The sequence below is a fragment of the Bubalus kerabau genome, chromosome 4 (genome assembly GCF_029407905.1).
Source record: "Bubalus kerabau isolate K-KA32 ecotype Philippines breed swamp buffalo chromosome 4, PCC_UOA_SB_1v2, whole genome shotgun sequence".
In the NCBI taxonomy this organism is placed as follows: Eukaryota; Metazoa; Chordata; class Mammalia; order Artiodactyla; family Bovidae; genus Bubalus; species Bubalus kerabau.
Window position 1 is genome coordinate 148,376,474 of NC_073627.1, and position 72,089 is coordinate 148,448,562.

Consider the following 72,089-nt stretch of genomic DNA (forward strand, 5'->3'; position numbering starts at 1 on the left):
GATTTTGGATCATTTTCACTATCATTATTCAGAATTCTTTATCAGGGAGATTCCCTATCTCTTCCTCTTTTGTTTGGTTTGGTGGGTATTTATCCTGTTCCTTTACCTGCTGGGTATTCCTCTGTCTCTTTGTATTGTTTATATTTCTGTGTTTGGGGTGGCCTTTCTGTATTCTGGCAGTTTGTGGAGTTCTCTTATTGTGGAGGTTCCTCACTGTGGGTGGGGTTGTATGGGTGGTTTGTCAAGGTTTCCTGGTTAGGGAAGCTTGTGTTAGTGTTCTGGTGGGTGGAGCTGGATTTCTCTCTGGAGTGCAATGAAGTGTCCAGTAGTGAGTTATGAGATGTCAGTGGGTTTGGAGTGACTTTGGGCAGCCTGTATATTGAAGCTCAGGGCTGTGTTCCTGTGTTGCTGGAGAATTTGTGTGGTATGTCTTCCTCTGGAACTTGTTGGCCCTTGGGTGGTGCTTGGTTTCAGCATAGGTATGGAGGTGTTTGATGAGCTCCTGTTGATTAATGTTCCCTGGAGTCAGGAGTTCTCTGGTGTTCTCTAGATTTGGACTTAAGCTTCCTGCTTCTGGTTTTCAGTCTTATTTTTACAGTAGCCTCAAGACTTCTCCATCTACACAGCACTGTTGATAAAACATCTAGGTTAAAGATGAAAAGTTTCTCCACAGTGAGGGACACCCAGAGAGGTTTCACAGTTACATGGAGAAGAGAAGAGGGAGGAGGAAGATAGAGGTGACCAGGATGAGATGAAGTAGAATCAAAAGAGGAGAGTGCAAGCTAGCCAGTAATCACTTCCTTATGTGCGCTCCACAGTCTGGACCACTCAGAGATTTTCACGGAGTTATACAGAGAAGAGAAGAGGGAGGAAGGAGACAGAGGTAGCCAGGAGGATATAGGGGGGAATCAAAAGGAGTGAGACAGATCCAGCCAGTAAACAGTACCCTAAATGTTCTCCACCGTCTGGAACACACAAAGAGATTCAAAGAGTTGGATAGAGAAAAGAAGGCGGAGGTAGGAGATAGAGGCGACCTGGTAGAGAAAAAGGAGAGTCCAAAGAGGGAGAGAGCAGTCAAGCCAGTAATCTCGCTCCCAAGTAAAAATGGGTACTGAAGATTGGGTTCTTAAAGGTACAAAATTGATAACAAATACCAAAAAGCAAAGATTAAAAATCTAGAGTAGAGGTTGGATTTTCAAAAATACAATATTAAAGAAAAAATTTCACAAAAATTATAAAATTATATATATGAAGTTTGCTTTAAAAAATAGGGTCTCTTTTTTTTGCAAAGTAATAGTAGGTTATAAAAAATGAAAATTAAAGGAGTAATAGAGGACTTAAAATTTAAAAAAATAAAAAATATAAAGAATGATAGTAAAAATATATGTAGGACTTTCTCTGGTGTTTTTGTGGGCAGTGTGGGGTCAGTTCATTTTCGGATAGTTCCTTGATCTGGCTTATATGTCTCAAGATCTATAGGCCCCTTCCCGGAGAAGGCAATGGCAACCCACTCCAGTACTCTTGCCTGGAAAATCCCATGAATGGAGGAGCCTGGTAGGCTGCAGTCCATGGGGTCGCTAGGAATCTGACACGACTGAGCGACTTCACTTTCACTTTTCACTTTCATGCATTGGAGAACGAAATGGCAAGCCACTCCAGTGTTCTTGCCTGGAGAATCCCAGGGACGGGGGAACCTGGTGGGCTGCCGTCTCTGGGGTCGCACAGAGTTGGACACGACTGAAGCGACTTAGCTGCAGCAGCAGCAGCATAGGCCCCTTCCTATGTAGTCGGTACTAACTCCTCCTCCTAAGTCGCTTCAGTCGTGTCCGACTCTGTGCGACCCCATAGACGGCAGCCCACCAGGCTCCCCCGTCCCTAGGATTCTCCAGGCAAGAACACTGGAGTGGCTTGCCATTTCCTTCTCCAATGCATGAAAGTGGAAAGTGAAAGTGAAGTCGCTCAGTCGTTTCTGACTCTTAGCGACCCCATGGACTGCAGCCTACCAGGTTCCTCCATCCATGGGATTTTCCAGGCAAGAGTACTGGAGTGGGGTGCCATTGCCTTCTCCTGCCGGTACTAACTACAGGGTTTTAATCTATTGCACCTGTCACTTCCAAGGAGGTTCCCTCTGTTTTAGCATCTTCTGTTTGCTGGTCTCTTCAGTGTCTAATTTCCGCCCTGACACAAGGGGGCAGTGGTGGACACTTTTTTAAGCTCACTTGTTCAGTCTTGCTGTGGGGAGGGAGGGACGTTGTAAACAAATAACACTGGCATGTGCTCGCAGTGTCTCAGCCACACTGGGTTTGCCCCTGCTCACGGTGTGTGTGCTTTCCCTGTCATCACTGCTTAGGCTCTAGGTTGCTCTGCCAGTAACTGTCTGAGGCCGGCCCTGGGTTGTATGCACTTTCCAGGTCTAAGCCACTCAGATTCAGGTATTGGGGTAGTTTTCAAAGGCGCAGACTCAGTTGTGCCTGCATTTAGTGCCCTTCGCAGGTCCAAGCAGCTCATGTGACCAGGTGTTTGGCAAGCACGGTTACTCGGTTTTCTGGGTGAACAACCAGCACACCTTCTCAGGCAGATGTTGACTGTCCAGAACCCCAAGAAGTCTTGGTTAGCAACAAAGCCTGCTTGCAGTTTGGTAGATAATGTCTTTCTGGGGCCGCGATTGCCCCCTTCTGGCTCTGGCTGCCTGTCACCAGAGGGAGATGGTCTGCAGCCGGCTAGCTCTGCTCAGTCCTTTGTTCTGTGAGAGGGCCTGGTGGTGATTAGGTTAGGGCTTTTCGTGTGGTAGCTATCCCACAGTCTGGTTTGCTAGCCCAAGTTAGTTCCTTCAGATTGCCCTCAGGGCATTCAGGCTGGGTCCTTACTCTAAGCAATGCAGCCGGTGCCTCCCTGCCCAGCCCCCGCTTGCTAGTGGCGAATGCAGGCATCTGCGCTGCTTCTCCACTGGGGGAGTTACCATTGGGCATGTAATCTATGGGTTTTAATTATTTATTTTTTCTCCCGGTTATGTTGCCCTCTGTGGTTCCAAGGCTCACCACAGACTCGGCAGTAAGAGTGTTTTCTGGTGTTTGGAAACTTCTCTCTCTTTTAAGACTCCCTTTCCAGGATGGAGCTCTGTCCCTACTCTTTTGTCTCTCTTCTTGTCTTTTATATTTTTTCCTACCTCCTTTTGAAGACAATTGGCTGCTTTTCTGGGTGCCTGATGTGCTCTGCTGGCATTCAAAAGTTGTTTTGTGGAATTTCCTCAGCGTTCAAATGTTCTTTTGATGAATTTGAAAAGACCCTGATGCTGGGAAAGATTGAAGGCAAGAGGAGAAGGGGACAACAGAGGATAAGATGGTTGGATGGCATCACCAACCTAATGGACATGGTTTGGGTGGACTCCGGGAGTTGGTGATGGACAGGGAGGCCTGGCATGCTGTGGTTCATGGGGTTGCAAAGAGTCGGGCATGACTGAGCGACTGAACTGAACTGAACTGAATCTGATGTTATTTTACTTATATTTCCCTGATCATCAGGGAGTCTAAGCATCTTTTCACATGTGTATTGACTATTTGCATTTTCTCTTCTGCAAATTGCAGTTTTTTATCATTAGTTTATTTCTCTAGGATAGCTTCTTTTTTCTCTCAATATGTATGATTCTTGGTGTTCATTTTTTGTTATATATTATAAATATTTTCTCCTAAGCTATCAATTGTCTTTTTTAATTTGTGGTGTATTGTTTTTATGTCGATGTAATCACATCTGTCTTTCCTATAAATCTTGGGCTTTGTGTTTTTGGTCCTGTTTAAGGTCATAAATATATGCTTTATCTTTTTGCAATGCCTTTACAGTTTTACTTTTTATGTTTTATTTTTGAATCCATCTGCAACATGTTTGGGGATCCAGGTTTTGGGATTTTTCCCCCCTCAAATGACTAGCTAATTATTCAAACATCAGTCATTTCTTGTCCCACTGATTTGAAACAGCATGTTTTCTTTTTATTTTTAAAGAACACCTATTAAAATGTCTTTTCTCCTTTTGATGTGTTAATGGGTCTGCTCCGAGAAGCTCATCTGTACAAATCACAAAGGAAGCCAGTGAATGGTCCTATTTTCCTCAAGTGGGGCCACACCTGGAGAGTGTATTGCTGGAAAATGGAAAGAACAACTGGACTTCTCCTGAATTGGACACCAGCATCTAAACTGTGACGATATTCAGGAGGGAATGAGAAACCAAGAGAAAAGCCACTCTCAGATCACTTAGGCCAGAAGGCACAACCCCTTTCTGATGGTCTTTCCAGACCCTGCTTATGAAAGCACTGGCCACTCAGGCACCATGCACTAATACCCTCAAATCTTTGATATGTAGCCACTAAGAATTGAATGAGAGTCCCATGCTCTTCACTAGATTCCTGTTTTTAGATTTGATGTGCAGGGACCAAGAGTCTCAGCTTAAAGAAGGATAGTGAATGGATCTTTCCCTGAGCACCTACCATATTCATCAGAGCAATATAAATCATGATTGAAGGTGCTATCATTCAGCTTTGCTTCCTGAAAAACTTTCCTCCTGCTTGTGAGGTCTTGAAACCATGTGTTATAAATGCACCATATCAATTTATTCCTAAGAAGTGAAGACTTGAGTTTGAATCTTTCAGATATAAGTTTCAGATGAACTGTCTAATAAAGCATTAATAGCCCATTGCTTAGCATTAGAATTTTTCCTAGAGAAAGAAAATCTTTGTGTTTTGTGGGGGGAGATGAAAACTTTTTGATTATGCTTAAATTTTACTGCTTCTCTTACTGCTGCCAAGCAGAGGTGGACTGAGGAACACTGTTGGGTCCTGAATTATATCCAAATTGAAATCCACCTCTGGGTTGTATGAACCACCTTGTCCAAAGCTAAAGTGAAGGAATGTTTCTTCCCATGGTTTCTCCAAGCCCCCAGTTCCCCACCATTGCCTTTTGCCTTAATCTAATGCATTATTTAATGGATTTTCTAATATTGAATCATTCTTGAAATTTGGAGTTAAGCCTGATTTTGTCCTGATGTATTTTTGTTTTATATTTCTGGATTCGTTTGTGAATATTTCACTAGGCATTTTTGACCTCCAGGTCTATATACATATATAGCAACTCTTGGAAAAGCAAACAGATTTCTGATGCATATGCCACCCATCCCAATCATAACACAATTTGGACAAATGAAGTAATTAACCAGTGTACTCTGGTTAGGATCTAGAATAGATTAAAGTATTTCCCCAAAAAATTAAAAAGGAAAAGTCACAAGGCTGAGAAAACTAGATATTAATTTTTAAATATTAACTCCACTTAGTATGTGACTTTGTCAACAGGTGACCACATTTTTCCATTCAAGTAGTTATTGGTCATCCAAATCATTGCTCCTAAAAATGGCTTGACTTTGTCCTGATGTATCTTTGTTCGCTTGATCCAAAATTTTACAATTTAATAGCCATGAGCTTTATAACTCAAAGCCTATCCACAATAAGACAAAAACTTTTAAGAAATTAACTCAGCCATTTAAATATCCATAATGGATATATTTATATACATAAAATATATATATATATAAGTATATATGAAATGAGTATATATAGTAAACATATGTATCTATTTTATAAGAAAGGAAATTAATCACTATAGGATTAAGACATTAGGTTCAAATTCTCAGCCAAGACAAATTCTTAACTGACCTCTGTACTTTTTGCCCACAAGGGATAGCTGCTGATTACTTGGGCTGATAAACAACAACCCTATTTACCACTGTTCATGACAGAAGACAAATCACAGTTGTTCTTTCACATGTGGGTTTTATTTTCAGCCCTTTACACTGAGCACAAACTCGCCTCTGGTTTCTAGACCTGTCGTGAGCAGTTCGCTGCTGCTTTTCTGCACACGATTCAGTGAATTTACTTTTTGTTTCTCATCACCAGCATTCACTCACTTACTCATCCCTAACAAAGCACATACAAAGAGAAGAGGGCTTGTGGGTCAGACTCACTACCTGCCTGCCTGATTTTTCTGTACACAGGTGAGATATTCCTGTACATCTTCTGGGGACCCTAGAATGAGGGGGGCTCGTTGGTGAATGGCTTCAGGCTTCACGTCCAGCACGGGTTGGGTGCCTGTGGTCGCCAGGCCTCCCGCCTGCTCGATGATGTAGGCCACAGGATTGCATTCATACAGGAGCCGGAGCTGAGGAGAAACAGAGTCAGGTGGACAAGTGTTCCAAGTTGCCAAGACCCCCAAACCATGCGCCTGAAGCTCCAGGAGGAATTCCAACTGCTGAGCCTCTGTCTCATTAGTGTGAGTACATTTGCCCATCTCAGGGGAGCTGCTGCCAGAGACCAACACTCTCCAGAAGGCTGGGTGCCCCAGTTGATGCTGATCATATATGCCTTTGGGGACACCTCCAGTCGATAGCTACCTGTCTGCTGACCTTTGTGTTTATGAGAGACTTGGGAGTATGAGATCTTAGTGTTCATTTCTCACTAGTTCGTCAATGAGGTGAAGTGATTCTGGGTCCAGATTAGGAGCCTCTACATGCCCGACCTTAAGGCCAATAGAGTCAAGCTTGGATGGGATCAGAGGGTCACCTAGAGAGTGCTGGGTGGTCTCTCAGGATAACTACACTGTCCAGGATGGTGGGGAGGAACAGCTCAAGTGTCAGCTTGGCTGAAGAGTTTTCTGGTGTTTAGATGACCTTTTCTTTTGACCCCTTAGACTGAGTTGCCTAGTCTCTTGTTGCTTGCTCTCCCACAGCATCCTGTACTTCCCCTTTCGTGATAATCCTGACTCTGAGGTTTGTTTAACATCTGCCTTCCTCCTTGGACGCCCTCCCTTGAAGGCAGGGGAGGCATCTCTTAAGGTTGGTCTTTGTGGCATCTTCATTCCTAGTACTGCCTGACATGTAGGAAGTGTCCAAACAAGGCTGCAGTGTATGCTGCACAAGGGCTCCCAGTGGAGGGCAGAAATGAGGGGAAATCAGTTGTACCATTTTTTGCCAAGCCGGGTACATGGATCCAGTGCCTGTTCTGAAAAAGAAATGCCCTTCTAAAAGGCATTATGAGATGACTAGGTGTCAATCCTGTGTCCAGTTAGTTTATGGTGAGTTGAATTGAAACAGGCTGATTGAATGTCCTTTCTGGGTCTTTTTCTGTCATTATGTTTTGACTTCTTCCTCATCCCCTGACCTACAACAGACACACGCACACACGTCACATAGATTCAGGTGACATTCTTGCTGCATGCTCTGACTCTATATCACACTATCCTCTCCCTCCTTCCCTCATAGGTATGAAATCTGTAACTTAAATTTCCTTTTCTGTAATCAGCTTTCAAAGTGATTGATCCAGCTCTGCACAACTTCTTTCCATTCTTTTTTTCATAGTTACATCTTGTGCTGATTTATAAATTATTGTTATTTCAAAGAGAGGAACAAACTATTTCCAATCTGAATTGGAGAGCCAGGCACTGAGCAGAAATTAAGTTAAAACTGTAGGGGGCATTTATTTCCATTTTGGGGAAACAGAATAGGATGATTTTATGTGTACCATGTTAATTCAGATACTATAAAAAAACAGATAGATAAGGACATGGATACTTACATAAAACTTATCTTGGAACCAAGTTTTGTTCTGACCTTAAGATATTTTTGTAGTGAGCTCATTTTAAAACACAGTGTCCAGATCTTCATGGTGCCTTTACCTGCAGGCTATGTGATCTATTTTTTCCCCACAATTAAAATCTACATTGCTCTACAGAGACAATAGGAGGAGAAGCAGTCACACCCTACTACCCACCCACTCACACAAACATGATCACAGAGACCATGAGATCAGAAATCAGTGGTACCTAGAGCCTGTTATATAGACTGAAGTAAATCAGAAAGAGAAAAACAAATATCATATATTAGCACATATATATGGAACCTAGAAAACTGGTACTGATGAACCTATTTGCAGGGCAGGAATAGAGACATAGACACAGAGGACAGACTTGTGGACACAGCAGGGGAAGGAGAGTGTGGGACGAATTGAGAGAGTAACAGTGAAACATATATATTACCACATATAAAATAGATAATGGGAAGTCTCTGTGTAACACAGAGAGCTCAAACCGGTGCTATGTTGGGATGGGATGGGGTCGGGAGTGGGAGGGAGATTCAAGAGGGAGGGGATATATGTATACTTATGGCTGATTCATGTTGTCATATGGCAGAAACCAACACAACACTGTAAAGCAATTATCCTCCAAATAAAATTTAAAAAAAGAAATCAATGGTACTTTGAATATGGTACTATGAATGTAGATCTATATATGCAGTTATATATCTTGTGGAAATATTTTTGTAATTATATGTAGGTATTTTCTGACTAATTTTAAATCATCTTAATATTAATAGCTAGTAGTAATTAGTCTTAATGTTCTCCTTGTTAGAACTGAGTAGATGGCAAATGTGGTTCTACCTAAGAATTTCCACATCTTCTATTTGATCTCATGTAATACTCCTTAGCACTGTTCTGCTCACTAGATTTATCTGTCCAACAAGCTAATATACAAGAGCTAAACCATCACAGGAAAAGAAATGCCTGATACACCAACCTGCATGTTAAAATCTTCTCTTTGGTTTCACGTGGTATGTTAGACTTCTTATCGTGGCTTTGAATCTGATATTCCAATAATTCAGGTCGGATCGCCTTCACTGAGAGATGCATATATGTGTGGCTAGTTGTTAGTGTGTCAGAGAATATACAGACATTTATTTGAATTTGTCTTCTTACCTATGATTCTGTGACTGGCTAAAAATCAGACACCTTTCCATGGCAGGGTCCATTCAAGATAGATGCATTGGGATCATAGGATTCCCACTTGATAACACAGGTATTTTAGGTTTTGTTTCATAAAGTTGCAATGAGATCTTCCCAGAGCAACCTTTACAGATAGGTCAGAAGTTCTTAGCCTGAACTTCTGGAAACCCTCTAGGAAATTCTTGGGTCGTCCTCAGGTTATTGTGAACCCCCTGACAACATATGTAATGTGTATGTTTACATGTAATAAGTTTTATGTAAGTTTCATAAGTTTCATTAAGTTCTCAAAAGGATCTATGATCCAAAATCAGCTGGTAATGAAGCAAAAAGACAGACACAGCATGTGGAAAGTGGGGGGTGAACACAGCTGATTCACAGTGAATTGAGGAGCTTGAGAGCCGCAGAAGTGAAGGCCAGTGACAATCACCAACAGCTTCAGCCTCCTCCACTCCAGACCTTCTACCACAACCTTAGAACACTATTAATGGCATATATACTTCATTTCTCTTCCACCTGCCCACTCACAGACAGATGGTAGCCAAAAACAGTCATGATGAGAAAGGGAATTGTGACCAGCTCCCTGAGCAGATTCAGCCAGCAGACAGAGGAGAGTTACCTTGCCCTTTGGACTTTTCTGGTTCGCTGGGTACAGGAAGATCCCTCCATAGACAAGGGTGCGATGCACATCAGCCACCATGGAGCCCACGTACCTGGCCCCATAGGGAGCACTGCCGTCCTGGAGGATGGAGAGGGGAGAGGCAAGATGCAGTGGGTTTAGCAATCAGTCAGCACCTGCTTCAGGTGACACATCCAATGGGTGTGAGCTCTGCATTCCAGGTCCTCTTTCCTCTACCCACTAGCTTTGAAATTATTATGTAGCTGACCATTAGGAGTTCCCAAATCTCAACTAGTAATTGGACTCATTAAATGTTGCACTACTTAAAGTGAGAGACAATATGTGTCCTAAGACAGAGGCTAATGAGAAAAAAAAAAAAAAAAAACACTGGAAAAAGAAGTATAGACAAACACCAACAGTTGGGCTCCTCTTTGAATCTCCTCCTTGGCCCTCACAGTTCAGAACACTTTTTAGCTTCTTGAAAACCAGATCTCCTTGAACCATGACTACTTTTGCACTTAGTGTAAGCAGCGTTTATCCATTGGTAAAATTATTTTAACTAGCTTTAGAATTCATTCAAAGAAATGAAACAGCTTCTGTGTAAATGTCAATTTCATTAGTCTTGTAATGAAAGAAGATTTGCTCTGAAAGAAATAAGTCAAAGTTCATGATCTCCCTTACGTAGGACATATCAGTAAGGCATGACTATCAGATGAAAAGGCTCCTTCGGGCAGGTTTGCTTTTTCCTCACTCAGTGACCCATGTGAGATTTCTGTGTCTAATCTAATAATTCTCTGACAGTACAAGGAAACACCAGGAATTTTCAGAGCAAATATCCAATGCTTTGCGTGGCACCGGCCACTATAAAGTGCATTGATTTTATAAGCATTTATATGCCAGACCTCTCCATCAGTGTGTGACACCCTTGGGGAAAAGACTGTCTGCTTTATCCTGGCATCATTCCCTGAGTTCAGCCTGGTGTGGGGCAAAAAGTAGCTGCTGGGGAAATACTTTCTGAAGTGCATACACATGCGATATCTTGAAAGCACTATTCAGGTTGTATGTTAAAAATTACATGGGAGATTTTGCCTCCTCCATTTTATTTACATAATGATATTAAGTATACAAAACACCTTCAGATGCCAATTAAGAGACTTCTCAATAGGTAAAAGAATGCAGGTCTGAATTGGGGATGAAGAAAATGGACTAACTTGAGTAGCTCAGAGGGTAAAGAGTCTGCCTGCAATTCAGGAGACCCAGGTTCGATACCTGGGTCGGAAAGATCCCCTGGAGAAGGAAATGGAAACTCACTCCAGTATTCTTGCCTGGAGAATCCCAATAGACAGCAGAACCTGGCTGGCAAGAGTCCATGGGGTCGCAAAGAGTCGGACACAACTGAGTGACTTCACTTTCACTTTTTGAGGAATATTTAGGAAATGGAGTTGGTAATGCCCAGTAAATGATTAGTCATGGGCATAAGAAAGAGGTAATCCTCTGGATTCCCCAAACTTTGCTGGGAATGAACATGATGGTAGAGGCAGTATAGGTCCAGAGAAGAAAACCAGAAAGTAGTAAACTTGGGAGATGGTGTGTGTGTGTGTGGGTGTAGAGTGGTGGGGGGTGGGGAATAGGAGGGTCAGAGTTGGATATGTGGAGTTCTAGGTGTCTGGAGGAGCAGGCAGATCTGAATCCTATGAGAAGAGACTAGATGAGATCACCCTGGGGGGACAAGTGTGAGCCAAAAGGTTTGTTGGGAATAGAGTACTATATGTACCAAGACAGAAGCGTAGGCAGAGGTGTGGGAACTAAAAAAAGAAGAAGATGGTTAGGAAGAGAGATGGAAAACCAGACACAAGGCTAAAGAAGGCAAGTTTCATGAAGGACAGGGTTGCTGTTGTTGTTTAGCCACCAAATTGTGTCCGACTCTTTTGCAATCCCATGGACTGTAGCCCGCCAGGCTCCTCTGTCCATGGAATTTCCCAGGCAAGAATACTGGAGTGGGTTGCCATTTCTTTCTCTTGGGGATCTTCCAGACTCAGGGATTGAACCAGTTTCTCCCACATTAACAGATGGATTCTTTACCACTGAGCCACCAGAGAAGCTGGAAAGGAAGAGTAAACAACTCTAAATGCCATGCAGAGGTCAAGTAACATAAGGTGGAAACATGATGCTGGATTATGTAAAAGAGGATTACCAAGGGCTGATATTGGAGCAAAGAGGGTTAAAGAGGGAATGAAAGGAAAGAAAAACTTTCAAAAAATGAAAACTTTCTTTCCACTTCTGGGTATTTATCCAAAAGAATTGGAAACAGAATCTCAAAGAGATATCTGCATATCCATGTTCATCAAAGCATTATTCACAATAGCCAAGAAGTGGAAGCAACCTAAGTGTCCATTGACAGATGGATAGATAAGGGAAATGTGGTATACACACACTGCTGCTGCTGCTGCATCGCTTTAGTCGTGTCCGACTCTGTGCGACCCCATAGATGGCAGCCCACCAGGCTCCCCCGTCCCTGGGATTCTCCAGGCAAGAACACTGGAGTGGGTTGCCATTTCCTTCTCCAATGCATGAAAGTGGAAAGTGAAAGTGAAGTCACTCAGTCGTGTCTGACTCTAGCGACCCCATGGACTGGAGCCCATCAGGCTCCTCCATCCATGGGATTTTCCAGGCAAGAGTACTAGAGTGGGGTGCCATTGCCTTCTCCAGGTATACACACACAGTAGGATATTATTTGGACTTTGAAAAAAACAATCTTGCCACTTACTCAACTGATATCAAGCAGGGCCCTTTGGGGCTCCTGGGCACAAAGACTTTCTGTGTCCCCCATTTTTTTGATTATAGGAAGCAGCCTTCATTCAGCCTTCATGACTGTCCCTGAGTTACAAAGGGCAGGTTCAAGCAGTTGTTAATAAGAAAAGGGAGGGGATGGAAGATCAAGGAGAAACAGTCATGAGCAGCCTTGGGACAAGGTTCTGTTTTCCCCATCAAAGGATACACACAACAATATCTTTGAACTATTTTGCAGATATTGAAACCCCCACAGGTGAAAGAAGATAACAATTAATGTTATCCAATGTATGCCACCCACAAGCATGTAGACCCCAGACCAGTTGGACCTGAAGGTTGATGATACTGACTCCAACTCAGCTCACCACCAACCCATCAGAAGAATGTCCACAAGCTGATCATGTCCTCTTTGGACAATTACTACTAAACTTCTCACTATCTTCCCCAAGAGGGGACACATGATTTTGAGGGTATGAGCCTACTGTGTCCCCCTTTGCTGGAAAGGCAATAAAACTATTCTTTTCTACTTCACCCCAAATTCTGTCCCCAAGGTTCAATTCAGCACCAGTGTACAGAGAAGCTGAGCTTTCAGCATCACAACATGGATGAAACTTGAGGACATTGTGCCAAGTGAAATAAGCCAGTCAAAAAAAAAAGACAAATACAACATTATTTAACTTATATGAGGTATCTAAAGTAATCAAATATATAGAAACACAAAGTAGGACATTGTTACTAGGGATGGGGTGGGGGGAAGGAGAAAATGGTGAGTTGATGTTCAATGGCTATAGAATTTCTGTTTTGCAAGAAGGAAATGGCAACCTACTCTAGTATTCTTGCCTGGAGAATTCCATGGACAGAGGAGCTTGGGGGGCTATAGCTCAAGAGGTTGCAAAGAGTCAGACATGACTGAGCAACTAACACACACACAGAGAAATAAAAAGTTGCAGAACAGAGAATAACATTTGTCTTGTTGGAGTTTTAAAGGAACATCACATCCTGACCTACCTGGGCAACTGCAAGAACAAAGGATCCTGACACCAAAAAGTTTGCAACAAACAACCACATCCTCTCCCTTTTTAGTATAAAAGAGGCCTGAATTCTAACTCAGGCAAGATGGTTCTTTGGGACACTACTCCACCATCTTCTTGGTCTGCTGACTTTCCTAATAAAGTCCCTATTCCTTGCCCCAACAACTAGTCTCTCGATTTATTGGCTTGTCATGTGGCAAGCAGTAAGAGCTTGCACTCCTTAACATTACTTGACTGTTCTGGGCCTCAGTTCCTTTATTTGTAAAATGAAGGTTGTGGTATTAATACTTATCTTGTAATCTGATGGAGAATTGAATGAGTTAGTACATGATAAGCACTTGGAATAGACACAGGACACACTAGCTATGATTATCATGACTAATAGAAGAGTGCAGTCAGGGATAGGAGAAACTGCCACTGGCAAGAGACAGAAATAGCAAAGGAGGACTGCTCTTTCCACAATGGTGCGTGGTATAGAAAAGTGCTGGTCCACGTCCCATCTCCTTGGGGTGCGGCATGTGGAAGCAGAGCAGCCAGAACACAAAGACCCTGCCAGAAAGCAATGGCCTCTGGAAGAATGAGGAGTGGGAGGGATACTGCCTGCACACCCTGCAGATGGGCTTCCCAGGGCAAAACTACAGACAGCAAGGGGACTTCTTTTCAAAACAGAATAGCCTATCTTCTTTCCTTTTTTTTAAGTGTAAGAGTAAAAACTTATTATTTAAACACATTATTTAAAATAAGGGAGAAGGAATCACAACATATTATACATTTTTAAAAGCTGATCTTACTATACTAAACACCATAAAATCCAGAAAAAGAATATAGTATTTTTATTAATTAAATACTTGATATGCTTTTTACCTTTCAATTTTCTTGGTTGCATACTCTTTGATTGCCTCTGAAAATGACAATGGTTTTTGTAATAATTTCTAGAAAGAGTTACAATGATCTGTTTTCAATGACATATTGCACATATTAATACATCAGAGAAAGTCAAGAACTCTATAATATCAACTTCTAGAAACCACTATTAACAAGATGGCACATTTTGAAGACATTTTATGCATACACACACCCTACATACACATATGTGTGTGCAGAAATACATTCACATGTATTTAATGGTGTAATCCATTTTGTTGACTGCCTACCTTGTGAACATATCTCACTACCAATATATAAAGCAGGACTTAAATTTCTAATGGGTGAATAGCTGTGTGGCACAACACTTCACTAGAATATTGTGAATGCCCCAACCAACACTTCCTGTTGGATACTTTAGTTGTTCCTTCGTTGTTGTTATAAAACAATGCTGCAGTGACATACCCTTGTTCATTTATCTCTGTTTTTATTTGATCAATTGGTTTTTTAGGATCAGTTTCTGGGGGAAATTTAGGATTAACTGAGTCAAAAGATATGAATATTTAATATTGGAAATCATACTGTCAGATTGCCCCACCCAGAAAGGTTGAGGGGTGAGGGGGGACATTTAAGTTTCCTTTAACATTTTACAAGAGTACTTATTTTCCCACACCACTGAGCACTATTCATCTGTTGAATCTGTGCAAATCTCAAATGATGTTGTATTTTAATTTGCATTTCTTTTTATTAGCATCTTCCAATTTGCTGACTGGACATTCCTGTTTCTCTCATGACTTGCATGATCATGGCCTTTGTCTGGTTTTCTGTTTGGGTGTTCATCCCTGTATTTGGGTCCTCGTGCAGTCAGACTCTTCACCTGTTGTTGGTCATACATGGGATGACTCCTTTGTTTCTCAGTTTGAAACTTCTCCTTCAAAGGGATTTATGGTTTTGTTTTTTTTTTTTTCCTAAGAGTTTGGTTTTCCAGTGGTAAAATAAGTATCTTCCTTTATGGGTTCTAGAAGAGGTACCTTTTACCTTAGAATGGGAACCACTATGAAATTATCGCCAAGACTGGGAACTTGTAAATAAATAATTTTGACTTCATCAACCTCACAATCCATATCCTATTACTTCTGCCCTTAAGATACCTGATGGGTTTGTGTGTGATGACAAAGGAGAGATACCGGCAACTGCACTTCTAAGATTATTGCTTCAAGAACAAACAAGACAGAAAGAAGAAAACTCTCTAAAGCTTCAGTCTGAGGCAGCAGAGGTAGGTCCAGCACCCTGCTAACCTAGTGCTCTGGACTCCATGGAATCCTGAGCACTTTCTGCCTAGAGCTTGTGAAGGGCTTCCAGGGACAGCCAGGCTGGCGCCTCACACCACTGTCCTTCCTGTCACTTCCAGTATGGGTCAGACTTCACACTCTTGACCTGGAAACACTGTAACTCCCTCCCACACTTGTCTTAATAAGGCTTTTTGTATGGCAGACATACTTACTGAATTGTTTGGGCTGTCTTAATAGCCATATGAAGTACAGGACTCGGTGTTCACCCTTAGAGCTGAAGACTTTTCTAAAACTTGGAGTAAACACCAGGTCCTGATTTTAGACCATGTGAAAGGGACCTTCACTTAAACATAACTGAGTGACCAGAATCTACACTCATGGTAGCTTGGCAAAAAATGAGATGCTCTGGCCTGAAACTCTGGATTTTGAAAAATTTGTCTCTGCCTTCTTCATAGACAATTTCTCCTGGATAAACTAACCTAAAGAGTAACATCTTTAGTAGGTAAATCTTAGCTATGAAAGAAAGATATTGATTGCTAATGAAGAAAGTCAGAGTCCACCATGCTCACACTGGTCAAAGCTAAAAACAGGGGCAACAAACTCTTTCAGCCAGCTCCCCCACAGCCATTTCCCAAACAGGAACCTACTGAGACAGTATCCTCCCTGCTTCTGTTTCAGGCTTTCTTCACTCACCTCAGGAAACTTCTTTTTCTGCACATATTCTGTGGTGGCAGCATCAAAATACTTGGCATAGCCCTCGTTGAGGCTGTAAATCTTTCCTTTCTTTTTAATCTTGACATCTTTTTCCACCAAGACAAATTCACCTAGAGCCTAGAAAGGTGAAGGGAAATACCAGGAAGAAGAGAGATATCAGGAAACAGAAGTCAATAGCACACACTCCAATCACCAGAGAACAATAACTGAGGTGGACCTGCTGAAAGGACCCAGTGGGTAGCAAGGTCCTCCTGTAGCTTGTCCAGTGATGTTGTTATGAGACTTACAAATAACAGGGACAATGCAGAGCCTGCACGGGTAGCACAAGCTGCAATATAACAAAAAATAAAATAATTCAAAGGAATAAGAAGGAAAGTTTCCCTTGTAACTCTCATTTGTAAAGAACCTAGCTGTATTTATCCCCTCAAGTTCTCATCCCCAGTTAATCCCTAATTTTTGGAAGATTTGGGCCATCAACAATGAGAAGAAAAAGTTACACAGATGGGATTTGTCATGAAATGGGGAGGTAATTAGACCACTAATTTGTGGTCCAGTTATTTTATCTTAATGATTCAATCTTGGAAGCCATTCAAATTTTCTTGCATCCCTAGGGACTTCCCTGGTGGTCCAGTGGTTAAGACTCCATGTTTACAATTCAGGGGGCATAGGTTCGATCCCTGGTGGGGATCCTGAAAGTTGCATGTCACAGCAAAAAAAAAAGAACAAAAAAGAGCAAAGTTCCTTGTACCCCAAGTATTCTTATACAGGGTAAAGAGGAAATCCCTTCAATCAGAAACTGTATTCACTTGGCATGAAGAATCGTTGATAAAATTTATTTTAATCCTCAGAATTACTTATAAAAGTGCCCAGTCTTCCTATAGCCACCTGGTCCCTTTCTGCAGGGCATCCCTCAGGTATCTCTTTACCTGAGTGCTGGTGGTCTCATCTCTAGGGCTGCAATTAGCTAGCTGCAAATTCACTTTGAAAGGCTCAACGTCTCACTAAGTCACTAGGAAGGAAATCAAGACCTGGAAATCTAATCAGTTCTGATTAAACTTTGAAGACTGAGAAAGGAAAAATCCCCCAAGATGACAGCTCACAGCTAGAAGATTCCTAATGAACACTGACAACACTCCGACAAAGACAAGGCTACGCTGTGTCTGAAATAAGACAATGACAAGGATATTAAACTGCAAAAATAACCAAACATGCTTCTTTTCTGTGAAATGTGAGTACTGACTGCTTTTTTACCAATGAATCATCACCCTCACTTTAACCTTCCCACCTCCCAGATAAAAATTGAGATACAAAATCATTAATTGTACCCACATCTAGACAATACCCAATCCAGAATTGACCCTCTCTTTCTCAAACCTTCCTTAGAATCATCAAGCAAAAGCCCATGTTCTATATATAATAAGATCATGCCAACCTTCTCTCTCATCTGAATGAGACGGTTGAATGGCATCACCAACTTGATGGACATGAGTTTGAGCAAGCTCTAGGAGTTGGTGATGGACAGGGGGCTTGGCATGCTGCAGTCCATGGGATCACAGAGTTGGACACGACTGAGCAACTGAACTGAACCCCCTCACAGCACGAGGCCTCATGGTTCTTCTAGAATGCCTTCTCCCAAGCTTAGTAAACCCAGCTTCTTAGGGAAGTTCTTGACAGTCTCTGGATCATGAACTTTAATAACCCGCTCTAGACATTTGTTGCTTTGGAGTAGACCAGTGTGGAGTTCCACTTTTTAAAAGCACCTGAACTTCCTTTGAATAATTAACTCTTCCTATTGGATGCCAGTCTAGAAAGACTCTAAACTGGACCTCCTCTAGCCCAAGGTCAAGTACTTGACTTAGCTTGGCAAAATAATTACTCCTCCCTGGGGGGTGTCCAGACCAGGGGCAGTGCTGTGGGACTGGTCCTGTGAATCCTGTCTCCTAGACCTGCCCATCTCTAACCTGGGGCCTCAGCTTTTCCGTTAATACAATAACACCCTTTACCTAGTTAAGCCAAGATCCTTGACTCTTTTAGTTCAGTCACTCAGCCATGTCTGATGCTTTGAGACCCCATGGACTGCAGCATGCCATGTTTCCCTGTCCATCTCCTGGAGCCTGCTTAAACTCATGTCCATTGAGTCAGTGATGCCATCCAACCATCTCATCCTTTATCATCCCCTTCTCTTCATGCCATCAGTCTTTCTCAGCATCAGGGTCTTTTCTAATGAGTTGGCTCTTCGCATCAGGTGGCCAAAGTATTGGAGCTTCAGCTTCAGCATCAGTCCTTCCAATGAATATCCAGGGTTGATTTCCTTTAGGATTGACTAGTTTGATCTCCTTGCTGTCCAAGGGACTCTCAAGGGTATTCTCCAGCATCACAAAGATCAAGACAGATACACAACTGTTGTCTAAATAATGTCTTCACTTGTTTATCCACCCCAGGGCTGGGAATGTGGACACTTAGGCCCCTGGTGAGTTGTTCTCTATTGTGGGGTGAAGATGGTTGTGGAGCCTTACTCCAACCTGGAAAATACATACCTTTGTTCTGACTGTGATCACTAGCACCCACTGTGTATACAAATGGCCTTCCACAACTTGGACAAGAGGGCACCTGATGATCAGGCACCATATCCCTGCCATTTCGAAATTATATCTGTCATATGTAAACAAATACCTCTCATTGTGGCTTAAACCACAGTTGAGTGTTTGGTTAAGTGAGGTAGTCCCCCTGTACCTGAACAAAATCTGTGTTCTGACAAAATCAAATTACCAGCCCTGCAAACTTGCATGTTAGGGAGGCTCTGGTTGCCCCACCAAGGAACTTTGTCCTGTGAGGCCCTGCCTGAGTAACGTGCAGGCCATCCTCCATGGTTTTCCACCTGTAACAAGTGCCATACGCTGCTTCAACTTCTCAGACAGGTCCTAAGCTTCATACATAGGGTCCTTATTCAAGTGTCCTTTGTGGGTTTTCAGGCTAATAAAGAGAGCTCAGCAGAGAGCATGTGACAACTGATACAGGAGGGAAGTAGACAGGGCACAGTCTTTAAAAGAATGACATAATACAAGGACACAAAATAAACTGACTAGAACCAAATAGGTCCAAGATGGCAGACAGAGTTGACATTCACTAGACCTTGAGCCTCAATGCACATTAGCAAACTAAATGATACACCCACAGGCATCATGACCAGAGCTGTGTGCTTTCGCATGCATCAGCATGTAAACTCCTGACAGATAATTTCTGTTTGACCAGTGCATTATCTCCCTCCACTGCCTAGAATGGTATCTGAGGACTCACTGGATGCTCAATCAGTTCAGTTGCTCACTTGTGCCTGACTCTTTGCAGTCCCATGGACTGCAGCATACCAGGCCTCCCTGTCCATAAACAACTCTCAGAGTCCACTCAAACTCATGTCCATTGAGTCAGTGATGCCATCCAACCATCTCACCCTCTGTAGTCCCCTTCTCCTCTTGCCTTCAATCTTTCCCAGCATCAGAGTCTTTTCAAATGACTTAGCTCTTCACATCAGGTGGCCAAAGTATTGGAGTTTCAGCTTCAACATCAGACCTTCCAATGAACACTCAGGACTGATCTCCTTTAGGATGGAGTAGTTGGATCTCCTTGCAGTCTAAGGGACTCTCAAAAGTCTTCTCCAACACCACAGTTCAAAAGCATCAATTCTTAGGTCCTCAGCTTTCTTTATAGTCCAACTCTCACATTCATACGTGACTACTGGAAAAACCATAGCTTTGACTAGATGGACTTTTGTTGACAAAGTACTGTCTCTGTTTTTTAATACACTGTCTAGGTTGGTCATAGCTTTTCTCCCAGTGAGCAAGCATCTTTTAATTTCATGGCTGCAGTCAGCATCTGCAATGATTTTGGAGCCCCCCAAAACAAAGTCAGCCATTGTTTCCACTGTTTCCCCATCTGTGAGCCATGAAGTGATGGGACCGGATGCCAAAATCTTCACTTTCTGAATGTTGAGTTTTAAGCCAACTTGTTCACTCTTCTCTTTCACTTTCATCAAGAGGCTCTTTAGTTCTTCTTCACTTTCTGCCATAAGGGTGATGTCATCTTCATATCTGAGGTTATTGATATTTCTCCTGGCAATCTTGATTCCAGCTTGTGCTTCATCCAGCTGAGCAATTCTCATGCTGTACTCTACATAAAAGTTAAATAAGCAGGGTGAACTAAAGAGCCTCTTGATGAAAGTGAAAGAGGAGAGTGAAAAAGTTGGCTTAAAACTCAACATTCAGAAAACTAAGATCATGGCATCTGGTCCCATCACTTCATGGCAAATAGATGGGGAAACAATGGAAACAGTGAGAGATTTTATTCTGGAGGACTCCAAAATCACTGCAGATGCTGACTGCAGCCATGAAATTAAAATATGCTTGCTCACTGGAAGAAAAGCTTTGACCAACCTAGACAGCATATTAAAAGCAGAGATATTACTTTGCCAACAAAGGTCCATCTAGTCAAAGCTATGGTTTTTCCAGTAGTCATGTATGGATGTGAGAGTTGGACTATAAAAAAAGCTGAGCACCGAAGAATTGATGCTTTTGAACTGTGGTGTTGGAGAAGACTCTTGAGAGTCCCTTGAACTACAAGGAGATCCAACCAGTCCATCCTAAAGGAGACCAGTCCTGAATATTCATTGGAAGGACTGATGCTGAAGCTTTACTCTAATCTTTTGGCCACCTGATGTGAAGAACTGACTCATTTGAAAAGACTCTGATGCTGGGAAAGATTGAAAGCAAGAGGAGAAGGGGATGACAGAGGATGAGATGGTTGGATGGCATCACCAACTTGATGGACATGACTTTGAGTAAGTTCCAGGAGTTGTTTATGGACAGGGAGGCCTGGTGTGCTGCAGTCCATGGGGTTGCAAAGAGTCAGACACGACTGAGCAACTGAACTGAACTGAACCGAATCTTTCATTCTAGAGGCCCCCCAAAATCATTAATTCTCAGAATAGATACCTTGCTTCTACAAAATGATGGATTAGCTTGATCATAGCATTACAAAAGAGTTTCATAGTTAGCAAGTAAAAGTATGTGTAGTAAATTTATTGTTTATTGTTTTTAGTATTTTCCATTGACATGAAAAATTTTAAGAACAGTTGATCTCCTGAACATCTTTAATCTACATCTGCCATGAAGGCTCAATCTTTGTTTTTGAACTCTGTGTCTTTATCCTATTACTTCTTTCAATCAGCACTGTGTTATATTTTTCATCTACCCAGAGGTTGTGCTTCTTCCTCTTCTGCTACTGCTATTTTATCATTGTGGAAAGTGTGGAGTATAACACAGTATCTGATAAAACAGCTTTCTACCAGTGACTCCTCCTTTTTGGAAAAACATATATATTAGGGGACATTGTCCAAACTGGTGTCCAATAGGGTACCAGTAGTCCAATAGTCATGTGTAGTTATTTAAATTAATTAAAATGAAATAAAATATAAAAACCCAGTTTCTCAGTCACACTAACTCACTGCAAATGTTCAATGGTCACGAAAGGCTAGTGGCCACCATACCAGACAGCACAGATTACAGAACATAACCATTATCACAGAAAATTCTACTGGATGGTGCTACTGTAAAGAATCCATGTTGGGGTCTTCCTTGGTGGTTCAGAGGTTAAGATTCTACCCTTCCGATGCAGGGTCACCAATTGGATCCCTGGTCAGGGAACTAAGACCCTGCATGTTGCACAAAGTAGCCAAAAATCAAACAAACAAAAAGAATCTATGTTTCTGTCTGGAAACTGGCAGCATTGGGATGCTTAAGTCATTGTATTTCCACAAACCACAGAAGCTGAATATATTTTTTTGATAATAAATTCCTTACAAACAGGGCATGAGTGATACATTTAACCATGTAGAGCCCCTCAAATACCCTCCCATGAACAGAGATCTTAATGTTTTTAGATTATGCTGTTGGTCCCCCAAACTAGACTCCCTGCCCCCCAAAACAAGTATTAGGAATAACCGGTAAATTATCCCAGGGGACAGAATTAAAGCACAAAGGCTCATACTTCATCACTAGGTACCTACTGGGTCAAGCATGAAGAGGTCCACTCCTTGCCCTGTGGAAAGAGCCACCAGGGTTGCACTTCCATAGAGCGCATAGCCAGCAGCCACAATGTTGCGACCTGGCTGCAGGGCATCCTTTTCAGAAGGCTCATCCTCTGAGGTCTGCAAAAGAGAAAGAGAAACATTACTGTCTCTGGAGAAAGCCCTTTGCCAGAGGCAGCATCACCGACTTGATGGACATGAGTTTGAGCAAGCTCTGGGAGTTGGTGAAGGACAGGGGCGCTTGGTGTGCTGCAGTCCATGGGGCTGTGAAGTCAGACACAGCTGAGCTACTGAACTGAACTGAACTGCACTTCAGATCTACTTGAACCACGGAAGGAAGTGTGGTTCTCAGATTTTCAAGCTGCAGTAAAGGTAGCTGGAGGAAACGAGTTGCCATGTTAATGACGGTGTCTAGCTGAGCCATTGCAAAGGCCATTCTTGGACTTCTCCATTTCTTGAACATAGTTGTCTCCATCCTGCCAAGAACAGCATGCCAAGGTGTTAAAATCACAGCCTCTCTTAAAAATCATAAGCCATGCTCCTTAATGATTATAATGACCAAGGTCATTGAGCTCTGATTTTGTGCAATATCTCATTATACATACACAACAGCACTCCGAGATAGGTATCTTTATGGTCTCCATCATCCAGATGAAAAACTTAGAGCCTGAGTGATTGGATAATTCACCCAACATCAGACAGAGCTGTAATCAACCCAGGCAGCTGCCCCTTCAAGGCTCTGCCCCTGCCTGTTCCCACCCCTAGGGCCCAAGTCTACAAATCTGGACATTTTCTTGAGGAAGCCTCTCTTGTTAGCTAACAGTGTGCATAGAAGTGTGAATTCAGTGAGACAGGATGAGGCAGGCATCCAAGGAAGAAGCAGCAAAGGTTCTTGATGGAAGGGGAGAGCCTCAGATGAGACTGGATTTCACAACCTGCTTTTCCAAGGATCTCTTGAAGGGCTTGTCCTTCCCTACCTTCTTATGCTCAAAAAAGCAAGGAAGCAAATCTTATGAATTTGGAAAAAAGGAGAGTGAACTTCCTGCCCTCACTGTGAGGAGCTGATTGGATGGGGGAAGGAGAGGCAGGAACGTGGCCACTGGGGCTGCTCAGTTCTTTTTCCACGATTCCAGAATCGTCTAAGTTTCTGACTCCACTGCACACACTTTGGAAGCAGTCGGGGAGAGGGGAATGTTTGCAGGAACACTTGGGCTCTGGTTCTACACATTAACATCATTATGGATGGCAAATGTGAGAGGAGCTTTGAAGGAAAAGTGAATGGGCAGATCTGAATGAACTATTTTCAGAGCAACAGATCCAACTAGCTTCAGCTTCACACACTGAGCAAATAAGTATGACACTTGTGACAAGTTGAGGCTCCAAACTTGCTTCCCAAAGATCACCATACCCAAAGACTGTGGTGCTTCCTATGCAATGATCAAAGCAAAAATTGTTGGCCTTACCACTTCTGTCATTCGATTTTCTCCCATCTGTTTACTAGAGTAGCTACCACAGATATTCAGCTAGAGGCTGTGTTTTCTCTAGACACCAGTGAGTTTTGGCTAAAATGTCAGGGGAAACACTGACTGAAACCACCCACATTGGTCAGGCACGATAGTAACCATTTGCATGAGTTATTTAAGCCAGGAAGTCCTGGTACAGAACACAGAACTAACAAGCCACCACCAACTGCAAGAGTTGGGAAAAGGTCAAAAGGAGATACCACATGTCCTAACAACCTCTCAGAATTTTCCTTACTGGAATCCATCTTGGCTGAGCAATGTGTGCACCAGTAGGCCAAAGTCAGAATGATTGGCCAGAGATGACCAGGAAATTAATCCCATCCCCATAAAACCCAAGACTGAGACTGGGAGCCACGTGGCAGAGCAGTCCTGGGTTCCTTCACCCTTTTGCTCATAACCAGGGCATCCCTTCCCAATAAAGTCTCTTGCTCTATCAGCACATGTATCTCCTCAGACAATTCACTTCCTAGTGTTAGACAAGAACCCACTTTTGGGCCCTGGAAGGGATCTCCCTTCCTGCAACAAAAAGACAGGTCCAGAAATACTATATAGAGATTTCCTCCTGAGCAGAAAATTCCAGAGAACTGGAAACTGATGGAAGTGAAAAATAATACATTTAAAGTTAGGAAGACAGACTTGGTGATTATGTTCATAGGAAAGAGAATGATAGCGAGCTTGAATATTACACACACATTGGATGCACGTCCATTATGATAATTAACTCCTGAAAAAAAAATGTGGTGGTGGGAGGGCAGCCATGCCATATGGCTTATAGGATCTTAGTTCCCCAACCAGGGATTTTAACCTGGGCCCCCAAGAATGCAATCATGGAGCCCTAACTACTGGACCATCAAGAAGTTCCTTAAAAAAAAAATTTCAAGGTAAAAAAATAAGTTGTAATTATATGAGATTTTATATCTTTTAAAGTACTATCAGGGAGAAAGAAATTTTCCTCTACCCTTTTAAGTTCTTCAGGCTCTTCTAAGAATTATATTGATATGAGACAAATTAACAGGATTAACAAAAAAAGGTTTAGTAATATGTATACATGGGAGAGACCCAGGAAAACTGTAACTTGCCAAAATGTCTAAGGCCCTCATCATCAGTTAAAGACAAAAGAGGATATTGGAGGTAGTGGCTTGGGACTTCAAAGGTGAGGAAGGCAATTCACACGGAGATGGAAAAGCAAATGTTTGGTAAACAAATGTTCCCTGGACCCTGCAGAGACAATCGGATACAGAGTGCAATTCTAACAGAGAGATTCTGCTAAGTTCCTCCCAGTCTACAAGCCTAGTTTCATACTATAATATTGATGGTAATAGCTCCCTTCCGGAAACAACTCCCAGATCTTCCACATTGTTTTAGGCAACTGGGGTGTAGATTAAAGGCTCTTCCTGAGTCTTTCGGGCCTTAAAAATAATCAGTCTAAATGAATTTTCATGCCATGGAGACACTTTTGGGGGTGGAAAATTTTGCTTCCCTATGGCACAGCACTTTCACATTATGTTTTATGAAACAATGAAGAGGCTCTATAAAAAATTTTTGAAAGAAAATTTTTGTTTTTCAAAGAGAACTTTTCTCTCCTTCTTAAAGAGAAGAGAAGGAGGTCAGAAAGGTACACAGCATCTTGAAACCAGCCAGAGCTGGGGCTTGACCCAAGTCTCTTGGTGGGAAGCCAGCATTCTTCTCAACAGCATTTGGAATATGGGGCCAAGTTTGCGGTCTGCTAGTAAAATCACAATGACTTTTCTTTTTTTGGCCATGCTGTGCAGCTTCTGAGACCTTAGCTCCCCTCCCAGGGATTGAACTCCCACGCTTGGCAGTGAAAGCACAGAGTCCTAACCACTAGACGATCAGGGATTCCCTTAAGGCCTTTATTTTTACACCAAATTTTATCCTTCTTTAAAGATGCCACATTTACACCAAATTTTATCCTTCTTTAAAGATATCACATTCCTTTTAATATTTTTGTTATTTTCATATTTCCTCAGGACTACAAAAACCATTAATTAAAAAATTAAAACAGTGTATTCCCTTTAATATTTTTCCTTACTTTCACAATCTTACATTCTTTCTAACCCTTTTTTTTTCTTGCAGCTAGATACATTTTCATCCAACTTGCACATGTACTCGATAAATTCACTTTATTTCCAGATTCCCAGGCCACATACAAATTCTGAGAACCAGGCTCTAGAGAAATGATTCTCAATGTGGCCAAGCAGCAGCATTATCACCTGGGATCTTGGAAATGCAAATTCTTGAACCTCACCCCAGGCCTACAGAATCAGAAACCCTGGGCCCCCAGAATCAACCTTCCACACTAAAGTGTGCGAGCTAGAGCTCTACAGTATGATCTCCTAAGGACTTTCAGCAAAGTAGAAATCAAAGGCAGAATTGGATTTTTTATTAAAATCTTTAGGTTTCCCCATTGAAGTTTCTGAAATATCTTCATTTTAGTCATCAGAAGAATTACATTTTCTGTGTATGAAACCAGAGTTCTGTTCTCTGATTTCTCCCAAACTAGAGCCTATTCTTTCTCAGAGCTGGGATCCTGCAGCCTCTGCTTGGCAATACACCTTGTCCTTGGTCCTCTAGATTCTGCACTGGGGCTTGAAAAGAACCACTCCTCCCCCTTTGGCTCCTCTGGCTTTGAATTACAAATAGACCTCACTGGTCTTCAGTTCAGTTCAGCCTCTTAGTCGTGTCCAACTCATTGTGACCCCATGGACTGCAGCACGCCAGGCCTCCCTGTCCATCACCAACTCCCAGAGCTTGCTTAAACTCATGTCCATTGGCCGCTGATGCCATCCAACCATCTCATCCTCTGTTGTCCCTTTCTCCTCCTGCCTTTAATCTTTCCCAGCATCAGGGTCTTTTCAAATGAGTCAGTTCTTCACATCAGGTGGCCAAAGTATTACAGTACAGCTTCAGCATCAGTCCTTCCAATGAATATTCAGGACTGATCTCCTTTAGGATGGACTGGTTGGATCTCCTTGCAGTCCAAGGGACTCTCAAGAGTCTTCTCCAACACCACAGTTCAAAAGCATCAATTCTTTGGTGCTCAGCTATTTTTATAGTCCAACTCTCACATCCATACATGACTACCGGAAAAACCATAGCTTTGACTAGATGGACCTTTGTTGGCAAAGTAACGTCTCTGCTTTTTAATACTCTGTCTAGGTTGCTCATAGTTTTTCTTGCAATGAACAAGTGTCTTTTCATTTCAAGGCTGTAGTCACCATCTGCAGTGATTTGGGAGCCCCCCAAAATAAAATCTCTCACTGTTTCCACTGTTTCCCCATCTATTTGCCATAAAGTGATGGGACCGGATGCCATGATCTTAGTTTTCTGAATGTTGAGTTTTAAGCCAACTTTTTCACTCTCCTCTTTCATTTTCATCAAGAGGCTCTTTAGTTCACTGGTCTTAGAAAAATTTAAACAGTACTTTCTAGACCCAGGGCTTCCCTCCAGCTATTGCCCCATCTCTGTCTTCATCTAGGTTTTGGAATGGAGAACATCTGTCTACACTGGTTATCTCCCTTCTCCCGTCCTCACTGCAGGCTGCCACTAAATTGGGCATACACTTTCCAGTCTTCCTCTTACTCTGCCTTTTGGCAGCACTGGATCCAGTGGCTGCTACCTCATTCATGAAATGTGTCTCTCCTGAGCTTCTGTCCACTTCCCTCTTTTCTGAATTTCTTTCTAAGACTCTCCATATGCCTTCTCATTTGCTTTTGCCAACTTCCCTTCTTCTGACATTTTAAACATCAGTGCTCCTCCTGGTTCTTCCCAGCACTCAGAATATCCAGCCAGAACATCTAAAGAACTTTCTTCATTGCCACCTTGTGGAATGTGGTGACTCCAACTGGCCCACTCTATGCTCCAGAAATCTGTTTGGGGCTACAGCATTCTGGTGAATATCCACATAGAAGTTATTGGGTGACCATCTTTCCTCTGCCACTGGCTAGAGAACAAGAGAAAACTGGGAAGGTGAGATGAGAGACTTCAAGGGAAAAAGCTCTCCTGGCCTGACCTTTTCTGGTCCAGTGCCTCTCTGAAGCTTTGGTGTTTCCTGACTCATCCCTGACATTTATAACAGAGTCCTAACTAATAAAGCTCTCTTCTCTTTATATTCTACACACTTCTTGGCCATCTCACCTGCAGCCAAAATTCTAAGCCCCACACAGATGCTGCCTCCCAGACCTACAGCTCCATCTCCCCTGAGAGCCCAGCCTTGGAGTCACCTGCCCACCAGACATTCCTGCTCAGGTATTCCACAGATGCCTCAATATTAACACGTCTGAGATGGACTTATCTGCCCCTTCTCACCCACCCCTCCCCAAATTCCTGATCTTCTCCCACTGCTGCCTGTCTTGACAAATGGTTCCTGGAGCAACTTGAGTGTCACCCTCCCCACCATCTCCTGACCATCCTCCTCGCCCTCATCCATAGCCTTCCAATCATTCAGTCCAGTCAGTCCTGCTAGCTCTCTCCGCAGGCCCATGCCTTCCTCTCTATCCACCCCCACCACCACTTGGCCTGAAAAAACCATTACCTTCTGCCTGGTCCCCTGACTTCATCCTCACCCTGCCTTAACCTATGGCCTTTCTCTTCTCAAAACACTTCACTGATTTCCCACTGCCTTGGGGTCCAATATTCCTAACTCTTTTTACCAGGTCTTCCAAGACCTGGCCCCTGCTGGCTGACCAGCCTTGTCCAACACCATCCTCTGCCCCTCTAAACCCAGGCCCTGTGCTACAGCAATACCAAGCTTATTTTCTCTTCTTGAACATTCCATCCTGCATGTGAACTCCAGGACTGTGCCTATGCATTTGGTTCTAGTCAGAATGGCTCTCTCCTGTCTCCCATACCCTTTGCCTGAGGAACTCATAGTCAGCCTTCAAGTCTCAGGTAAAACATCAGCTTCCCCGTGGAAGCCTTCCCAGACTTCAAGGTTTGGTCTTCTGGGTGAAAAGTGAAAGTGAAAGTGAAATCGCTCAGCTGTGTCTGACTCTTTGTGACCCCATGGACTGTAGACTCCATCCATGGGATTTTCTGGGCAAAGGTACTGGAATGGGTTGCCATTTCCTTCTCCAGAGGATCTTCCTGACCCAGGGATCGAACCCAGGTCCTGGTCTTCTGGATACTCAATGCTTTTCCTCTGACACTCCCAACATAACTCATTAGCATGATTGATGTCTGGCTTCCTAAACAGACCGTAAGCTCCATGCTGGCAGTTCTGACTGTCTTGTTTACATCTGCTCTCCTACCTCCTAGTGCAATCTGGCCTGTGGTTGTTGCATTCAGTTCATACACACATATACATATGCAAATTTATTCACACTCATATATACTTTTTCACCAGAATGCTGAATAGTCTATTGTATGGACACCCCAAATTTAATCAATCTCTTTCACTTAAAGTTTAGGTTTTTCCTAAATTTACAAAATATTTTCAGACTCCCTGGTGATCCAGTGGTTAAGAGTCTGCCTGCCAATCCTGGGGACACAGGTTGCACAGGAAGATTCCACATGCCACCAGGCAACTAAACCCATGCATCACAACTACTGAGCCCACATTTTAGAGCCGGCAAGCCACAACTACTGAAGCCTGCGTACCCTAGACCCCGTGCGCTGCAACACGAGAAGCCACAACAACAAGAAGCCTGCACACTGCAACTAGAGAGTAGCTCCTTCTTGCAGCAACTAGACAGAGTCTTCACACAACAATGAAGACCCAGCACAGCCAAAAATAAAATAAATTTTTAAAAATTTCTTTTACGTTTTTACTTAAAAATAATTATAGATCCACAGGAAGTTGCACAGGTAATACAGAGAGATCTTGTGTACCTTTCACCCAATTTCCCCAAATAGTTACATTTTATACATTTTATGATAGTACAATATGAAAACCAGGAACTGACATTGGCATTAAGTGCATGTATAGCTCTATGGCATTTTAACATGAGTAGGTTATGTACACGCCACCACATAAAGATACAGCACTTAATTTGCATTTGCTAATTTGCATTTTCCTAATGACTTGTGATGTTGGACATTTTTCATGTGCTTATTTGCCAAAAAACTTATCTTACCTGTTCTGTGACATGTCTCTTCATATTCCATGTTCTAAGTGAACTGTTTGGCATTTTTACAGTTGAGTTTTGAACTTCTTTTATATTCTAGGTATGAGTCCTTTGCAGGCATATAGTTTACAAATATTCTCTATAGTTTTTATATTCATCCCCTTAACAGAGCTTTTTGCAGAGCAAAAGTTTTTAATTTTAATGAAATCCAACTATCATTTTTAAAAATTTTATGGATCATAATTTTGGAATTAGGTCTAAGAACTTAAACCTTAATTTCTAGAGATTTTTATCTTATTTTTTACTATAATTTTTTTAATTTTTACATTTAGGGAGTTCCCTGGTGGTTCAGTGGTTAGGATTCCAGGCTTTCACTGTAACAGCCCAGGTTCAATCTCTGGTCAGGGAAATGAGATTCCACAAGTTGTGTGGTGGGGCCAAAAAAAACAATAACAGATAAAGTTTTAGGACTTCCCTGGTGGTGTAAATGCAAATCTGCCTGTCAATGCAGAGGACACCAGTTCGATCCCTGTTCCAAAAAGATCCCACATGCCTCAGAAGAACTAAGCCCATGTGCCACAACCACTGGACCCGTGTTCTACAGCTCAGTGCTGCAACTACTGAGCCCACTCGTCTAGACACCCACTCTCTGCACAACAAGGGAAGCCACTACTTTGTAAATAAATTTATTTGTACTCTTTTTTATGTGTGTGTTAGTCACTCAGTCGTGTCTGAATCTTTGCGACCCCATGGGTGGTAGCCTGCCAGGCTCCTGTGTCCATGGGATTTCCCAGGCAAGAATACTGGAGTGGGTAGCCATTTCCTTCTCCAAGGCAAATTCCTGACCCAGGGATTGAAACCAGGTCTCCTGAATTGCAGGCAGATTCTTTACCATATGAGTCACTAGGGAAGCCCACTCTTTTTTTTGTAGATTCCACATATAAGCAGAAATAGAGTTACAGACATGAAAAATAAACTTATGGTTTGTTGTTGGTGGTGGTCAGTCACTAAGTAGTATCCCACTCTTTGAGACTCCATGGCCTGCAGCATGCCAGGCCTCTCCATTCTCCTCTATCTTCCTGAGTTTGCTCATATTCATGTCCATTGAGTCTGTGATGCTTTCTAACCATCTCATCCTTTGTCACCCTCTTCTCCTTTTGCCTTCAATCTTTCTCAATCATCAGGGTCTTTTCCAATGAGTCTGCTCTTACCATCAGGTGGCCAAAGTATTGGAGCTTCAGCTTCAGCATTAGTCCTCCCAGTGAATATTCAGGGTTTATTTCATTTAGAATTGACTGATTTGATGTCCTTATAGTCCAAGGGACTCTCAAGAGTCTCTTTCAGCACCTCAATGCAAAAGCATCAATTATTCAGCACTCAACATCCTTTAGGGTCCAACTCCCACATCCATACATAACTACTGGAAAAATCATAGCTTTGACTATATGGACATTTGTTGGCAAAGTGATGTCTGTGCTTTATAATCCACTGTGTAGGTTTATCATAGCTTTCCTTCCAAGGAGCAAGTGTCTTAATTTCATGGCTGTAGTCACCATCCTCAGTGATTTTGGAGCCCAAGAAAATAAAATCTGCCACTGCTTCCACTTTTCCCCCTTCTACTTGCATGAAGTGATGGTATTGAATGCCAAGATCTTAGTTTTTTGAATGTTGATTTTCAAGCCAGCTTTTTCACTCTCTTCTTTTACCTTCATCAAGAGGCTCTTTAGTCTCTTCACTTTCTGCAATGAATGATATCATCTGAATATCTCAGATTGTTGCTGTCTCTCCTGGCAATCTTGATTCCAGCTTGTGATTCATCCAGCCTAGCATTTTGCATGATGTACTCTGCATATAAGTTAAATAAGCAGGGTGACAATATACAGCCTTGTCATACTCCTTTCCCAATTTGGAAACAGTCAGTTTTTCCACTTCCAGTTCTAACTGTTACTTATTTACCCATATACAGGTTTCTCAGGAGACAGATAAGGTGGTCTGGTACTCCTAGCTCTTAAAGAATTTCCCACAGTTTATTGTGATTCACACAGTCAAAGGCTTCAGCATAGTCAATGAAGCGGAAGTAACATTTTTCTGGTACTCCATTGTTTTCCCCATGATCCAAAAAGTGTTGGCAATTTCATCTCTAATTACTCTGCCTTTTCTAAATCTGACTTGTACATGTGGAAGTTCTTGGTTCACATACTGTTGAAGCCTAGCTTGAAGGATTTTGAGCATTATCTTGCTAGCATGTGAAATGAGTGCAATTGTATGGTAGTTTGAACATTTTTTGCCATTATCCTCCATTGGGATTGGAATGAAAACTGACCAGCAGTCCTGTGGCCACTGCTGAGTCTTCCAAATTTGCTGATATATTGAGTGCAGCAGTTTAATAGCATCATCATTTAGGGTTTTAAATAGCTCAGCTGGAATTCTATCACCTCCACTATGGTTGTTCATAGTAATGCTTCCTTAGGCCCACTTGACTTCATGCTCCAGGATGTCTGGCTCTAGGTGAGTGACCACACTACTGTGGTTATCTGCATCATTAAGGCCTTTTTTGGATAGTTCTATGTACTCTTGCCAACTCTTCTTAATCTCTTCTGCTTCTTTTAGGTCCTTTATCTTTTCTGTGCTTTATCATGCCTATCCTTGCATGAAATGTTTTCTTGATATGTCCAATTTTTGTGAATAAATATTTAGTTTTTCCCATTCTATCATTTTCCTCCTTCTTTTTGCATTGTTCATTTAAGAAGGTCTTCTTATCTCTCTTGCTTTCTATGAACTCTGAATTCATTTGGGTATATCTTTCTCTTTCTCCCTTGCTTTTTTGCTTCTTTCCTTTCCTCAGTAAAAGCTGCCCCAGACAACCATTTTGCCTTGTTGCATTTTTTTTTTCTTTGGGATGGTTTTGGTCACAGCCTCCTATACAGTGTTACGAACCTCCATCCATAGTTCTTCAGGCACTCCATCTACCAGATCTAGTACCTTTAATCTGTTGGTCACCTCCATTGTATAATCATAAGGGATCTGATTTAGGTCATACCTGAATGGCAAATGGGTTCCAAATTGGGAAAGGAGTACATCAAGGCTGTATATTGTCACCCTGCTTATTTAAATTATATGCAGAGTACATCATGAGAAATGCTGGACTGGATGAAGCACAAGCTGGAATCAAGATTGCCCGGAGAAATATCAATAACCTCAGATATGCAGATGACATCACCCTTATGGCAGAAAGTGCAGAAGAACTAAAGAGCCTCTTGATGACAGTGAAAGAGGAGAGTGAACAAGTTGGCTTAAAACTCAACATTCAGAAAACGAAGATCATGGCATCTGGTCCCATCACTGCGTGGCAAATAGATGGGGAAACAGTGGAAACAGTGGCAGACTTTATTGATTGGGGCTCCAAAATCACTGCAGATGGTGACTGCAGCCATGAAATAAAAAGATGCTTGCTCATTGCAAGAAAAACTATGACCAATCTAGATAGCATATTAAAAAGCAGAGACATTACTTTGCCAATAAATGTCCATCTGGTCAAAGCTATGGATTTTCCAGTAGTCATGTATGGATGTGAGAGTTGGAATATAAAGAAAGCTGAGCACAGAAGAATTGATGCTTTTGAACTGTGGTGCTGGAGAAGACTCTTGAGAGTCCCTTGGACTGCAAGGAGATTCAACCAGTCCATCCTAAAGGAGATCAGTTCAGTTCAGTTAAGTCGGTCGTCGTGTCCGACTCCCTGCGACCCCATGAACCACAGAACGCCAGGCCTCCCTGTCCATCACCAACTCCCAGAGTTTACTCAGACTCATGTCCATTGAGTTGGTGATGCCATCTAACCATCTTATCCTCTGTCATCCCCTTCTCCTCCTGCCTTCACTCTTTCCCAACATCAGGGTCTTTTCCAATGAATGAGCTCTTCACATCAGGTGGCCAAAATATTGGAGTTTCAGGTTCAACATCAGTCCTTCCAATGAACACCTAGGACTGATTTCCTTTAGGATGGACTGGTTGGATCTCCTTGCAGTCCAAGGGACTCTCAAGAGTCTTCTCCAACACCACAGTTCAAAAGCATCAATTCTTCAGCACTCAGTCCAACTCTCACATCCATACATGACTACTGGAAAAATTATAGCCTTGATTAGACGGACTTTTGTTGACAAAGTAATGTCTCTGCTTTTGAATATGCTATCTAGGTTGGTCAAAACTTTCCTTCCAAAGAGCAAGCATCTTTTAATTTCATGGCTGCAGTCACCATCTGCAGTGATTTTGGAGCCCCAATCAATAAAGTCTGCCACTGTTTCCCCATCTGTTTCCCATGAAGTGATGGGACCAGATGCCATGATCTTCGTTTTCTGAATGTTGAGTTTTAAGCCAACTTGTTCACTCTCCTCTTTCACTGTCATCAAGAGGCTCTTTAGTTCTTCTGCACTTTCTGCTATAAGGGTGGTGTCATCTGCATATCTGAGGTTATTGATATTTCTCCGGGCAATCTTGATTCCAGCTTGTGCTTCATCCAGTCCAGCATTTCTCATGATGTACTCTGCATATAAGTTAAATAAGCAGGGTGACAATATACAGCCTTGATGTACTCCTTTTCCTATTTGGAACCAGTCTGTTGTTCCACGTCCAGTTCTAACTGTTGCTTCCTGACCTGCATATAGGTTTCTCAAGAGGCAGGTCAGGTGGTCTGGTATTCCCATCTCTTGCAGAATTTTTCACAGTTTATTGTGACCTGCAAAGTCAAAGGCTTTGGCATAGTCAATAAAGCAGAAATAGATGTTTTTCTGGAACTCTCTTGCTTTTTCGATGATCCAGCAAATTTTGGCAATTTGATCTCTGGTTCCTCTGCCTTTTCTAAAACCAGCTCGAACATCTGGAAGTTCACGCTTCATATATTGCTGAAGCCTGGCTTGGAGAATTTTGAGCATTACTTTACTAGCGTGTGAGATGAGTGCAATTATACGGTAGTTTGAGCATTCTTTGGCATTGCCTTTCTTTGGGATTGGAATGAAAACTGACCTCTTCTAGTCCTGTGGCCACTGCTGAGTTTTCCAAATTTGCTGGCATATTGAGTGCAGCACTTTCACAGCATCATCTTTTAGGATTTGAAATAGCTCAACTGGAATTCCATCACCTCCACTAGTTTTGTTCATGGTGATACTTCCTAAGGCCCACTTGACTTCATTTTTTTTTTAATCTCAGTTTTATTTATTTATTTATTTTACTTTACAATATTGTATTGGTTTTGCCATACTTTGACATGAATCTGCCACGGGTGTATATGTGTTCCCCATTCTGAACCCCCCTCCCACCTCCATCCCCTTCATATCCCTCTGGGTCATCCCAGTGCACCAGCCCTGAGCACCCTGTATCATGCATCGAACCTGGACTGCCGATTCATTTCACATGTGATAATTCACATGTTTCAATGACGTTCTCCCATATCATTCCACCCTCGCCCTCTTCCACAGAGTCCAAAAGACCGTTTTATACATCTGTGTCTCTTTTCCTGTCTTGTATACAGGGTTATCATTACTATCTTTCTAAATTCCATAATATATGCATTAGTATACTGTATTGGTGTTTTTCTTTCTGGCTTACTACTCTGTATAATAGGCTCCAGTTTCATCCACCTCATTAGAACTAATTTGAATGTATTCTTTTTAATGGCTGAGTAATATTCCATTGTGTATATGTACCACAGCTTTCTTATCCATTCAACTGCTGATGGACATTTAGGTTGCTTCCATGTCCTGGCTATTATAAACAGTGCTGCAATGAACATTGGGGTACACATGTTTCTTTCAATTCTGGTTTCCTCAGTGTGTATGCCCAGCAGTGAGATTGCTGGGTCATAAGGCAGTTCTATTTCCAGTTTTTAAAGGAATCTCCACACTGTTCTCCATAGTGGCTGTACGAGTTTGCATTCCCACCAACAGTATAAGAGGGTTCCCTTTTCTCCCCACCCTCTCCAGCTTGTAGACTTTTGGATAGCAGTCATTCTTACTGGTGTGAAACGGTACCTCACTGTGGTTTTGATTTGCATTTCTCTGATAATGAGTGATGTTGAGCATCTTTTCATGTGTTTGTTAGCCATCTGTATGTCTTCTTTGGAGAAATGTCTGTTTAGTTCTTTGGCCGACTTTTTGATTGGGTCATTTATTTTTCTGAAATTGAGCTGCAGGAGTTGCTAATATATTTTTGAGATTAATTCTTTGTCTGTTGCATCATTTTCTATTATTTTCTCCCATTCTGAAGGCTGTCTTTTCACTTTTCTTATAGTTTCCTTTGTTGTGCAGAAGCTTTTAATTTTAATTAGGTCCCATTTGTTTATTTTGCTTTTTATTTCCATTACTCTGAGAGGTGGGTCATAGAGCATCCTGCTGTGATTTATGTCAGAGAGTGTTTTGCCTATGTTTTCCCCTAGGATTTTAATAGTTTCTGGTCTTACCTTTAGATCTTTAATCCATTTTGAGTTTATTTTTGTGTATGGTGTTAGAAAGTGTTCTAGTTTCATTCTTTTACAAGTGGTTGACCAGTTTTCCCAGTACCACTTGTTAAATAGATTGTCTTTTCTCTGTTGTATATTCTTGCCTCCTTTGTCAAAGAGAAGGTGTCCATAGGTGCATGGATTTATCTCTGGGCTTTCTATTTTGTTCCATTGATCTATACTTCTGTCTTTGTGCCAGTACCATACTGCCTTGATGACTGTGGCTTTGTAGTAGAGCCTGAAGTTAGGCAGGTTGATTCCTCTAGTTCCATTCTTCTTTCTCAAGATTGCTTTGGCTATTTGAGGGTTTTTGTATTTCCATACAAATTGTGAAATTATTTGTTCTAGTTCTCTGAAAAATACCGTTGGTAGCTTGATAGGGATTGCATTGAATCTATAGATTGCTTTAGGTAGTATACTCATTTTCACTATATTGATTCTTCCAATCCATGATCATGGTATATATCTCCATCTGTCTGTGTCCTCTTTTATTTCTTTCACCAGTGTTTTATAGTTTTCTATATATAGGTCTTTTGTTTCTTTAGGTAGATATATATCTATGTATTTTATTCTTTTCATTGCAATGGTGAATGAAATTGTTTCCTTTATTTCTCTTTGTGTTTTCTCATTGTTACTGTATAGGAATGCAAGGGATTTCTGCATGTTGATTTTATATCCTGCAACTTTACAATATTCATTGATTAGCTCTAGTAATTTTCTGGTGGAGTCTTTAGGGTTTTCTATGTAGAGGATCATGTCATCTGCAAACAGTGAGAGTTTTACTTCTTTTCCAATTTGGATTCCTTTTATTTCTTTTTCTGCTCTGATTGCTGTGGCCAAAACTTCCAAAACTATGTTGAATAGTAGTGGTGAGAGTGGGCACCCTTGTCTTGTTCCTGACTTTAGGGGAAATGCTTTCAATTTTTTACCATTGAGGATAAGATTTGTTGTGGGTTTGTCATATATAGCTTTTATTATGTTGAGGTATGTTCCTTCTATGCCTGCTTTCTGGAGAGTTTTGTTTTTTTTATCATAAATGGATGTTGAATTTTGTCAAAGGCTTTCTCTGCATCTATTGAGATAATCATATGGCTTTTATTTTTCAGTTTGCTAATGTGGTGTATTACACTGATTAATTTGCAGATATTGAAGAATCCTTGCATCCCTGGGATAAAGCCCACTTGGTCATGATGTATGATGTTTTTAATATGATATTGGATTCTGTTTGCTAGAATTTTGTTAAGGATTTTTGCATCTATGGTCATCAGTGTTATTGGCCTGTAGTTTTCTTTTTTGTGGCATCTTTGTCAGGTTTTGGTATTAGGGTTATGGTTGCCTCATGGAATGAGTTTGGAAATTTACCTTCCTCTGAAATTTTCTGGAAGAGTTTGAGTAGGATAGGTGTTAGTTCTTCTCTACATTTTTGGTGGAATTCAGCTGTGAAGCCATCTGGTCCTGGGCTTTTGTTTGTTGGAAGATTTCTGATTATAGTTTCAATTTCTGTGCTTGTTATGGGTCTGTTAATATTTTCAATTTCTTCCTGGTTCAGTTTTGGAAAGTTGTACTTTTCTAAGAATTTGTCCATTTCTTCCAAGTTGTCCGTTTTATTGGCTTATAGTTGCTGATAGTAGTCTCTTATGATCCTTTGTATTTCTGTGTTGGCTGTTGTGATTTCTCTGTTTTCGTTTCTAATTTTGTTGATTTGATTTTTCTCCCTTTTTTTCTTGATGAGTCTGGCTAATGTTTGTAAGTTTTATTTATCTTCTCAAAGAACCAGCTTTTGGCTTTGTTGATTTTTGCAATTGCCTCTTTTGTTTCTTTTGCATTTATTTCTGCCCTAATTTTTAAGATTTCTTTCCTTCTACTAACCCTGGGGTTCTTCACTTCTTCCTTTCCTAGTTGCTTTAGATGTAGAGTTAGGTTATTTATTTGACTTTTTTCTTGTTTCTTGAGGTAAGCCTATATTGCTATGAACCTTCCCCTTAGCACTGCTTTTACAGTGTCCCATAGGTTTTGGGTTGTTGTGTTTTCATTTTCATTCGTTTCTATGCATATTTTAATATTTTTTTATTTCTTCTGTGATTTGTTGGTTATTCAGCAGCGTGTTGTTCAGCCCCCATATGTTGGAATTTTTAATCGTTTTTCTCCTGTAATTGACATGTAATCTTACTGCATTGTGGTCAGAAAAGATGCTTGGAATGATTTCAATTTTTTTGAATTTACCAAGGCTAGATTTATAGCCCAGGATGTGATCTATCCTGGAGAAGGTTCCATGTGCACTTGAGAAAAAGGTGAAATTCATTTTCTTGGGGTGAAATGTCCTATAGGTATCAATTAGGTCTAACTGGTCTATTGTATCATTTAAAGTTTGTGTTTCCTTGTTAATTTTCTGTTTAGTTGATCTATCCATAGGTGTGAGTGGGGTATTAAAGTCTCCCAGTATTATTGTGTTATTGTTAATTTCCCCTTTCATACTTGTAAGCATTTGTCATACATATTGCGGTGCTCCTATGTTGCGTGCATATATATTTATAATTGTTATATCTTCTTGGATTGATCCTTTGATCATTATGTAGTGTCCTTCTTTGTCTCTTTTCACAGCCTTTGTTTTAAAGTCTGTTTTATCTGATATGAGTATTGCTACTCCTGCTTTCTTTTGGTCTCTATTTGTGTGGAATATCTTTTTCCAGCCCTTCACTTTCAGTCTGTATGTGTCCCTTGCTTCGAGGTGGGTCTTTGTAGACAACATATATAGGGGTCTTGTTTTTGTATCCATGCAGCCAGTCTTTGTCTTTTGGTTGGGGCATTCAACCCATTTACATTTAAGGTAATTATTTATAAGTATGATCCCGTTGCCATTTACTTTACTGTTTTGGGTTCGAGTTTATACACCCTTTCTGTGTTTCCTGTCTAGAGAAGATCGTTCAGCATTTGTTGGAGAGCTGGTTTGGTGGTGCTGAATTCTCTCAGCTTTTGCTTGTCTGTAAAGCTTTTGATTTCTCCTTCATATTTGAAGAGATCCTTGCTGGGTACAGTAATCTGGGCTGTAGGTTATTTTCTTTCATCACTTTAAATACGTCCTGCCATTCCCTCCTGGCCTGAAGAGTTTCTATTGAAAGATCAGCTGTTATCCTTATGGGAATCCACTTGTGTGTTATTTGTTGTTTTTCCCTTGGTGCTTTTAATATTTGTTCTTTGTGTTTGATCTTTGTTAATTTGATTAATATGTGTCTTGTGGTGTTTTGCCTTGGGTTTATCCTGTTTGGGACTCTCTGGGTTTCTTGGACTTGGGTGATTATTTCCTTCCTCATTTTAGGGACATTTTCAACTATTATCTCCTCAAGTATTTTCTCATGGTCTTTCTTTTTGTCTTCTTCTTCTGGGACTCCTATGATTTGAATGTTGGGGTGTTTAACATTGTCCCAGAGGTCTCTGAGATTGTCCTCATTTCTTTTAATTCTTTTTTCTTTTTTCCTCTATGTTTCATTTATTTCTACCATTCTATCTTCTACCTCACTAATCCTATCTTCTGCCTCTGTTATTCTACTGTTGGTTCCCTCCAGAGTGTTTTTGATCTCATTTATTGCATTATTCATTATATATTGACTCTTTTTTATTTCTTCTAGGTCCTTGTTAAACCTTCCTTGCATCTTCTCAATCCTTGTCTCCAGGCTATTTATCTGTAACTCCAATTTGTTTTCAAGGTTTTGGATCATTTTCAGTATCATTATTTGGAATTCTTTATCAGGTAGATTCTCTATCTCTTCCTCTTTTGTTTGGTTTGGTGGGCATTTTTCCTGTTTCTTTACCCCACTTGACTTCACATTCCAGGATGTCTGACTCTAGGTGAGTGATCACACCATTGTGATTATCCGGGTTGTGAAGATCTTTTTTGTATAGTTCTTCTTTGTATTCTTGCCACCTCTTCTTAATATCTTCTGCTTCTGTTAGGTCCATACCATTTCTGTCCTTTATTGAGCCCATCTTTGCATGAAATGTTCTCTTGGTATCTCTAATTTTCTTGAAGTGATCTCTAGTCTTTCCCATTCTATTGTTTTCCTCTATTTCTTTGCATTGATCACTGAGGAAGGCTTTCTTATCTCTCCTTGCTATTTTTTGGAAATCAGTCAGTCCTGAATATTCATTGGAAGGACTGATGCTGATGCTGAAGCTGAAATTCCAATACTTTGGCCACCTGATGTGAAGAACTGACTCATTTGAAAAGACTCTGATGCTGGGAAAGATGGAGGTGGGAGGAGAAAGGGATGACAGAGGATGAGATGGACATGAGTTTGAGTAAGCTCCAGGAGTTGGTGATGGACAGGGAGGCCTGGCATACTGCAGTCCCCGAGGTTGCAAAGAGTTGGACATGACTGAGCGACTGAACTGAACTGAACTGAACTGAATGGCCTAGTGGTTTCTGCTACTTTTTTCAATTTAAGCCTGAGTTTTGCAATAATGAGCTCATGATCTGAGCGACAGTCAGCTCCCGGTCTTGTCTTCACTGACTGTATAGAGCTTCTCCATCTTTGGCTGAAAAGAACATAATCTGATTTCAATACTGACCATCTAGTGATGTCCATGTGTAGAGTCCTCTCTTGTGCTGTTGCAAGAGGGTATTTTCTCTAACCACTGCTTTCTCTTGACAACTCTGTTAGCCTTTGCCTTGTTTCATTGTGTACTTCAAGACCAAACCTGCCTGTTACTCCAGGCATCTCTTGGCTTCCTACTTTTGCATTCCTTATTTTTACAATCCCCTATGATGAAAAGAACATCTTTTTTTGGTGCTAGTTCTCAAATGTGTTGTAGGTCTTCATAGAACTGGTCAGCTTCAGCTTCTTCACCATCAGTGGTTGGGGCATAGACTTAGATTACTGTCATGCTGAATGGTTTGCCTTGAAAATGAACTAAGATCATTCTGCCATTTTTGAGGTTGCTCCAAAGTATTGCATTTCAGACACTTTTGTTGAGTATGAGGGCTACTCCATTTCTTCTAATGGATTCTTACTCACAGTACTAGATACAATGATTACCTGAATTAAATTCACCCATTTCCATCCATTTTAGTTCACTAATTCCTAACATGTAATGTTCACTAACATCTACTAAGAAGCAGATGTTCAGTCTTGCCATCTCCTCCTTGATCAGCGGCTTCATTCTTTCTGAACCTGTCAGTAATTGCCCTTCATTCTTCCCCAGTATCATATTAGACACCTTCCAACCTGGGGGGCTCATCTTTTAGTGTCATATGTTTTTATCTTTTCATACTGTTCATGGAGTTCTCCTGGCAAAAATACTGGAGTGTGTTGCCATTGCCTCCTCCAGTGGACCACATTTTGTCACAACTCTTCACTATGACTCATCTGTCCTGAGTGGCCCTGCACAGTATGGCTCATAACTTCACAGAGTTATGCAAGCCCATTCGCCATGACAAGGCTGGTACCAGTGACAAGAGCATTCATTTTAATTTAATCTGATAAACATAAGATAGTGCTGTTTTTTCAACTTGGTCAACTTGATGGGTAAAAAAAAAAGATACTTGCTTTAGTTTCCATTTTGCATAATTAATAAAGTAAAATTCTATATATTAATTGACCATTTTATTTCTTATTTTGTAAGTTGCCTGTTTCACATCATTGGTTACTTTTCTATCTAGATAGTCATCTTCTTATTGTTGATTTTGGGCTTCCCAGGTGCCTGCCAATGCAGGAGACATAAGAGACTTGGGTTCAATCCCTGGGTCAAGAAGATCCCCTGAAGAAGGGCTCAGGAACCTCCAATATTCTTGCCTGGAGAATCCCACGAACAGAGGAACCTGGTGGGCTACAGTCCATAGGGTAGCACAGTCAGACATGACTGAAGCAACCTGGCATGCAGGCAATGTTGATTTGCTTTTTACATATGAAAAATATAAATGCCTTATATGTTGCAAACATTTTCCTCAATTGTTATCTGCCTGTTAATTTTACTTACAGTGTCTTTTCTTTTGCAGTATTTTTGGCAATTAGAGCTCTGAAGCCACCTGCTCTCTCACTAGAGCATTAAGGAACATTGTCCCCCTTCTTTAGCAATACAATCAGAGAGAATCTGTGGTTATTTGGACTAGCCTTCAGAGCCTGTGTTTTACTTAAATTTTAAGACAAAATCTCTGTGTTTGAAAATCACCAAAATCCATATGTGAATAGCCTATATTATATATAATAATATTCCTCTCTTTTTTGTTTCAGACTTCATTTCTTTAGAACAATTTTAGAATCACAGAAAAATTGTGGGAAGAAAATAGAGATTTCCAACATATCCACTGTCTGCACACATGCACAGCTTCATTCATTATTCCTTTTCATTTTTAAACCAGTTGGTCTTAAGACACTATTAAGATCATCATAAAAAAGGAAAAGGCAAAAACCGTTTGCAGATTATACATAGAATAAGGGATGAATATCCAGAATATATAAAGAACTCACACAACTTAATGCAAAAAAACACAAACAATCTGACCAAATAGACATTTTTCCAAAGAAGACATACAAAGGGCCAATAGGTACATGAAAAGGTGTTCAACATCATTAACCATCAGGGAAAGGCAGATCAAAACCACAATGAGATATCACCTCATACCCGCCAGAAGGACTAAATAAAAAAGATGAGCGAGGACACATGTTGGTGAGGATGTGGAGAAAACAGAACCCTTGTGAACTGCCCATGGGAATGTAAACTGGTAAACCACTATGGAAAACAGTGTGGTGGTTCTTCAGAAAATTAAAAATAGAGCTATATATAATTTTGGGTATTATACTTTTGGGTGTATACATGAAGGAAATGAAATCACTATTTCAAATATATATATATATATATATATATATATATATATATATATATATATATATAATTCAGCCATGAAAAAGAAGGAAATCCTGCAATTTGTGATGATATGAATGAACTTTGACAGTGTTACGCTAAATGAAATAAGTCAGAGAAAGATAAGTACTGTATGATCTCATTTATATGTGGACTCAAAAAAAAAATATACCAACTCATAGAACAGATTGGTGGTTGCCAGAATCAGGGGATGGAGGTAGGTGAAGTGAGTGAAGGTAGTCAAAGGTACAAACGTCCACTTATAAAATGAATAAGTCCTTGAGATGTAATAGATGGCATGGTGACTACAGTTAACAATACCACACTGTATATTTGAAAGCTGCTATGGGGTTTCCCTGGTGACTCAGATGATAAAGAATCTGCCTGCAATGCGGGAGACCCAGGTTCGACTCCTGGGTTGGGAAGATCTCCTGGAGAAGGGGATAGCAACCCTCTCCAGTGTTCTTGCATGGAAAACTCCATGGACAGAGGAGCCTGGTGGGCTACAGTCTATGGGGTGGCAAAGAGTCAGACATGACTGAGCAACTAATGTGAGAGTAGATCTTAAAAGTTCTCATCACAAGAACAAAAAACTGTAACTATTGAGAGGATGGATATTGACTGTTTCATTGAATTTTGCCAACAACCTCAATGAACCTGGAAGCGAGCTCTTCTCAATAGGAGACCAAGCCAGCTAACACCCAGATTTTGGCCTTATCAGATACAGCTCAGCCATGCTGTCAGACTTCTGACCCAAGAACTGGGACACAATAAATGGATGTTGTTTTAAACCTCTAAATGCGTGTGAATTGTTACAGCAGCAACAGAAAATGAATGCAATAAGATGTGAGATACATAAGGAAGGAACACAGGGGCCTTCAGATGTCGCTTGGAACCTAACTCCATGTCTGGCATTTGTATTGCATCCAGATTTTCAAAACAAGGTCCCATGTATCCTCTAACCCTGCCTTCCCATGAACACTGAGAAGAGGGCTGAGGGAAAATACCAACTCGGGTCTTCAATGAGGATTCTGAGGCAGAGTGAGGTTCGTAGCTTGCTTGCTCTGGTGTGTCTGGTTAGTGGGAGGACAAAGGTTAGAACTCCAGACTCGTGGCTCTGAGCCCAGGAACCTTCCTGAAACCATCAGAGGAAGGAGGTGTTAAAGAGCAGACTGTTTGCTCACCTTTCTGTAGATGGCAAATATGGTTCCAATGGAAGCCAGGCAGTCGATGTTGGAAGATCCGTCCAGTGGGTCAAAGCAGACCACGTATTTCCCCTATGTGCACAGAAGGCAGAACACCTGATCAACAGAGGTCAATACGCTGCGTAAGTCAACACTCTGCTCCAGTCAACACACTCTGTGTAAGTGGCTGAGTCTGGCAGGTAACACCCCATCAGAAGCGACTTAGACCAAAGGGATAGCCTTATCAAAAATTACAATTACAATTACTTAAGGAATGCAGAACATATCCACATATATTAATTTTGCAGTGCAGAGCTCACTTGCCCATAAACAGATTAGCTGATGCCCACACAGGGTGAAGGAGGTCCCACCTACCCCCAAATATCTTTACTCCCACCTACTCTGGCTTCATCCTCCCCTCCTACCTGGGACCACTGGGAACTTGGAATTGCTGAAGCTGTGAGAGGAACTGGTCTGAACTGGGCACCATGCTGGAAGGAGTTGGAGAAGCTGAAGATAAACTTGGGCAAGTTCTACCTTAGTCCATAATAAGGTCGTTATTGAATTACTGATACATCGAGCTTCTCCCCAGACAGGCTTTCTTCATTTTGGCACATTTTTATCAAAACAAAACTTCAGAACAAGGTCCCAGGGCCTCTGGGCCTCTCTTATTAAGACAGCAGCTGTATGAAAGTACATCAAGAGAATAAAAGTATTCCTTTGGGTTTTGCCTTATCTACCTTTCCTTTCTGACTTGAAGACCAGAAGACAGACCAGGTGGGGTCCTGAGATACCAGGTCCCTCATGTCCACCCACGCTGCTGTCACAGACAACTCAGTGGAAAGAAATCACCAGATAATTTTTACTGACCGCCTAGGTACAAGGTTCTGTGAGAGCCTTAATGATGGGGACTGGGGTCTCCTGGCTCATTAAACACTGCCAGTACATCAAGTAAAATGGGAGTCATTTCTCCCACTTCTTCCCCTGACTTTCCAATGAGTAGTGCCTTAGATTAATTTGGCTTTCCTTTCTTTCCTTCCTTCTTTCTCAATGGTGGGGGTAGGGGAGTGGAATCCATGAACTTGGAAATCTCTCATTCTCCCTATAGATAATCCATATCAGCTCATTCATTCATGCCTGCTTGCATTCAGTAGTTATTTGTTCAACATCAAGCACACACTGGAGAATGTTCAGGAGCTGGTGTGACAGCTGAGTTGAGAATAACAGGTGTGACTTAGCCTGAATTACGTGAGACAAGTACAAAGGACTTTTGCACAATCCCCAGTATACAGTAAGCATTTAATAAATTTGGCTTTACTTTTTCCATCCTTTCAGCTAATCATAAAGCAATGGCACCTTGTCCCCAAGATCCAGTGTATAAAATAAGAGCCAACAGTACTGGCATTTATGTGGTATTACTGTATTGCAACTGAACATGGGTTGAATTTTTGGCCACGAATTTTTTAAAAAATAAACTGTGGAACCATACTGAATATAGACCCTCCCCAGGCATGCCATGAACTAAACAAGTTTACCATTGTATTAAGGCAAGAGCAACAATCTTTACAATTTCTTTTCTGTTTTAGTCTAACAGGTTGCCAGGCATGAGGAAATCTCTGCTAAAACCAAACTCCCTTGGGGAAGGGGCGAGGATTGTGGGGATGAGAAGAGTAAAAGACCAAAAATATCGCTCTTCCCAGGAACTCTACTTTTTACTGGACCTGATTTTCAAGCTCCAAAACGTTGGGACTTGTTACTAGTACATTAGGTGAAAACCCAAGATGAACCCTGTCCGCTGATAAGTTTCGGTAAAGCACTCTGATTTATTTCCTGAATGAATCACTTCCTTACTATGGAGTCTCTTTGACTAAACAGCATAAAACTTCAAAGTAAAGAAATATGCAAACCGTGGTTTCTGGAAAACAAAAATTAAGCAATAGAGGAAAAATCCCAGAAACTGAAATAAAGCAAGGCAATCCGATTCTTCGCAGTTCAGTTGCGCCCTCCACTGGTGAATAGAAGAACCTCAGCCCAGCTGCCACACGTACCCTCTTCTCCTTGGAGGTGATTATGGCTTCTTTATTCTCTTCCGACACCAGGACGCAGGTGCTGTAGGAGGACTGGAGCATGTTGATCACCAGGGCATTGGATAACACGTCCAGTTTCTTCACCTCATCCCCCGTCACGTTCACGCTTCCCGCGATTCCGTACCTAAGACGGCAAAAAGCTGGAGGAAATCAGGAAGGGCGCCCCGACTCCAGCGAAGATGCCAGGGCGCCAAGACACCTCCCCTATATCCCTCTTTTCCCTTCATGGCTCCAGGGTCTCCAGATTATAAACACGACCGAGTGCGTCCTGTCTCACAGCGCTGGTTCTTACCCTGGATCGGAGCCACTGTGGCAAGTTCCTAGTCATCCCAGTAACACCACAGAATTCAATCTTACTAATGTACAACTCTGCCCCACCCCCGCCTCGCTCGGGGCCCTGAAAGACGGAGGGGGAGTTCATAAAGTCAGACACATCGCCATAATTAAAAACTTTAAAAAGTAAAGGACTGTGGATTTCCAGCCTTGGAATTTCTAGTATTTGTTGATTATCCTCAAATAGTGGCCTGTTGGGCTGAATTAAAAACTGTTCTGCTGTAGCCTGGCATTACATGAATAAAGAAGGAAATTAGGGATAAAATTTAATTTGGTCCTTTATTACCATTACCAGGCAATATAAGAAAGAGTGCCAGTGTAAAAATTCTATTTGGGTGCTTTGGGTTATAGAGGATTGCTATCTAAAGTCTCCAGCTCCTGTCCTCGCGGGTAGGAACCTTCTAAAAAGCCAGTCAGATCACCCCCATCTCTCCCAGAGTCCCCAAGTCCCCCATACTTGGCTTCAGACCCCATCAAGGAAGCCCTGGCCCCACACTTGGCCTTGCCTCTTAGCCTTTCACCCTCAGCCTCTGGAACCCTACGTGGACACACACCTGGCTTCCATGGACTCCTGGTTCACTGTCCCCTAGCTTCATGCTCGTCTCTCCATGAGCCACATGGCTATCACTTCCCTCCAGTCTTCCACATTCCAACAGCTGCAAAGGTCCTGAGGCCACCAGCACCCCGCAAGCTGCTTTTCTCCTTCCCACCTTCAGTCATGGGGTGTCCCCCCACCCCATGGGAGTGTTTTCTGCCCACTGACAGCTTAGCCCTCCTAACATCTTCCAGAAGCTTCCCTGGTCCCACCACATACCAGACACAGCCCTGTCAGCCCTTCCACAGCAGCTCACAGTCTGTTCATGGGAATGTCCTCCCTGCTGGATTGTCTGCTCACTGAAGGCAAGAGCTATGACTCACTGGGCCTGTTTCCACAGTGCTCAGAGGCTCAGTATAACTTCACTGAATTACAAAGAATGGATGGCAGGAAAGTAATTCCTTCCTCTCCTTTTTGTTAACACCATTTATTTACTGAAGGATTCTTCAAGTGTTTCTAACAAGTAGCCAGGGTTGAGAGCCACTGATTTGCCCTAAACCGGGAAACAACTAATTTCCCATGCCTTTCCCTGACTGACAACATCTCCCCTCTCCCCAACAGGTGTTCCCCATCACTTGATGTCTGATGTGATGAGATCTGCCTTGGAAAATGATACTGGTAAACTGACCTCAAAGACTGTACCTTCTACTTCAAAATAAAAGCAAACAAGCACACAATGACAAAACTAGATTGTTCAGCATCAGCGTTTACAGTGTTCACAAACCCTGTGAACTCAGTTTTCTTGTTTAATGCAGCTTCTACTGGAGAATGAAAAGCTGGGGTGCCTGGGGCCTGTGGGTAGTGGGGAAGAGAAACAGGCTCTCTGTTCGGTGTTTTGCAAACACCGCTCCCCAACACCACACTAACCCTGCCCTTACCCTACCTCTCAGCCCACCCTGTGCACCCTTCTTGCAGGAACTGGGCATGTTGCTCCGTCTCCCTCCCTCCCTACAATCCCTCCATCAACACCTCTCCTTTCAGAAAGAATGGAAGCTCATTCACAAAAGATCTAATTGCCTGACAACTGCTCCAAGTTAGATCATGGACAGGAAAATGCTTTATAACCCATAGACAGTATCTTCTTACTGCTTTTGCTAATGTTAAAACTTTACCGACATATTATAAATGAATTGTTCTGCATTTTGACATTAGGAAGCTGTGGAGAGGATTCTGGGGACAGCATTCCCAGAATGCTAACATTCCCTTCTTCCTATAGCAGGAAGCAGGAAAAAAAGAAGAAAAATATGAGACTTTCAGATCAGTTTTGCATTTATGGAGCATGTGCCTAGAAATATCTTCCCCAAAAGAGGAAGCAGAGGAATGAGGTGCTTAAAGCCCCCTAAATGGGAAAGAGACAGAAATATCTGAATTGGCAGAACACATGGTCTCTGTCAAACTTAATCCTTCCTCTGCCCTCCGATGAAGTGTGAAATTCTGATATCTTGTTTCCACAGGCTGCGCCCGCCACCTAGTGGTCAGTTGGCAACATCGACCTGTTAGCCCGCAAATTTCCCCAGGTTTGGACCTGAGTTTGAGCAATCCCCAGGAGTTGGTGACAGACAGGGAAGTCTGGTGTGCTGCAGTCCATGGGGTCGCAAAGAGCCGGATACGACTGAGCGACTGAACTGAACTGGGCTTGGAACCCAACAACCTCAGATATGCAGGTGATAGCACTCTAATGGCAGAAGGGAAATGGAACTAAAGAGCCTCTTGGTGAGGATGAAAGAGGAGAGCGAAAAAGCTGGCTTGAAACTCAACATTCAAAATACCAATATCATGGCATCCTGTCCCATCACTTTGTGGCAAATAGTTGAGGAAAAAAGTGGAAACAGTGGCAGATATTATTTTCCTGGGCTCCAGAATCACTGCAGACAGTGACTGCAGCCACAAAATCAAAAGACACTTGCTCCTTGGAAGAAAGGCTATGACAAATATAGACAGCATATTCAAAAGCAGAGACATCACTTTGCCAACCAAGATCCATATATTCAAAGCTATGGTTTTTCCAGTAGTCATGTATGGATGTGAGAATTGGACTATAAAGAAAGCTGAGTGCTGAAGAATTCATGCTTTTGAACTGTGGTGTTGAAGAAGACTCTTGAGAGTCCCTTGGACAGAAAGGAGATCAAACCAGTTAATTCTTAAGGAAATCAACACTGAATATTCATTGGAAGGGCCAATGCTGAAGCTGAAGCCTCAATACTTTGGCCATCTGATGTGAAAAGCCAACTTATTGGAAAAGACCCTGATGTTGGGAATGATTGCGGGCAGGGCAGGGGGAGAAGGGGATGACAGAGGATAAGATGGTCAGATGGCATCATCAGCTCAAGGGACAAGACTTTGAGCAAACTCCAGGAGATGGTGAAGGACAGGGAAGCCTCGCATGCTGCAGTCCATGGAGTCTAAGAGTCGGACACGACTGAGTGACTGAACAACAAATAATGAGCACTTACTGAGCATTTATTATGGGGCTGGCAATGTCAAAATCATCATCACATGGGCTTACAACAGCCCCACAAGTTAGTTAGAGGCTATTAGTATACAAGTCATTTTACATTTTTACAGTCCCTAGCAAGAGTGGGTCATTGACTATAATCAGATGGCGTGATAAACCAAGTCAAAGGAACACCTGAATTATCCAATCCCTAAATCCACTTCCTCTGGACACTACATGACCACGAAGTCAGAGTTCTGCAGCAATTAGCCACAACCCCTGCCCTGCCCAGCCCCCTGCACAGGGGAGCCCATTCAGGTGAGTAACACTCAGCAGACAGCCCGGGGAACTGCTCTACACACAGCCCCGCTCACCATCAGGCAGGAGCAGAACAGAGGCAAGTGGCTGTGGCTCACTTTCACGAAGGTCCTTAAAGGTGGAGTTGGCCATTACTGCCAAGTGAGGTACTAAGACAGTTAAAGCAACACACAGAGAGAAGGGAAGCCAGTCACAATCTCCTCTAACTTGGAGCTCATTACTGGGTTACTGGGTCACGAAACCTTACATTAGTATAAATAAATTCTGTAATTATCACACTGTTTTTGGTGTTAAAAGTTCTAAGTTGTTAAGAATAAATATTTTTTAGTTTTTTTTTGGTCCCTTGGCTGTTAGGATCTTAGTTCCCTGACCAGGGATCAAACCCATGCATCCTGCGATGGAACCACAGAGTCTTAATCACTGAGCCATCAGGGAATGCCCAGGAATAAATATTTTAAATTATTGGATTTGGTTATTTCTTCATTTTGGAATAATAATGAATGATGGGGTCTCTTGATCTTCTGAGAGGACCTCCATTGGAATTGCTACCAGGAAAGTGAAAACCCAAAGACTAATCCTTTTCACCACAGACTGAAACTGGACCCTTGGCTGTGAGGATCAGCAGCACAGCCTGAACTTGGCCTCTTGGGCTTGGGTGAAGCACCAAGAGAGCAAAGTGGAAGAAGGCCCTTCATTCCCTGCTCCCAAGCTAGCACCTCCCAGCGTCCTGCATACCAAGTGGACAGAAGGTTGAGTCACAGAGAAGAAATAACAACTGGTTTTAAAAGCAAAACACTTCCGTCAACAATGAACAGGAGATGGATGACGGGCCTTAAGATTTGGCAAATGAGAGAAAAAAAGATTCGGTAAATGATTTCTAGCTCCTGACAACTATGGGCAAATGTCATGACAATAAAACCACTCCTATCTGCCCAGGGCGTCAGGAGTTGTCTCAAGTCTCCCTGCGGTGGTCGCTTTGTGCCAGTGAGAATGCAAATAAGAGTCACCTTGTCAGAGGTAGGCTTCTCTGTTGGCTCAGAGGGTGAAGAATCTGCCAGCAGTGCAGGACACCCAGGTTCAACCCCTGGGTGGGGAAGATCCCCTGGTGAAGGAAATGGCAACCCACTCCAGTATTCTTGCCTAGAAAATTCTGTGGACAGAGGAGACTGGTAGGCTACAGTCTATGGAGTCGCAAAGAGTTGGACATGACCAAGCAACTAACAGATTTCAGGTTTAACGCAGGATACGTTTTCATGGAACAAGCCCCTGAGCTTGTTGTCATTAGAATACACAGCGACTGGAAAAATGATGCTTTTTTTCTCCATAGCATGTCTCCAAGAATTTTGTGCCTTTCCCGAGACAAGTCAAAGGCCTCCTTATCAAAGCACACCTGGCAGAAAGGCAGATAATGGCAGAAGGCCATTTCCCTGCAGGGTGTGCAGGTTAATACTTTTGACCCAGTTTCCAGCCCAGACTCCTGCAGCTCTGCCCACCCCCACCGGACCGGGGTCGCAACGTGTCGTCGGGGATCTCACTCACAGGTTGGCCAGGCCCGCCTTACGCACGGCTGAAGAGATGGCTTTGATGGCCGTCAGCATGGAGTTGAGCAGCTGCGTGAGCTCCCCGGTGCCTTTGGCCTGACGCCCCTTTTCCATAACATAGCGGGTCAGGGTGAGCATGTCCGTTTCGAAGGGGCTTCTGTCCCCCATGGCGGCGGGTAATTTTTCGGATTCTTTTCTCACTGCAGAAGAAAGCCTTATCTCTAAGAGCTGATCAGTGGCTCTGCAGTGTCAGAGCTGATTAGAAATCTGTACCTTGGTGCCAGGACCTTTAAGGGAAAGTGCCTCAGATCACGTGGTTGAGATAACTGGGCGAGCCCTCAAGGAAACCTCTCTGGCTGGCTGACCTGAAGGCTGCCAAGGAGCCATAAGTCAGCTGTAAATAGAACCTGGAACACAGACCTGCTTTTTCTTCTTTAAAGACCCTAAGAAGCAATCATTTGGTAACAGGTAGGAGATGAGAAATCCAGCCACTAGAAAAATGATTCATAAAACTCTTATTCAAAGACTCAAAAGAATTCTTCACGTGTATTTCCTGCAGGGTTTCATTCCTTCCTGGGGCAGGAGTCAGACTGACAGATAACTTATCTGGGGTATAGGTCACATAACAAAATATTGGCAATCCACTTAGCCAGGCTTCTTTCATATGTTTGAAAAGGATGCTTTTTAATTTCAAAAGGCCTATATGACTGAGTGGATATTTATAGTTGATATTCAAATCTGGAAGGAAAAAAAATTTCCAGCACAGTGCCTAACACCAGAGTTACTTTATTAATTCTTTAGTTTTTCAATTTCTCTACATTTGTGTTTTCAAAACAAAAATAATACTTGCTTGTTGAAAAGGAAACACTATGGAAATGGCCCATCCCCTAAACCACCATGTAGAAATAGCTGCATGAGAGCTGGTGGGGTCTGTATTGGTAATGGGCTTCCTTGTGGCTCAGACAGTAAAAAAAATCCTCCTGCAATGCGGGAGACCTGGGTTCAACCCTGGACTGGGAAGATCCCCTGGAGGAGGGCATGGTAACCCACTCCAGTATTCTGGCCTGGAGAATCCCCATGGACAGAGGAGCCTAGGAGGCTACAGCCCATGGGGTCACAGAGAGTCAAGCATGACTGAGCAACTAAGCACACACAGTATTAGTAATAGGCACCTCAGGCAGGGGTGTAGGTGGGGTCTGCATAGGGTGCTCCAAGCACTTTCTCTAGGAGCAGAGAGAACCTGGCTCCAGGTTCCAGGCTAACCATCTGTTAGTTGTACAGTTTGGAAAAGCTCCTGAAGCCTCAGATTCCTCACTTATAAGTGGTGAAAACAATAAAACATCTACCTTTACAGAGTGATTGTGAGGGTTAAAGTGATAAGGTATGCTTGTCACACAGCAGGTGCTCAATACTGGTTAATTACTATTACCTTTCCAATTTTGTGATGTCTGCATAACTATTAGGTATACAGTGTTTAGCTGCAAGTAATAGAAAATACAGAGTGATTTAAATATGCGGGAAGTCTCACATATTGTTCTCATATTTTCTCTGAGGCAGCAGCTGGCATTCATATAGCTGGTCAAAAGTTCCATTAGGAACCTCTCTGTCTCCTCTCTGTAATCCTTGGCCAGTGGGCTTTTGCCTCCATGCTTATCATCTCATCGGCACAAAATGGCCATTGCAGCCCCAAACATTTAGCTCACACTGAAGATTCAGAAAGGAGAAGGCAGCTTCAACCACATTAGTTCTCTTTTATTAGGAAATAAATAAGTAATTCCCCGGAAACATCCATTACCACCCCTCACCGCCGTCCCAAGTATGTAGCATTGGCCAGATGGGTGATGCTTTGCTGCAAGAGTTGGACACTGGTATTGAATCAACCAGTCTTAAGTGTCTACCACAGCAAACATCTTTGTGTCAATACATAGAGACATACTGCATTCCCATGTGTGGACAGTTAGATTTTCTTTTTAATGTTTGCTCTTCCAACAGTGCTGTACCAAGCTTCCTTACCTTTGTGCCAGTGCTTGTAAGGGCTTCAGTAAGATACAGCTGTAGAAGATGAACTGCTGTGTCAGAGCATTTTAATTTTGACATCACCAGGATCTAAATTTCTTTAAGAACATAAGAAAATTTTTTTTTTCTTCTCCAAGAGTTTCTGGGAATTGTGAGGACTGTAGAATGGAACTTTCTTTGGTCCTCATGTATCACGTTGCCATCCATAAGTAATTCAGTTTTGTCCTTCGCACGGGAGATCAACCATAATTCTTCAGACGTAATTATAGAAAGGGCAGTGGCTGGATATTAGGCTATCTGGGTCAGTAATTGGCTATAACTGAAGAGACTGGCCTGGTTCCTTGGTTTCCAGGTTTCCTTTGAAGTTGATTGTCATCATCTGATTAAGAGGGTTTCCCCCACGGTGGTACAAAACAATGCCACTCAGAGTGGACTGTCACATCTCTGCTAGAGAAATGAATGTGTATGTTCACGCCAAAACCCATTCATAAATATTTATGACAGCTCTATTTATAATCGTCAGAAACTGCTAACACCCAAATGCTCCTCAATGGTGGTAAAGAAACTGTGGTATTAATAGATGCACAAAATAGAGCAATATTCAGCAATGAAAAGGAACAAACTATTGGTACAAACTGCATGTGGCACTGGGATGAATCTCAGAGATATTATGCGGGTGAAGGAAGCCAAGCTTAAATGGCTATATGCTATATGATTCCATTTATATGATATTTTCAAAAAAACAAAACTATAGTCAGAGACCAACTTCACTGTTGCCAGGGTAGTTGGTGTGGGCGGGGAGGATGGAACAGGGAATTCTTTGCTGGTGGAACTGTTTTGTATCCTGATTATGGTGATGGCAACTTGAACCTATACATGAGTCAAAATTCATAGAACTATTCATTTAAAAAACATTATTTTATTGTAAAGTGAAACTCTATGCCCATTAAACAATAACTCTCTCTTCCCCCTCAATCCCTAGTCCCTGGCAGCCAGCATTCTACTTTCGGTCTCTATAGATTTGGTTATTCTAGGTACATCATATAAGTGGAGTCATAATATTTCTTATTTTGTGGCTGGATTATTTCACTCTGCATCATATTTTCAAGGTTCATCCATGTTGTAGCATGTGTCTGAAACTTCCTTTTTAAGCTGAATGATATTCCACTGGTGGATATATCACATTTTGTTTACCCATTAATCCGTTGAGGGACAGTTTGATTGTTTCCACCTTTTCCTATGTCAATGCTATCATGACCATAGTAGGACAAATACATGTTCAAGTCCCTGCTTTCAGTTTCTTGAGGGTACATGCTCAGAAGTAGAATTGCTGGGTCATATGGTAACTCTGTGTTTAACTTCTTGAAGAATCACTGTACCATATTCCACAGAAGCTGCACCATTTTACTTTCCCGCCAGCAGTGCACAAGAGTTCCAGTGTGTAGACATCTTTGCCAAGAATTTTTTTCAAAATTTTATTTATTTGTTTTTATTTTGGGCTGTGCGGGGTCTTTGTTGCTGCAAGCAGGTTTCCTCTGGTTGTGGTGAGTGGGGACCACTCTCTAGTTGCGATGTGCAGGCTTCTTATTGCTGTGGCTTCTCTTGTGGCAGAGCACGAGCTCTACAGCACGTGGGCTTTAGTAGTCTTGGTGCACAGGCTTTGTTGCCCTATGGCATGTGAAATCTTCCCAGACCAGGGGTTGAACCTGTGTCTCCTGCATTAGCAGATGGATTCTTAACCACTGGACCACCAGAGATGTCCATTGTGTGTGTTTGTTTATTTTTAAATAACAGCCATCCTCATGGCTATGAAATAGTATCGATTGTGTCTTTGACTGGCATGTCCCTAATGATTCGTGATGCTCAGCATCTTTTCATGTACTTATTAGCCTTTCTAGTTTCCTTTTATTATGTTTTCTGAAAGTATTTGTTCGCAAGAGATTGGAAATGAAAGTAACAGACTAGTGTTTTATCACAGGCACCCAGGGTTGATAATTTGAGGATAGGAGGGAGAGTATTGGCTGGTGTCACCTCTAAGCAGTCAACCACTCATTTATAGAGGGATCCAAGTCAGGGGCTGCCAACCTCCTGCCTGGGCTAGGCTGGAGCAGCAGTCCCACCCCCTTTGCAACTGCATTTAAATGTCAGAAGTTTGAGTTACCCAGGGGTCTAAGATTGCAGTGGATGACCTTTCAGCAAATGCCAAAGTTCTTTCAGGGCACATGACAGGGTGAAAACATATTAGGAGCTATGGTGAAAGCCCGGAGGAAGGGAGAAGAGCATCCAGATCACATTTATTTCAGTGCTAAGGATACACTGGTGACCACAAAGTTATCTCTGGCCTTGATCTGCTTAGTGAAAAATGCTCACAGACCTAAGTCTAACAAAGACAAGCAGACCCTTCTAATAGCCGGGACGCTCTCATGTCTGCCTCAGGGCCCTCCACCCAAAGGCAGGGATCCAGAATGTGACTCTAGACTATCAACTGAGGGACTATTCTTTGTTAGCAAAACTCTAAGATGCTTTATGTATCCTCTCTCATGTAATCCCAATATAGTTTCTTATCTTACTTTGTTTTTGAAGTTTTCAATCAGAGAAGATTTTATTATGTGTTTAATTGCTCAGTTGTGTCTGACTCTTTGCAACCCCATGGACTATACTAGGCTCGTTTGTCCATGGAATTTTTCAGGCAATAATATGAGAGTGGCTTGCCATTTCCTGCTGGAGGGAATCTTCCTGATCCAGGGGTTGAACCCACATCCCACGCATCTCCTGCATTTGCAGGTGGATTCTTTACCACTGTGCCTTCTGGGAAGCCCTATCACAGTGTCTTCAGGTAAAAATGGAAAAAAACATGTAATGCAAAATATTATGCAATTATGGCAAAATGTGTCAGAATATCTACACACTTGTCCCCATAGGACTATAGTACTTACTATATACCTGAGCACTGACCATTGAATGCTGTGCTAAACTGCTTCACATAGGGACTGTTTCTTTGTGAGACCACATCTTCCTTTTCTCATGCCTCGACTGGCTTGATGCTTAAGCATCAGCTTTGTAGATTAACAGAAAACAAAGATAAAAAGTAAAGAATACAATTTCTACTTTACTATAACATAGCAATACCAAGTCTAGCTTTCAATGTATAAACATATGAAGAAAGTGCTGTATACAGTCTTCAAATGCAAAAATGAAGTTAAAGTGGGACTGGCATATGTTGGACCTATATTTTCTTTTTTCTTTTTAAAAATATTTACTTATAGATCTGCGTGAGGTCTCAGTTGCAGTTTTCAGATTTTTCTAGTTGCAGCACACTGGCTTTACAGTGTGTGTGAACTCCCTGGCCAGGGATCAAACCAGAGTCCCCTGCATTGGAAGACAAATTCTTAACCACTGATATGCATGTGTGCTAAGTAGCTTCAGTCATTTCCAACTCTTTGTGACCCTGTGGACTGTAGCCCTCCAGGCTCCTCTGTCCATGAGATTCTTCAGGCCAGAATATGGAGTGGGTTGCCATGCCCTCCTCCAGGGAATCCTCCCAACACAGGGATGGAATCCGCATCTCTTGCATCTCCTGCATTGGCAAGCAGATTCTTTACCTCTGGCGCTACGTGGGAAGCCCCCTTAACCACTGGAACACCAGAGAAATCCCTAGACTTATATTTTAATTCTTTGGTACCCACTGCACCATTTATCTATATTCTCATGATACTATGCTTTTTAAAAAAAATTTTTTTAAACTTTACTTTTTAGGGTAGTTTAGATTGACAGCAAAATTGAGAGGAGGTACTGAGATTCCTCATTTCCCACTGTAACCACACATGCATAGTCTACCCTGTTATTAAATCACTCACCAGAATGGTATGCTATTTTGTTCACTTTTTTTTTTTTTACAAAGAATGAGCCTACATTAGCACAGCATTATCACTCAAAGACCATAATCAACCTTAAGGTTCACTCTTGGTGTTGTATATTCTGTGAGTCTGAACAAATGTATAATGACATATGCCTATTATTATAATATATGTTATATATTATAATATGTGATATATATCACACAGAATAGTTTCACTGCCCTAAAAACCCTATGTGCTCTGCCTTTCACCTCTCCTCACCACCTTACCCCTGGCAACCACTGATATTCTTATTGCCTCTGTAGTTTTGCTTTCTCCAGAATGTCAAATAATTAGAAGCATACAGAAGGTAGCCTTTTCAGATTGGCTGCATTCATTTGGAAATAGGTGTTTAAGATTCCTTCATGTCTTATCATTGATTGATAGCTCATTTCTTTTAACAATGAATAATATCCAATTGTCTAGATGTACCACAGTTTAGTTATTCACTCACCTACCAAAGGACATCCTGGTTGCTATTGCCTGCTCATCTTTATCAGGGATCAGTTCAGTTCAGTTCAGTCGCTCAGTCATGTCCGACTCTTTGCGACCTCATGAATCGCAGCACACCAGGCCTCCCTGTCCATCACCATCTCCCGGAGTTCACTCAAACTCACGTCCATCGAGTTGGTGATGCCATCCAGCCATCTCATCCTCTGTCGTCCCCTTTTCCTCCTGCCCCCAATCCCTCCCAGCATCAGAGTCTTTCCCAATGAGTCAACTTTTCACATGAGGTGGCCAAAGTACTGGAGTTTCAGCTTTAGCATCATTCCTTCCAAAGAATACCCAGGACCGATCTCCTTTAGAATAGACTGGTTGGATCTCCTTGCAGTCCAAGGGACTCTCAAGAGTCTTCTCCAACACCACAGTTCAAAAGCATCAATACTTCACAGCTCAGCTTTCTTCACAGTCCAACTCTCACATCCATACATGACCACTGGAAAAACCATAGCCTTGACTAGACGGACCTTTGTTGGCAAAGTAATGTCTCTGCTTTTGAATATGCTATCTAGGTTGGTCATAACTTTTCTTCCAAGGAGTAAGCGTCTTTTAATTTCATGGCTGCAATCACCATCTGCAGTGATTTTGGAGCCCCAAAAAATAAAGTCTGACACTGTTTCCACTGTTTCCCCATCTATTTCCCATGAAGTGATGGGACTGGATGCCATGATCTTCGTTTTCTGAATGTTGAGCTTTAAGCCAACTTTTTCACTCTCCTCTTTCACTTTCATCAAGAGGCTCAAAGACCAGTTGACTGTATTTATGGGGGTCTATTTCTGGTCTATCTGTTCTGTTCCATTGTCTATTATTTTGCCAATACCACATTGTCTTAATTACTATAGTTTTACCTTAAGTCTTCAAGTCAGGTTGCACAAGTCCTCCAGCTTTTCCTTCTCATTCAATATTGTGTCTCTCCATATAAATTTTAGAATCAATTTGACAATATTTATAAAATAACTTGACTGGAATTGCATCGAATATATAGAACAAGTTGGAAAGATGTGACATCTTGATAATATTGAGGCTTTCTATCCATTCATTTAGTTCTTTGATATCATTCATCAGAGTTTTAAGGTTTTGTTTATTAGACTTACACTATTTCATTTTTCAAGGTGTCATTGTCAATAGAAATATTTATAATTTCAAATTCTACTTTTTCATTATTGGTATGCAGGAAAACGGTTCACCTTTGTATAATATCCTTGAAGCCTGCAACCTTGCTATAATTGTTTAGTAGTCCCAAGAGGGGTTTTGTGTGTGTGTGTATCAATTCTTTTGGATTTTCTACATAGACTACAATGTCATCTGTGAACAAAAGCACTTTTCTATCTTCCTTCCCAATCTGTGTATCTTTTATTTTATTTTCTTGCCATATTGTGTTAGCAAGAAATTCCAGTATGACATTGAAAAATAGAGATGAGAGGGAGCATCCTTGCCTTGTGCCTGATCTCAACAGGAATTATTTTTACAATGCTTTGAGCTTCTCATCATTAAATATATTATCTGTAGGGTTTTTGTAGATAATCTCTATCAATTGAGAAAATTCCCTTCTATCCCTGGTTTACTGAGAATTTCTATCTTAAATGGGTTTTGTCAAATGCTTTTTGTGCATCTATTGATATGGTTATGTGATTTTTTTCTTTCTTAGTCTGTTATGTGATGGATTCAGTTCAGTTCAGTCGCTCAGTCGTGTCCGACTCTTTGCGACCCCATGAATCGCAGCACACCAGGCCTCTCTGTCCATCACCAACTCCCGGAGTTCACTCAGACTCACGTCCATCGAGTCAGTGATGCCATCCAGCCATCTCATCCTCTGTCGTCCCCTTCTCGTCCTGCCCCCAATCCCTCCCAGCATCAGAGTCTTTTCCAATTTTCAAATGTTGAGCCAGTATGGCATACCTGTGTAAGTCTCACTTGGTCATGGTATATAATTATTTTTACAATTTTTTAATTTGATTTGCCAATATTTTGTTAAGAAGTTTTGCATCAGGGAGGTCCTAAGATGGCAGAGGAATAGGACACAGAAACCACACACACCCCCCCACACACACACACACAAATTCATCAAAAGAACATTTGAATGCTGGGCAAATTCCACAAAACAACTTCTGAATGCTGGCCAAGGACATCAGGCACCCAGAAAGGCAGCCCATTGTCTTCGAAAGGATGTAGGACAAAATATAAAAGATAAAAAGAGAGACAAAAGAGTTAGGGATGGACACCCATCCCGGGAAGGGAGTCTTAAAAGAGGAGAAGTTTCCAAATACCAGGAAACCCTCTCACTGGCAAGTCTGTGGGGAGATTTGGAATCTCAGAGGGCAACATAACTGGGAGGAAAAATAAACAAATATATAAATAAAACCCACAGATTACGTGCCTAATGGCAACTCCCAGCAGAGATGTAGCCCAGATTCTCGCATCCACCACCAGCAAGCGGGGGCTGAACAGGGAGGCATGGGCTGAACAGAGAGGCATGGGCTGCATTGCTTATGGTAAGGATTAGGCCTAAATGCCCTGAGGGCAATCTGAGGGAGCTAATGTGACATAGCAACCCAAACTGTGGGATAGCCAGAGAGAGAGAGAAAAAAAGAGAGAGAGAGAGAACTATTCCCGCAAAAAGCCCTAACCTAAGGCACTGCTGGGCCCACTCACAGAACAAAGGACTGAGCGAATACCAGAGGAGAGCTAGCCGGCTGCGGACCGGCCCATTCCCCGCCGGAGGCAGGGAGGTAGGCGGGTGGCAGCCAGAGCTGGAAAGGGGCAATCTCGGCCCCAGAAATGCCATCCTCTACCAAACTACGAGCAGGCTCCCAGCTTCTAACCAAGACTTCCTGGGATTCTGGACAGCTGACATCCGCCGGGAGGGTTGCAGCCAGAGATCAGCTGCCCAGAAGAGACACACCTGAGGCAGTGTGACTGCTGAGCACCCAGGAAACTGAGCGGCTGGGACTGGGGAGGCGATAAGACGCACTGTACCTGGGGAGAGTGCGCTCGCCAAGTACCTGGTCACCTGAGCTGCTCGGACCTGGGAAGGGCACAAAACGCAGGCCCAAACAAGTCTGCACCTTTGTGGAGTACCTGAGAACCTGAACCTGAGTGACTTAGACCTGGGATGTGCACACAACCCAGGGCCTGCTTTAGACAGTTCTCCTGCAGAGCAACCTGGAGCCTGAGCAGTGTAGACCAGGAAAGCACACGCGCCATGAGCAGGGGCAAACCCAGTGTGGCCGAGACACTGCGAGCACTCCCCCCACACACCAGTGATATTTGTTTGCAATGTTCCTCCCTCCCCACAGCACGACTGAACTGCGGCTGCTGCTAAGTCGCTTCATTCATGTCCGACTCTGTGCGACCCCATGGACTGCAGCCTACCCGGCTTCTCCGTCCATGGGATTCTCCAGGCAAGAGCACTGGAGTGGGTTGCCATTTCCTTCTCCAATGCATGAAAGTGGAAAGTGAAAGTGAAGTCACTCAGTCGTGTCTGACTCTTAGCGACCCCATGGACTGCAGCCTACCAGGCTCCTCCATCCATGGGATTTTCCGGGCAACAGTACTGGAGTGGGGTGCCATTGCCTTCTCCGCACAACTGAACAAGTGAGCCTAAATAAGTGACCACCTTCGCCCCCTTATGTCAGGGTGGAAATTAGACACTGAAGAGACCTGAAAACAGAAGAAGCCAAAATAAACATAGGGAACTGCTTTGGAAGTGACGGGTGCAACAGATTAAAACCCTGTAGTTAGCACTGACTACATTGGAAGGGGCCTATAGATCTTGAGGAGTATAAGCTGGAACAAGGAACTTTCTGAAACTGAATTGACCCCACACTGCCCACAACAGCTCCAGAGAAATTCCTAGATGTATTTTTACTATTATCATTTTTTAAATTTTTTTAAATTAAAAAAAAAATTTTTTTTATTTTATTTTATTTTTAAACTTTACATAATTGTATTAGTTTTGCCAAATATCAAAATGAATCCACCACAGGTATACATGTGTTCCCCATCCTGAACCCTCCTCCCTCCTCCCTCCCCATACCATCCCTCTGGGTCATCCCAGTGCACCAGCCCCAAGCATCCAGTATCGTGCATCAAACCTGGACTGGCAACTCGTTTCATACATGATATTTTACATGTTTCAATGCCATTCTCCCAAATCTTCCCACCCTCTCCCTCTCCCACAGAGTCCATAAGACTGTTCTATACATCAGTGTCTCTTTTGCTGTCTCGTACACAGGGTTATTGTTACCATCTTTCTAAGTCCTCTATTACTCCTTTAATTTTCATTTTTATAACCTACTATTACCTTGCAAAAAAAAAAAACCCTATTTTTAAAGCAAACTTCATATATATTTTTTATAATTTTTGTGATTTTTTTTTAAATATTGTATTTTTGAGAGTCTAAACTCTACTCTAGATTTTTAATCTTTGCTTTTTGGTATTTATTATCAATTTTGTACCTTTAAGAATCCAATCTTCAGTACTCATTTTTACATAGGAGTGTGATTACCCTCTTCCCCTTTGGACTCTCCTTTTTCTCTCCCAGGTCACCTCTATCTCCTCCCTCTCCCTTCTCTTCTCTACCCAACTCTGTGAATCTCTTTGTGTGTTCTGGGCTGTGAAGAACACTTAGGGAATTGATTACTGGCTAGATCTGTCGCTCCTTTTGATTCCCCCTCTTCTCCTCCTGGTCACCTCTATCTCCCTCCTCCCTCTTCTCTTTTCCATGTAACTCTGTGAACCTCTCTGGGTGTCCCTCACTGTGGAGAATCTTTTCACCATTAACCTAGATGTTTTATCATCAGTGTTGTATGGATGGAGAAGTCTTGAAGCTACTGTAAGAATAAAAATGAAAACCAGAGGCAGGAGGCTTAAGTCCAAAACCTGAGAATACCAGAGAACTCCTGACTGCAAGGAACATTAATTGATAAGAGGTCATCCAAGAGCCTCCATACCTACACTGAAACCAAGCACCCCTCAAGAGCCAACAAGTTCCAGAGCAAAACATACCATGCAAATTATCCAGCAACACAGGAACATAGCCCTGAGCTTCAATATACAGGCTGCCCAAAGTCACTCCAAACTCATAAACATCTGAAAACTCACTACTGGACACTTCATTGCACTCCAGAGAGAAAAAATCCAGCTCCACCCACCAGAACACCGACATAAGCTTCCCTAACCAGGAAACCTTGACAAGCCACTCATCCAGTTCCACCCACAGGGAGGAACCTCCACAATAAAGAGGAACCACAACTGCCAGGATACAGAAAGGCCATCCCAAACACAGCAATCTAAACAAGATGAAAAGGCAGAGAAATACTCAGCAGGTAAAGGAACATGATAAATGCCCACCAAACCAAACAAAAGAGGAGGAGATAGGAAGTCTTCCTGGAAAAGAATTCAGAATAATAATAGTAAAAATGATCCAAAATCTTGAAAACAAAAGGGAGTTACAGATAAATAGCCTGGAGACAAGGATTGAGAAGATGCAAGAAATGTAGAAGCAATGGCTGCGCTTTGCTGGAGCAGCCGTAAAGAGATACCCCACGCCCAAGGTAAGAGAAACCCAAGTAAGACGGTAGGTGTTGCAAGAGGGCATCAGAGGGCAAACACACTGAAACCCTACTAACAGAAAACTAGTCAATCTAATCACACTAGGACCACAGCCTTGTCTAACTCAATGAAACTAAGCCATGCCCGTGGGGCAACCCAAGACGGGCAGGTCATGGTGGAGAGATTTGACAGAATGTGGTCCACTGGAGAAGTGAATGGAAAACCACTTCAGTATTCTTGCCTTGAGAACCCCATGAACAGTATGAAAAGGCAAAATGATAGGATACTGAAAGAGAAACTCCCCAGGTCAGTAGGTGCCCAATATGCTACTGGAGATCAGTGGAGAAATAACTCCAGAAAGAATGAAGGGATGGAGCCAAAGCAAAAACAAAACCCAGCTGTGGATGTGACTGGTGATAGAAGCAAGGTCCGATGCTGTAAAGAGCAATATTGCATAGGAATCTGGAATGTCAGGTCCATGAATCAAGGCAAATTGGAAGTGGTCAAACAAGAGATGGCAAGAGTGAATGTCGACATTCTAGGAATCAGCGAACTGAAATGGACTGGAATGGGTAAATTTAACTCAGATGACCATTATATCTACTACTGCAGGAAGGAATCCCTCAGAAGAAATGGAGTGGCCATCATGGTCAACAAAAGAGTCCAAAATGCAGTACTTGGATGCAATCTCAAAAACAACAGAATGATCTCTGTTCGTTTCCAAGGCAGACCATTCAATATCACAGTAATCCAAGTCTATGCCCCAACCAGTAATGCTGAAGAAGCTGAAGTTGAATGGTTCTATGAAGACCTACAAAACCTTTTAGAACTAACACCCAAAAAAGATGTCCTTTTCATTATAGGGGACTGGAATTCAAAAGTAGGAAGTCAAGATACACCTGGAGTAACAGGCAAATTTGGCCTTGGAATATGGAATGAAGCAGGGCAAAGACTAATAGAGTTTTGCCAAGAAAATGCACTGGTCATAACAAACACCCTCTTCCAACAACACAAGAGAAGACACTCTACATGGACATCACCAGATAGTCAACACCAAAATCAGATTGATTATATTCTTTGCAGCCAAAGATAGAGAAGCTCTATACAGTCAGCAAAAACAAGACCAGGAGCTGACTGTGGCTCAGACCATGAACTCCTTATTGCCAAATTCGGACTTAAATTGAAGAAAGTAGGGAAAACCACTAGACGATTCAGGTATGACCTAAATCAAATCCCTTATGATTATACAGTGGAAGTGAGAAATAGATTTAAGGGACTAGATCTGATAGATAGAGTGCCTGATGAACTATGGAATGAGGTTCGTGACATTGTACAGGAAACAGGGATCAAGACCATTCCCATGGAAAAGAAATGTAAAAAAGCAAAATGGCTGTCTGGGGAGGCCTTACAAATAGCTGTGAAAAGAAGAGAAGCGAAAAGCAAGGGAGAAAAGGAAAGATATAAGCATCTGAATGCAGAGTTCCAAAGAATAGCAAGAAGAGATAAGAAAGCCTTCTTCCGCAATCAATGCAAAGAAATAGAGGAAAACAACAGAATGGGAAAGACTAGGGATCTCTTCAAGAAAATCAGAGATACCAAAGGAACATTTCATGCAAAGATGAGCTCGATAAAGGACAGAAGTAGTATGGACCTAACAGAAGCAGAAGATATTAAGAAGAGATGGCAAGAATACACAGAACTGTACAAAAAAGATCTTCACGACCCAGATAATCATGATGGTGTGATCACTGACCTAGAGCCAGACATCCTGGAATGTGAAGTCAAGTGGGCCTTAGAAAGCTTCACTACGAACAAAGCTAGTGGAGGTGATGGAATTCCAGTTAAGCTATTCCAAATCCTGAAAGATGATGCTGTGAAAGTGCTGCACTCAATATGCCAGCAAATTTGGAAAACTCTGCAGTGGCCACAGGACTGGAAAAGGTCAGTTTTCATTCCAATCCCAAAGAAAGGCAATGCCAAAGAATGCTCAAACTACTGCACAATTGCACTCATCTCGCACACTAGTCAAGTAATGTTCAAAATTCTCCAAGCCAGGCTTCAGCAATATTGAACTGTGAACTTCCTGATGTTCAAGCTGGTTTTAGAAAAGGCAGAGGAACCAGAGATCAAATTGCCAACATCCACTGGATCATGGAAAAAGCAAGAGAGTTCCAGAAAAACATCTATTTCTGCTTTATTGACTATGCCAAAGCCTTTGACTGTGTGGATCACAATAAACTGTGGAAAATTCTGTAAGAGATGGGAATACCAGACCACCTGACCTGCCTCTTGAGAAATCTGTATGCAGGTCAGGAAGCAACAGTTAGAACTGGACATGAAACAACAGACTGGTTCCAAATAGGAAAAGGAGTTCGTCAAGGCTGTATATTGTCACCCTGCTTATTTAACTTATATGCAGAGGACATCATGAGAAATGCTGGACTGGAAGAAACACAAGCTGGAATAAAGATTGCCGGGAGAAATATCAATAACCTCAGATATGCAGATGACACCACCCTTATGGCAGAAAGTGAAGAGGAACTCAAAAGCCTCTTGATGAAAGTGAAAGTGGAGAGTGAAAAAGTTGGCTTAAAGCTCAACATTCAGAAAACGAAGATCATGGCATCCGGTCCCACCACTTCATGGGAAATAGATGGGGAAACAGTGCAAACAGTTAGACTTTTTTTTTCTGGGCTCCAAAATCAATGCAGATGGTGACTGCAGCCATGAAATTAAAAGACGCTTACTCCTTGGAAGGAAAGTTATGACCAACCTAGATAGCATATTCAAAAGCAGAGACATTACTTTGCCAACAAAGGTCCATCTAGTCAAGGCTATGGTTTTTCCTGTGGTCATGTATGGATGTGAGAGTTGGACTGTGAAGAAGGCTGAGCACCGAAGAATTGATGCTTTTGAACTGTGGTGTTGGAGAAGACTCTTGAGAGTCCCTTGGACTGCAAGGAGATCCAACCAGTCCATTCTAAAGGAGATCGGTCCTGGGTATTCTTTGGAAGTAATGATGCTAAAGCTGAAACTCCAGTACTTTGGTCACCTCATGCGAAGAGTTGACTCATTGGAAAAGACTCTGATGCTGGGAGGGATTGGGGGCAGGAGGAGAAGGGGACGACAGAGGATGAGATGGCTGGATGGCATCACTGACTCTATGGAAGTGAGTCTCAGTGAACTCCGTGAGATGGTGATGGACAGGGAGGTCTGGCATGCTGTGATTCATGGGGTCGCAAAGAGTCAGACATGACTGAGCGACTGATCTGATTTGATCTGAGAAGAAATAAGAAAAGAGTCAATCAATAATGAATAATGCAATAAATGAGATCAAAAACACTCTGGAGGTAACCAACAGTAGAATAATGGAGGCAGAAGATAGGATAAGTGAGGTAAAAGATAGAATGGTAGAAATAAATGAAAAACAGAGGAAAAAAGAATTAAAAGAAATGAGGACAATCTCAGAGACCTCTTGGACAATGTTAAATGCCCCAACCTTCAAATCATAGGAGTCCCAGAAGAAGACAACAAAAAGAAAGGCCATGAGAAAATACTTGAGGAGATAATAGTTGAAAACATCCCTAAAATGGGGAAGGAAATAATCACCCAAGTCCAAGAAACCCAAAGAGTCCCAAACAGGATAAACCCAAGGCAAAACACCACAAGACACATATTAATCAAATTAATAAAGATCAAACACAAAGAACAAATATTAAAAGCACCAAGGGAAAAACAACAAATAACACACAAGGGAATTCCCACAAGGATAACAGCTGATCTTTCAATAGAAACTCTTCAGGCCAGGAGGGAATGGCAGGACATACTTAAAGTGATGAAAGAAAATAACCTACAGCCCAGATTACTGTACCCAGCAAGGATCTCATTCAAATATGAAGGAGAAATCAAAAGCTTTACAGACAAGCAAAAGCTGAGAGAATTCAGCACCACCAAACCAGCTCTCCAACAAATGCTAAAGGATCTTCTCTAGACAGGAAACACAGAAAGGGTGTATAAACTCGAACCCAAAACAATAAAGTAAATGTCAACGGGATCATACTTATCAATAATTATCTTAAATGTAAATGGGTTGAATGCCCCAACCAAAAGACAAAGACTGGCTGAATGGATACAAAAACAAGACCCCTGTATATGTTGTCTACAAGAGACCCACCTCGAAACAAGGGACACATAGAATGAAAGTGAAGGGCTGGAAAAAGATATTTCACACAAATGGAGACCAAAAGAAAGCAGGAATATCAGTACTCATATCAGATAAAATAGACTTTAAAACAAAGTCTGTGAAAAGAGACAAAGATGAACACTACATAATGATCAAAGGATCAATCCAAGAAGATGTAACAATTGTAAATATATATGCACCCAACATAGGAGCACTGCAACATGTAAGGCAAATGATAGCAAATATGAAAGGGGAAGTTAAAAATAACACAAGAATAGTGGGAGACTTTAATACCCCACTCACACCTATGGATAGATCAACTAAACAGAAAATTAACAAGGAAACACAAACTTTAAGTGATACAATAGACCAGTTAGACCTAATTGATATCTATAGGACATTTCACCCCAAAACAATGAATTTCACTTTTTTCTCAAGTGCACACAGAACCTTCTCCAGGATAGATCACATCCTAGGCCATAAATCTAGCCTTGGTAAATTCAAAAAAAAATTGAAATCATTCCAACCATCTTTTCTGACCACAATGCAGTAAGATTAGATGTCAATTACAGGAAAAAAAACTATTAAAAATTCCAACATATGGAGGGTAAACAACACGCTTCTGAATAACGAACAAATCACAGACGAAACCAAAAAAGAAATCAAAATATGCATAGAAACGAATGAAAATGAAAACACAACAACCCAAAACCTATGGGACACTGTAAAAGCAGTGCTAAGGGGAAGTTTCATAGCAATACAGGCTTACTTCAACAAACAAGAAAAAGGTCAAATAAATAACCTAACTCTACACCTGAAGCAACTAGAAAAGGAAGAAATGAGGAACCCCAAGGTTCTTCATTTAGTAGAAGGAAAAGAAATCTTTCTTTCCTTACTTAGTAGAAGGAAAAAAATCTTAAAAATTAGGGCAGAAATAAATACAAAAGAAACAAAAGAGATCACAGCAAAAGTCAACAATTCTAAAAGCTGGTTCTTTAAGAAGATAAATAAAATTGGCAAACCATTAGCCAGACTCATAAAGAAACAAAGGAAGAAAACGCAAATCAACAAAATTAGAAATGAAAATGGAGAAATCACAACAGCCAACACAGAAATACAAAGGATCATAAGAGACTACTATCAGCAACTGTATGCCAATAAAATGGACAATTTGGAAGAAATGGCAAAATTCTTAGAAAAGTATAACTTTCCAAAACTGAACCAGGAAGAAATCGAAAATCTTAACAGACCATCACAAGCCAGAAATTGAAACTGTAATCAGAAATTTTCCAGCAAACAAAAGCCCAGGACCAGACTGCTTTCACAGCTGAATTCTACCAAAAATTTAGAGAAGAGCTAACACCTATCCTACTCAAACTCTTCCAGAAAATTGCAGAGGAAGGTAAACTTCCAAACTCATTCTACGAGGCCACCATCACCCTAATACCAAAACCTGACAAAGATGCCACAAAAAAAGAAAACTACAGGCCAATATCATTGATGAACATAGATGCAAAAATCCTTAACAAAATTCTAGCAAACAGAATCCAACATCATATTAAAAACATCATACACCATGACCAAGTGGGCTTTATCCCAGGGATGCAAGGATTCTTCAATATCTGCAAATCAGTCAAAGTAATACACCACATTAACAAATTGAAAGATAAAAACCATATGATTATCTCAATATATGCAGAGAAAGCCTTTGACAAAATTCAAAATCCGTTTATGAAAAAAAAAAAAACCCTCCAGAAAGCAGGAATAGAAGGAACATTCCTCAACATAATAAAAGCTATATATGACAAACCCACAGTAAACATTATCCTCAGTGATGAAAATTTGAAAGCATTTCCCCTAAAGCAGGAACAAGGCAAGGGTGCCCACTCTCACCACTACTATTCAACATAGTTTTGAAAGTTTTAGCCACAACAGTCAGAGAAGAAAAAGAAATAAAAGGAATCCAGGTTGGAAAAGAAGTAAAACTCTCACTGTTTGCAGATGACATGATCCTCTACATAGAAAACCCTAAAGACTCCACCAGAAAATTACTAGAGCTAATCAATGAATATAGTAAAGTTGCAGGATATAAAATCAAAACAGAGAAATGCCTTGCATTCCTATACACTAACAATGAGAAAACAGAAAGATAAATAAAGGAAACAATTCCATTCACCATTGCAATGAAAAAAATAAAATACTTAGGAATATATCTACCTAAAGAAACAAAAGACCTATATATAGAAAACCTATATATAAAACACTGGTGAAAGAAATCAAAGAGGACACAAATAGATGGAGAAATAAACTGTGTTCATGGATCGGAAGAATCAATATAGTGAAAATGAGTATATTACCCAAAGCAATCTATAGATTCACTGCAATCCCTATCAAGCTACCAATGGTATTTTTCACAAAACAAGAATAAAAAATTTCATAATTTGTATGGAAATACAAAAAACCTAGAGTAGCCAAAGCAATCTTGAGAAAGAAGAATGGTACTGGAGGAATCAACCTGCCTGATTTCAGGCTATACTACAAAGCTACAGTCATCAAGATAGTATGGTACTGGGATAAAGACAGAAATATAGCTCAATGGAACAAAATAGAAAGCCCAGAGATATATCCATGCACCTATGGAGGACACCTTATCTTTGACAAAGGAGGCAAGAAAATACAATGGAGAAAAGACAATCTCTTTAACAAGTGGTGCTGGGAAAACTGGTCAACCACTTGTAAAAGAATGAAACTAGAACACTTTTAACACCATACACAAAAATAAACTCAAAATGGATGAAAGATATAAATGTAAGACCAGGAACTATTAAACTCCTAGAGGAAAACATAGGCAAAACACTCTCCAACATAAACCACAGCAGGATCCTCTATGACCCACCTCCCAGAATATTGACAATAAAACCAAAAATAAACAAATGGGACCTAATTAAAATTAAACACAACAAAGGAAACTATAAGCAAGGTGAAAAGACAGCCTTAAGAATGGGAGAAAATAATGGCAAATGAAGCAACGGACAAAGAATTAATCTCAAAAATATACAAGCAACTCTTGCAGCTCAATTCCAGGAAAGTAAATGACCCAATCAAAAAATGGGCCAAAGAACTAAACAGACATTTCTCCAAAGAAGACATACAGATGGCTACAAACACATGAAAGGATGCTCAACATCACTCATTATTAGAGAAATGCAAATCAGAACCACAGTGAGATACATCTCACACGGGTCAGAATGGCTGCTATCCAAAAGTCTACAAACAATAAATGCTGGAGAGGGTGTGGAAAAAAGGGAACCCTCTTACACTGTTTGTGGGAATGCAAACTAGTACAGCCACTATGGAGAACAGTGTGGAGATTCCTTAAAAAACTGGAAATAGAACTGCCATATGACCTAGCAATCCCACTGTTGGGCATACACACTGAGGAAACCAGAATTGAAAGAGACACGTGTACCCCAATGTTCATTGCAGCACTGTTTATAATAGCCAGGACGTGGAAGCAACTTAGATGTCCGTCAACAGACAGATGGATAAGAAAGCTGTGGTACGTATACACAATGGAATAACACTCAGCCATTAAAAAGAATACATATGAATCAGTTCTAAATAGGTGGATGAAACTGGAGCTTATTATACAGAGTGACGTAAGCCAGAAAGAAAAACACCAATACAGTATACTAACTCATATATATGAAATTTAGAAAAATGGTAACGATAACCCTATATGCAAGACAGCAAAAGAGACACAGATGTATAGAAGAGTCTTTTGGACTCTGTGGGAGAAGGCGAGGGTGGGATGATTTGATAGAATAGCATTGAAACATGTTTATTTTATGTGAAACAGATCGCCAGTCCAGGTTTGATGCATGAGACAGGGTGCTCAATGCTGGTGCACTGGGATGACCCGGAGGAATGGAATGGGGAGGGAGGTGGGAGGGGGGTTCAGGATGGGGAACACATGTACACCTATGGCTGATTCATGTCAATGTATGGCAAAAACCACTACAGTATTGTAAAGTAATTAGCCCCCAATTAAAATAAATAAATTAAAAAAAATTAAAAATGAGAATGTTGCAAATATAAAAAGAATTTTTGCATCTTTGTTTACAGGAGGTATGGGTATATAGTTTTCTTTTCTTGTAATGTCTTTGCCTGATTTTAGTACTAGAGGAATGCTGTCCTCATTGAATGAGTTAGGAAGCATTTCCTCATCTTCTATTCTCTGAAAAGAGATTGCAAAGAGTTGGTATTATTTTTTCCTTAAATTTTTGGTAGAAT

General features: G+C 41.7%; 1 protein-coding gene across 1 annotated transcript; it reads right to left on the reverse strand.

Moving 5' to 3' along the window:
* Positions 1-5,792: 5,792 nt before the first annotated feature.
* FBP2 (fructose-bisphosphatase 2) lies at positions 5,793-51,917 on the reverse strand. The gene is made up of 7 exons (XM_055578988.1): positions 51,646-51,917; positions 46,388-46,550; positions 44,340-44,432; positions 22,178-22,318; positions 16,099-16,236; positions 9,429-9,548; positions 5,793-6,197 (listed from the first exon to the last, which is right to left on the reverse strand). The coding sequence occupies exons 1-7, from the start codon at positions 51,813-51,815 to the stop codon at positions 6,003-6,005; spliced, it is 1,020 nt and encodes a 339-aa protein (XP_055434963.1). The 5' UTR covers positions 51,816-51,917; the 3' UTR covers positions 5,793-6,002.
* Positions 51,918-72,089: the final 20,172 nt, after the last annotated feature.

Coding starts and splice junctions, on each gene's coding strand:
- FBP2 (XM_055578988.1), bottom strand. CDS start 51,815: ATGGGGGACAGAAGCCCCTTCGAAACGGACATGCTCACCCTGACCCGC. Junction 22,319..44,339: donor TATTTGCCATCTACAGAAAG/GTGAGCAAACAG, acceptor TCTCTTTTGCAG/ACCTCAGAGGATGAGCCTTC. Junction 6,198..9,428: donor AGAAAAGTCCAAAGGGCAAG/GTAACTCTCCTC, acceptor GTTTCTCCTCAG/CTCCGGCTCCTGTATGAATG.